The following is a 72,089-nucleotide window of genomic DNA, read 5'->3' on the forward strand; positions in this document are numbered from 1 at the left end:
GGACTCATCTCTACTGTTGATAATTATGAGGAACTAGCCTAAAAGCAGAACTAGTGGGATGGGTGTGGGATTCTGCCACTCCATGGATTCTTATCTTTATCTTGCTGGTGGTGGCATTTAGTATGCAGTTGCTGCTGGTGGTGATGAGGAAGGTTGGCCTTTTCTCCATAATGATTTCTCGCTTCATTGATGGCTGTGGGGGCCAGGCTAGAAGCAGGGCTGGTGATTTGAAGGGCACTACTATTCCCAAGGCTCTTGGGTTCAGGGTCCTGGGCTGTCTCCAACAGGGTTTGAAGGGAGACAGTGGTCAAGGTAGTGGTGGTGGTTTGACTTGTCTGACCCATGTTGTCTCCTGCCTTCTCTTCTGGGGGCCATGTGGCTTCACTGGGGGAGTGGCTGAATCCAAAGAGAAAAGATTAATGTATTTATAAAAACCTGGAAGAAGGTACTTAGTGGACTGCCAATGTTTTTTATCATTACCTGAGACAGAGGTATGGATGGCAAGTTCATCAAATTTGATGACAGGAAGCTAGGAAGGGGTATGACAGAAGGATACAAAAAGATCCTGACATACTGTAACAGCAATCACACTGGCATACCCGAGATGGCTGCTAGCACAGGTTCTTTGATCTGCTTTTCTAGAGGAAAGCAATTTTAAAGGGGTCAACAATCTTACTTCAATTAAACATATATATCATTTACTTAGTTCAGGGAAAAAGTCAGCACCCTGAACTCCAGAGAAAATATAAACAATATAAATAGCGCATTTAGGGTTAGGGTTAGGGTTATATAAACAAAGATTACAAGCAGAAGTTACAAGCAGAGAAAATAGCACAGATCAACAGACAGGGCTTCTGTCTGACCAAAGCAATACATACATAGTTACCAGAGAGACGCACCAACATCTGAGTTTTCAAGGCTGGGGGGCTCCTTAACAGCTACCCAGAGTCTTGTCTGGTCAAATCACATGAACACTCTTCCAATAAGTGATCTCCAAAGCAAAATGCTAACTTCAGAATATATATTCACTTCTCAGAGCCAGAGGGCATCACAACCCTTATGACCTACTGCCTAATTAGAAATTAGCAAAAGTGTCAGCCTTCCTACAAACAAGCCTTCCTTAATTAAGCTTCCATTAATGGGCTCCATGTAAGGCCTATTGAGGGGCAGGGAAGATTTTCTATTCCATTAACATTACACATGTTGCAGTGATAGGCTGACTCTAATAACAGGAAATCTTAATAGAATCTTAGGCCAAACAAAGGTTTAATAAGATAAGAGAGACATGTAAAAATTTCATATTAGGGTTAAGATATAAATAACTATAGGTTGGGGATGGCATCTTTCCATCTGAAGTTACCTTGTGTTGGCTTTGTTCATGTCTTGCACATACCTTTACATGAATACACTGTATGTATGTATGCATGTATGTATATGTGTGTATATATACGTATCTTTCCCATTAGAATGTAAACTCCTTGAGGGAAGGGGCTGACTGTTTTGCCTCTATCATTGTATCTTGTGTGTTTAGCACAAGCCTGGCACACAGAAAAGATTTTATAAATGCTTGTTGACTGATTGATAAGAAAGACATAATCAGATGATAGCTTGTATGGAAAATACCTTGGGGCTTCACTTCAGGCCTAATATGAATCAATAAGCATGTACCCTGCATATATTAGACATTTAAAAATGTTTATTGTATTATATTATTATTTATTATATGAGTAAATGGTATGATGTAGAAGCTTAAAGAGCTAATACAATCTTACTGCAGGCTTGGACTACTCATGAGCAATTAATAGTTCTTAAATTATTTAGATGTCTTTATTTGTATAAGGAACACTGTGTATTCAGATAGCTCGGGAGTGTGTCATGACAGGTGGATACCACATATCTTACATTTTCTATAGTTATTTTAAATGGAATTTCTCTTTCCATCTCTCCCTGCTGAGTTTTGTTGGTGATACACAGAAATGCTGATAATTTGTGTAGGTCTATTCTGTATTGTGTGACTTCAATGAAATTACTAATTGTTTCAATTGATTTTTTAGTTGCCTCTCTAGGGTTTCCTAAGTAAACCATGTCATCTGCATCAAAATAATAATTTTGTTTCCTTTTTGCTTGTGCTTATTCTCTCACTTTCTATCTTATTGCTATAGCCAGAATTTTGAACACTTCATCAGTGGACAGAATGCCTGGCCATGAACTCATCTTTGTGAATTCAAATCTGGTCTCAGATACTTATTAACTGTGTGACCATGGGAAAGTCACTTAACTCTGTTTGCCTCAGTTTCCTCATTTGTAAAATGAACAGGAGAAGGAACAGCAAATCATCTCAGTGTCTTTGTCATGAAAACTCCAAATGGGATCTGAAGGATCTGAAACCACTGAACGATAACAACAAATCACATAGTGATAGTGAAAAAGGACGTCCTTGCTTTGCCCTAGATCTTGGTTTAAGATAGATACTAATTATGATATTAACAAAGGATCTATTTATTCCTAAGATTTCTAGTGCTCTTTTTTAAATAACAGGAATAGGTGCTTTATCTTCTCAAAAGCTTTTTCTGCATCTATTGATTTAATAATATGATTTTTGTTGTTCATATATATAGTCAACTATACTTCAGAGATTTCACAATATTGTATTAACCCTATATTTCTGGTATAAATCCAACCTGGTCATCGTGTATACTCTTTGTGATGTGTTGTTATAGTTTCCTTGCTAATATTTTATTTAAACATTTTACATCAATATTTACCAGAGGTATTGGCATATGGTTTTATTTCTCTGTTTTGACTATCCTTGGTTTAGCTATTAAGACCATATTAGTATCATAGAAAGAATTTGGTAGGATCCTTCTTTTCCTACCTAAAACCAAAAAACAAAAATACCCTGTATATAATAGTAGGATTACTTGTTCTTTAAATGTTTGATAGAATTTGGATAGAAATCGATCTTGTTCAATAGTTTTTTCTTTGGGAGCTCATTTATGGCTCGTTCAATTTTTTTTCCTGAAATTGGGTAACATAGGCATTTTGTAATAAGTCACTTAACTTCTGCTTGCTTCAGTTTTCTCATTGTAAAACGGGAATAATAATAGTACTGCTTCCCAGGGCCTTTGTGAGGGTCAAATGAGATAATTATTGTATAGTGCTTAGTATAGCATCTGGCACATAGTAATTGCTATCTATCTATCTATCTATCTATCTATACATGTATATGTATATATGTTAGCCATTATTACTGTTAAATATTCATCCATTTCATCTAGATTGTCAATTTTATTTCAAATAATTAGGCAAAATAGTTTCTAATAATTTCCCTTATTTCTTGATTTGTTGTGAATTCACCCTTTTAATTTTTAATACTGGTAATTTGGTTTTTCACTTCCTTTCTAAAATTCAAATTAGCTGGTGGTTTATAAAATAAAGTTCTTGGTTTTATTTTCTAATTCAATATTTTCCTTTAAATTTTTTTGAGGATTTCTATTTTAATATTTAATAGGTTTTAAAATTTTTTTTTGCTGATTTTCTAGTTTTTTTTCCACATTCCATACCCGATTCATTGACTTCTTTCTCTCTCTTTTATTAATTAAAGTGTTTAGTGATATAAATGTTCTTCTAAGGATTGCTTTGGTTACATCACAGAAATTTTGGTGTGTTGTCTCATTGTTGTCATTATCTTTGAATGAAATTGCTTATTGTTTCTATGATTTGTTCTTTGCTTAGCCATTCTTTAGGGTTAAGCTACTCCTTCTCCATTTGACTTTAATGATTTCTTCAATGGCCCTCTGTTGGATATGCATATATATGTGTGTGTGTGTGTGTGTGTACATATAGTGCATTGTAATCCATAAAAGATAAATTTAATATTTCTGCTTTTTTGTATTTGTTTATGAGGTTTTTATGCTCTAATTCATAGTTAATTTTTATAAAGGTGCCACACAAGCTGAGAAATATATACAATTAATACCATGTATACTATATATTTACATACATAAATATGTATGTATGCATGTCTATATAGTATACATAGTACATAGTATAGTACAGTACACACATACACTTTATATTATCACCTAATATTTGCCAGAGGTTTATCATATCTAACTTTTTGAAAATTCTATCCTGGTCCTTAACTTTTCTCTTATTTATTTTTTGGTTGGATTATGTATGAAACAGATACTTTGAGGTCCCCTACTTTATAGTTTTACTGTCAATCCCTATGACTCACTTTTCATTTAAATATTTAGATGTTATGCAAATGAGTGCATGTATATTTAGTTCTGACATTAATTCATTGTCTGGTACCTTTCAGCAAAATGCAGTTTCTCAACAATCTCTTGAAGTCTATTTTTGCTGTTTCCTTTTTCTGAGATCATGATTGCTATCCTTGGAGAAAACAATCTTCAACTGTATTAACAAAAAACGTATTTGTAGTACTTACCTTACAAAGCAACAACAAAAACCCCACAAATCATACTTAACACGGCAGATGCTGGCATGCCACTCTGCCTTAATCAGAACACATCTGGAGCATTGTATTAAGTTCTGGGTGTCATATTTTAAGAGCATTGACTAGCTAGAGTGCATACAAAGAGAGCATGAACGCGTTGTTGTTGTTCATTAGTTTCCAACTCTTCATGACCCCATTTGGGTTTTTTGTTTTGTTTTGTTTTTTGGCAAAGATACTGGAGCGGTTTGCCCTTTCCTTTTCCAACTCATTTTACAGGTGAAGAACTGAGGCAAACAGGGTTAAGCGACTTGCCCAGGGTCACACAGCTAGCAAGTGTTTGAGATCAGATTTGAACTCAGGAAGAATTTTCCTGACTCCAGGCCATGTGCTCTATGCACTATGGCGCCACCTAGCTGCCCCAAGGGCAAGTTGATGAGGGGACTTGAAATCATGCTATGTGGAGATCACTTGAAGGGACTAGGGAATTTCAACCTGTAGATGGGAAGATTTAGGAACGACATGATAGCTGGCTTTAAGTACCTGAAGGGCTATCATACGGAAGAGAGATTATGCTTATTTGGCTTGGACCCAAGAGGCTCAACCAGAAGCAATGGAAGGCAATTTGCTCCATGTAAGGAAAAACTTTCTAACAATTGGGCAGTCTAAAAATGAAATGGTGGACCTTTGGTAGTAGTGAGCTCCCTCTCACTGAATGACTTCAAGGAGAAGCTAGAGATATCATATAGGGATTTCCTATTCAGATATATGCTGAACTTCGATGACTTCTAAGGTCCTTTCCAACTCTGAGAGCCTCTGATTCTGTCTTTGAAGGTCTCTTTCAGGGCTAATATCAAATTTTCTTTTTATTAATTTTTAAAAAAATTTATCATTCATTAAACATTTTTTTGAGTTCCAAATTCTCTCTCCCTCCAGTCCCTCCCCAACCCATTGAGAAAGCAAGCAATATGGTACCCATTATGCATGTGAAGTCATGCAAAACACATTTCCACTAATATTTAATTTTCAAATGTCTTTTTGAGCTTTGAGTTTAATGCTCCTTCCAGCTCTAACGTTGACTTAATGTATCCTCACCTATAAAATGAGGGGGTTGGACTCAGTCACCTCTATAGTCCTTTTTAAGCCTAAGTCTATCATCTTATAGTTCTATTATCATTGTTGGGATGAAATCAACACTACACTTATACTGACTGGGTGACTGAGAAAGCTCTTTTTCTCTAGAACTTGATAATGGTTATTACTAACACCCACTCTGGTCATTACAAGTACTCTTGAATCTTTTGACTTAGATTAAAGCCAGGCTAGGTAGGATGGCTAAATGAAGCCCTATTTAATAATTTTGTAGGGATTGTGTTTGTAGTAGATTGATTTCTTATATGCTATACTTATATGCTACTACCGTATATACTTAGCAAGTCAACCAGACCAGAATTCTCTATTCTAGTGACTATCTCCTACCTAATTCAAGCTACAGTCCCAAAACCAAGAGACACTGGATGTCAGAGGTCCCTGATGAATTCAAGCTATATCCTGGAACTCACAAACTGTGTGATTTTGGTCAGACCACTTGGTTTTTCTGCCTTTCTGTGTCTTTGGCTATAAAATGGGGGTATTGCTGGGGATACAAAAAGAGGCAAAAGATAGTCCCTGACCTCCAGGAGCTTATGATCTGATGGAGGAGAAAACACACGAATGTAGAGGTATGTGATAAAATACTCAGTTAAGCCACTCAATATAACACGGAACCTGTGGGAAGGGGTATGCTTGAATGGAAATCCCCTTGTTGCCCCTAGCAATCATCGTACTTGCCAAGAACTGCTCCTACTCAGTTAGACACCTTCTTGGCCTACTTCTCCACCACCTGGGGATTTTACATTATTTAATAGCTTATACTAGAAAATGTTGTAGACTCATTTCCTTTCTCCACAATATTCCTGTGTTGAGTCAATACCTTCACCCCCATTTTATAGCCAAAGACACAGAAGGGCAGAAAGACCAAATGATCTGACCAAAATCACACAGTTTGTGAGCTCCAGGATATAGCTTGAATTCATCGGGAACCTCTGACATCCAGTATCTTTTGTTTTTTAGACTGGTTGCTTGAATCAGGTAGAGGAAAGTCACTAGGATAGAGAAGTCTGGTCTGTAAATAAATCAGACTTCTGTAAATTGTCAAATACTATGTGAGAGGCAAGGTGGAACAAGTACTGGTTTTAGGGTCAGAAGTATTGAGTGTGAATCCTGGGTTTACATTTGCTAATTGTATTTCCCCTTGGGAAAACTTACTTTTCGCAATTACCTCAGCGTAAAAAGGGGCTAATTTGCTCATTGTCCACCACGTAGGTTTGTGAACAAAGTAAACTTGGTAAACTTGACAGAGCAGTTAAACACATCCTATTAGATCGAAGCTATTATTGATTGAATTGGATGATTCAAGGAAGTAGGAACCATATATGATTTATCTTTGTATCTGTCCTAGATTGCTGAATAAGTAATTGTTAGAATCATAGAACTTCAGAATTGGAAAATACCAATCCTCTATTGGATTGGCTTAATTTGTCTCAAGTATTATTGAAATAATATTTGTGAAGCACTTACCACAGGGCAAGGCTTAACAGATTCTTGTTCCTTTTCTCCTTCCTCTCATGTTACTGATAAAAACTTGAGGCAAAAAGAGGGGTAAGGACTTTGTCTCACACTCAGAAAAAGAAATGAGGCCATTTGCAGAGAGGTTCCTCTTCTCCTCTCTTCATCTCCCATCTTCCTCCTTTACCCGTGATTCACGTGGAGAGGTGGCCGTCCTCGTCACGGCGAAGCCCTCTACGGGCACGCTGAATCCACTCTATCTTCCTTCTCCAGCATGTTGCCTGCACTATTATCCCTACTCTCATCTTCAATTTCCCCACGTTCCTTCCCTGCTGCCTGCAAACATGCCCATGTCTCCCCCGTCCTTAAAAACTCTCATTTGATCATACCATCTCCATTGCTGTCATCTTGTCTGCCTCAGTTTCCTCTATTGAAAACTGGGCATAATGATAGCACCTATTTGCCTGGGTTGTGAGGATCAGATGAGATAATATTTGTGGAGTACTTAGCGCATAGTAAGTGCTCAATGCACATTCCTTCCTTCCTTCCTTCTCAGCTAAACTCCTTGAGAAAGCCATTTATATTCTGTATCCCTACTTCCTCTCCTGTCACTCTCTTTGAAACCCTCTGCAGTCTGGCTTCTGACCTCAACATTCAACAGAAACTGCTGTCTCTTGAGTTCCCACTGTTGATGACCTCCTCCTCCTGGGTCCTCTCTCCTCTCTAGATGTCTGTGACTCAGCTCTTTCCAGGTTCTCCTCCTACCTGTTGGGAGTCGTCCTTTTCAGTTTCCTTTGCAGGTTCTTCAGTCAGGTCACACCCATTATCTGTAGGTGTCCCTTTGGCTCTGTCCTGGGCCTTCTAATCTCCCACTTCACTATTGCACTTGGTGAGCTCATCAGCTCCCTGGGATTCAATTCTCATCCCTAAGCTGATGATCTGCCTTTATTCATCTAGCCCTAACCTTTAGTGTTGCATCACCAAGTATCTTTTAGACTCCTTCCTATAGGCATCTCAAACTCAACATGTCCAAAACAGAACTCATTATCTTTCCCCCCAAACCCTCCTGTCTTCCCAACTTTCCTCCTTAATGCAGAGGGCACCACAGCTGTCTTCTCACTCCTGAAGGCTCACAACCTTAGTGCCATCCGTGATTCCTCACTTGCACTCACTCCACCTACCCAAGCTGTTGCCAATTACTGTTGTTACCTTCACATCCCTCATGTGTGTTCCCAGCTGTCCACTCACACAGCCCTCCATCACCTCCTACCTGGACTACTGCAATAACCTGCTATTTGGTGTCGGTCTCAAGTCTCTCCCCATTCTGGTTCACCATCCCCTTGACTACCAAAGTGATTTTCCTGAAGCGCAGGTCTGACTGTTCTGCAGCCCCCCAACTCATTAATCTATGGCTCCTTATTCGCTAGAGGATCAACTATAACAAAATCCTTTGTCACTCAAAACCAGTTAAGCCCTGGCCCCTTTCTATCTTTCCCATCTTCTCACACTCTACTCTTCTCCAAGCACTCTACAGCCCAGTGACACTAATGAGTGTCCTTGCGTTCTTCCACTATGACATGTCCTCTCTAGGCTGTTTCTTTTTGCTGGTTCTCTCCCATGCCCAGAGCCCCCAAAGGGCCTTTGCTCAGAGAGACCTTCATTTGCACTGCATATGCATCTCACGTGAGCAGTTTTTGCTTGTCTAGTCCTATTAGAATGGGGGCTCCTTGAACGCAAGCAGGGTGTTTTGGCCTTCTTTTGTATGCCCGGTGCTTAGCCCGGCATATGGCAGGCACATGGTAAACGTTTAATAAATGTTTGTTGACTAACTTGGCCTGAGGTCACACAGACAGTAAATGGGAAGTCTTGGAAGCAGATCCATGAATTCTGGCTCGGAGTCTGTTAAAGAAATAAGTTCGATTCTGCTCTGCTTATTTCTCCCTGAGCGTTTTACTGGTTACTTAATGTAACAGGGATCTAGGGACTAAGAATGTGCAGGTCTTGATTTTGTTTGTGGCACAGTGGAAAGAACTCTGGATCCAGCCAGAGGTGCTCGGTTCACATTCTGGCTAATTTACTTCATTTAATGCCATATACTGAAAATATGGGGCAGTGGATAGAGTGCTGGGCGTCTTTCTGAGTTCAAATCTGGCCTCAGACACTTCCTAGCTGTGTGACCCTGGGCAAGTCACTTAACCTTGTTTGCCTCAGTTTCCTCATCTTCCGAATGAGCTGGAGAAGGAAATAGCAAATCACTCTATCATCTTTGCCAAGAAAACCCCAAATGGGGTCACGAAGAGTTGAACATGACTAAAATGACTGAACGACAAACACAACATATTTGAAAATGTCCTTCAACGTTTCTTTCTCTACCTTATCCCTGAGTTGGGCCAAAACTTTCACCCCCATTTTATATTCAGAGGACGAGAAGTTTGTGACCCAACCCAAACTGCACACACATAGTGCACAGGCTCCAGAACATAGAGTGAATTGAGGAGGGACCTCGATCTGACCCCTAGTCTCTCTTGGTTTCCGGACTGTCACCTTGGGCAAACCACTTCTCACAGGGCCTGTTTCCTCAATCCGTAAAATGAGTGTGGCTCTGGAGAAGTTAGCATTTATATAGTACCTGTTACGTTAGGCACTGAGCTCAGTGCTTTACATATACTATCTTATTTGATCCTCATAACAACCTATATAAATAAGACCCACTTCTGTAGACTTCACCCCACCCCCAACCATTCACAGTTGACCCCATAGCTAAAGAGCCGGTGGTAACCAGTGGATCACAGCTCCTACAAAGGTGAAGGTGGTCAGGCTAGTCAGCAACGGCTGGAGAGACTAAGGTGGTAAGCGGGAAAGGTGAATGAACCTGGAGCAAGGATTCAATCGCACCCGAACAACCCCTGCAACCTTTTCTTCTGCTACTCTATGCCAAGGCTCTTGATTCAGTTGGGCAGGTCTACACACTGCCTCTGAACACATAGTTCCTACTCTTGCCCCCAGGTTCTTGCTTCCCACAGTTCCCTTCCCTCCTCTCCAGCTATCTCTTAAGGCCAGCCCAAGACCCACCTCAAGGATAAAAATCATAGATTTAGAATTGGAAGGGACCTTGGAGGTGAATGGTCTAAATGAGGCACAGAAAAGGGGAGTGAGTTAGCTGCCCAAGGTCACATTGGCAACAAATAGCTGTAATGCCAAGCCAAGCAGGGTGGGACTTTTTGCTGTTTTTTCTTCTGGAGTGCTTCTCAGCACTAAGGTGATTGAGTGCCTTTGATTGAGTCTTGCCTTTGTTTCAATGAAGAGTCTTTGAATCAGGAATCTTTGATGACCTGCTTAAGTCACAAGAAAGCCTAAGTCACATGAGTTTGAGTCACATGGTAGTGACACCCTCTGACCCTGAAAGAAGTGTCTGGAAGAGTATCTGACTCTGGGTAGCCTTGGTTAAGGAGCCTCTCCCCCTGCCCCTCCACTGGCTTCCCACTTTGGAAAACCCAGATGTTGTGGCTTCTCTTTCTGGTAACTGTGTATGTAGTGCTGTGGATAGACTGGCTTGTGTTATTTGTTCTGTTTATATAATTTCTGCTTGAGTTTCTGTTTGTATTCTCTTTGAAGTTCAGGGTGCTGGCTTTTCCCTCTCAACTAAGTGAATGGTGTATGTATATTTAATTAAAGTGAGATTGTAAACCCCTTAAAGTTGCTTTCCTTAGAAAAGCTGATCAAAGAACTTGTGCTAGCAGCCCTCCTGTGTGCTGGTGTCATTGGTCTTACACAGCCACAGAAGCGGCAAGTACCATCATTGTTATAATAGCAGAGCTGAGATTTGAATCAAGGTCCTTTGACTTTGAATCCAGTTTCCCCCACTCACTCCCCAAGTTAACTGTGAGATTCCTGAGAGTGGGCACTACATCTTGGTTACCGCCACAGCACCTCCCATATGGAGTTAATGCTTTAAAAATGTAATTACATTCAGATTCATCAAGGGAACAAAGTTATTTATTGTCACACAGCTTCATGTTGTTAAATGGTAGTGTATTTTACTGTACAGAGGAGCACATTTTTGATTTACAAGATGTTAACAAAAGTCCAAGTCCAAAGCTTCTTGCAGGGCAATGCAAGCATTTCCCAATGATCATTCATGGCTCAGCGTAAAACAGTTCCCTTTTATTTTTGAAGGAATGTAGCTAAAGACAATGCCAAATACTGACGCACATATGGCAATAGGACTTGGTAGTTCTACATTTCATTTCACTGGTAAGTCTGATGTTACCTGTAGCAGGATTTCACTGTGTGCATAATGAAAAGGCACCCCTCCAGGAGCTTTCTTTTTACCACACAGTTCTAAGGAACAAGAATTTCATAACACTCAACCTCTATTTCCAAGAAATAATGCTTGATTACATTTCACATATATTTCAAAGTAATAATCAAAGTTTGAAGGAGGAACAAGTCAAAATCTTGAGGATTAAAAAAGGCATCCTTTGGCTTCTGAAAGGGTACAGAAATGAGGTTAAGTTAAAGTAACAAATCACAAGACACACACACACACACACACACACACACACACACAGAGGATTTGGCAAGAGTTAACATATGCAGCATTTTCTGCCAGTTTTATTTTTACTGGAATGTTTTGCAGTGATTAAAAGGGAGTAAGATCTGATAGAGAGCCTCAAGAAATGTCAATTAGTAAACTGAAAATCTAGTTTTAAAGTCAACTCCCTTTCCCATGTCCTTTTCAGAGTAATGTCTGAGGATCTGTTCATTTACCCATGGATTCATGGGATTTTGCCATTTTTCTCATTTTCTTTGTCCCATGTCACAAAAAGCCACCATAGTAACAGATCTGATGCCATAAGAGATTATGACTTCAGGAGCTTAAATAAGAGGGATTGTAATTTTAAAAAGCAAATTAAGTTGCTTTTTAAAGAACAATGCAAAAAAGTCTAGGTAATAAATTTAGAAATTGCATTTGGAGACAGTTTTTCACAATACTATTAATCTATTTGAAAAATAAGCTATAAGTCAAATCAAAGTTAATTATGCAAAAGGAAATAGCTGAGGCAGCCTTAAAAGAAAGAAGACAGAATAAGTAGAAACAATTTTACAGAGAATAAAACCAGCAGACTTCCTAACTGTAGATGTGTAGAGCTCTATTCTGAACAGAAACAATTATTTGTTAGGAAAATCACAGGATCTGGTTGGAAGGGATCTCAGAGGCCTCATAAAATCAGAGTGGTAGAGATGGAAGAGACCTCATGCCATCTAGTCTGAGACTTGCCATGAGGCCAGGATATCAGAAGGGTCTTGCCCTGGATCATAAGGTTAGTCAAGAGTAGTCTTGGGGCTCTAGAGTCCCAACCTGGAGCTCTTTTCCTTAGACCATACCTATCTCTTCATCTACTGCCATTCCTCCCTTCCAGGATCCTCTCTACACTATCTTTAACATGCTCAATTGCTCTCTGATTGAACACCTATGGTGACAATACCTTGCAGATGCTTATTCCATTCTTGAACACTCCTAACTGCTACAGGGCAATTTTTCATGTACCAATAAGTTGTGTTTCTTTTTCCTATACCATTCGGGAGTAGTAGTGGTATTACTATAAACTTTCCAACTCTTCAATTTACTTTTTCTGTGCTACTTTCGCATGGCAATTGTAAAGATGGAAGTCAAGCCTTTTATTGTTTTTGCTTCTTTGTGTATTCGTAATTTCTCTTTTCTATTTTTTTAACACATAAGATTAAAATACTTATCACATTAGCTTTTATGTATATGCCTTCAAAGCAAGTCTTATGTAAACAGGTCTGTCAATTCATCTTAGCCTTGACCTGTAGCACACACTGCTATTCTAATCCCGCCAAACCCAAAATTTACATGGTGATTTTTTTTTCCTTCTTGAAACAAACAATTCCACTAGGAACAGAGCTTTCTAATATATCCCACAGATTAAGTTCACTGATATAATTTTCCTTTATTTGTGTCCAGAAATTTTATATTTGTTCTCCACATGAAATATGTTTATTTCATGGCTTTAGAGAGGTAGCATGGTGTAATGGAAAGAACACTGGACAAGGAGTCAAGAGATCAGGTTTGAGTCCCAACTTTGCTACACTTAATAACTTTGTGTGAGTGTGGGTAAGTAAATCACTCCACCTCTTCGAGAGCCTGTTTCTTCATTTACAAACTGAGGGTCACGCCAGCTGCTCAGCCAACCTCACAGGTGGTTGTGAGTCTCAAAGAAGATAATGCCTGCAGAGGGCTTTGTGACCACAGTGCACTATATAGAAAGATTGTTTGTGGAATGAAAAAGCTGTGAGAAGGAAGCTGAGGAAAGGGAAGAGAAAGGGGGAATTGTTGTCTGCAGAAACATGGTACATGGAAAGACCACTGAATTTGGGCTCCAAGGAGCTGGGTTTGCCACTTACTACCCATGTGACCTTTGGCAAGTAGCTTAACCTTCCTAGGCCTCAGTTTCCTCATTTGTAAAACTGAGGGTTTGGACTAGCAGATTCCCAAGGTCCTCTCCAGGTCTAAATCTATAACCCCCATGAGGTCATGGACTAAAGCATGCTTCTTGAATATGATGGTCCAAATAAATGATTTTACTGGTTAGAGTAAAATACTGAATGCTATAAAGTGAACCCTTTTCAAGATCATTAGGTTCAGTCAATTGTTATGAGTTTTCTCAATGTAGCAAGAGGAAAGAGACAGACAGTAGGAAAAGTACAGCACACTGAACACTGTACAAAATAATTAATAGAAAAAGGAACAACAAATGCAACGGTGCTATAAAGTTTCCCATCCCTTTGTAAGATTTTGTTAGAAACCACCAAAGGAACTGATAAAAAAGATACATTCATTCTCTTGTTCAGCTTTATGAACGGAAGAGTTGCTCTAAATATAAAAGCAATGGCAATTCTGAAGACATCTTTTAGAACTATTTGAATGATCATGCAAGTGAGTCAAGAACTAGGAATGATTCCCATTTTCCAAAAAGCAGAGACTGCATCTGCATCGAATCCTAGCACAATCCTGTTTCCCCTCCCTCTTGAGGGCTTTCTGGTTGATTGGGACCATGACGCTGTGTGTGCACTGAGCTGAGCTCTTGCAACACAGCCCTTGGTTCTGCCCTCAACTATAAATGTGGCTTAGTCAACAGCAGTTTTCTTCCCACTGTGGCTTTTTGAGCACAATATTGCTTTAAGTAGTAGAGTCCGATAACTCCAAACAGGCTCAGCTGCTCTAAGAGAGATGCCTACTTGCACAAACAGTTGTTCGGGGTTGTTGGTTTGGTACCAAGGTATCTGTAGTAGATTTTCAGACCTGGTCCTAAGACTGTATTTACAGTATGGATTCAGAAATAAAACTCCCCAAAACACTCATTAAGGGATAAGATTTGTTGTTTTTGGAAAGATAGTTCATAAGTCTTAAAAAGTATTCTCTCAAGATTATAAAAGGTTAGTTAAAATCGTTTAATAGGAACAATCTGGGACAAGCAGAAATAGCTTTGATTTTGAAGGTTAGAGCAACATACAACTGGGAAAAAATCCACAGGGACAGCTAGACTCAACAGCTTGTATCTCTTCTAGAGATCTTTGCTTTAAAAAGATGGCCACTTAGACACACTGCCTCTTTTGAGCCACATGCCATTTCTCAAAATTGTTGCCTTTCCACACAAGGTATGAGATAGTATTCTATTTACATTTAAAAATATTTCTTTTTTCCTCTTCAGTGTAGTGGAAATGCCCATAAATCAGTCTGTGGAATCCCTCCCTAACATAGGTGTAGAACAGCTTTATTGATCTCTGGATTTGTCCAATCATTTCGGATGTCATCCAGGTGGTTATCAAAATCCACAAGAGTTTCATAGGACCTGCTGTCCAAGAGAGATGCCGAGATCCTCTGGGCTTCTGGCCAGTCTTCACAATAATCACTACAAGGTCAAACAATTTGAAATTAATAGTCTTTTCAAAATGAAAATAAACTTTATTGCCTCTTTCAATTAAGGGGGATGGAGAAAAACAGCCACAAGAAAAACAATACAAAAAGCAGATGGCAATGACTGATGTGGAGAATCTAGAGATCGAATGCACATAGGTGAAGATGTTTCATAGTTACAGGGCTGCAGAAAGTTAAATCCTTGCTCTGAAAGCTATAGAATAGGGAATTGAGATACAACATGTAGGATCTGAAGAATGAATTAACAAATTTTATGTAAGAACCTGAAAATGTTGATTTAAGAATGGTGGTGTCAAGCTCTAATAGAAACAGGGGCCACTAAATGATACAGAGGCATGCCTGGGGGTGCAAAGTGACTTAGAAAAACACACATTAACATTATCTGTATTTTATTTTGTTAAATATTTGTTAAATAAGTTACATTTTAATCTGATTTTAATCTATACTTGGGAATGTTCTGGGCTGCGAATTTGATACCTCCGATTTAGATGATCACTGAAAAAAAAAACTGCTCAACAAAATATGAGACACAAAAAACCCAATTGATGGCAGTGAGCAAAACAGACCAGTCAGAAGTGTTGAAATGAGAGGGTTAAAGATATAAACACTATTTTGAATGATTAATGTTAGAAGATTTTATAAATGGAAATAGGAAGATGATGTGGGGAAAGGACCTTTGGGGTAAGTTTGGGGGTGTGGAAGCACAGAAGACACACTTGCGTAGTAATGACTAGTCACATTTATATAATGCTTTCAGATTTACAAAGCACTTTCTAGGAAACAACTCTGGGAGGCAGGCAGTGCAAGGATCACCTGCATTTTACACACCAGGAGAGTCCAAGATGTGAAGTGACTGCCCAAGTCAAGTGGCTAGTCCATTTCAGCATCTTAACTGGGACCTGGCCCTAGGTCTTCGCTCTACCATCACGCTTTCTACTATGCTTTTCTTTTTGGTAGAAGAGGGTATCAAATTAAATATCCCAATGAAGCCCTCAGGTAAGACATTTTTCTTGTTCGGGGAATTAGGACACCTTGAAATGTATATGGGCAGAGTGGAAAACATCCTGAATCATAGTGAACAGTCTAAAAATAACCCATTACTAAGGTAACATGAAGAACTCACTAGTGTGGATCTCTGCACCGCCATTTGTTTTCATGATGCTCATACACATGAATCGTGGGTTCTATGCACTCCATTGTAAACTTTGTGTTGTCTACCTAAAGCAAAAGAATAAAAACACCAGTGTGAGGATACATACAAAACAAACTAAGTAATTCTAAGAGGGATCTGACGCCTTTCCATAAGACTTCTGGCACTGCTCAATAACTCTTATGGCAGCAGGATAAACAAGGTCCGAAGGCAAATTCCTCCTAAAAGGAGTGTGTCCTCTGATTTAGGGACACACAATGCAATCCTTCCCAGGATAAACAGTGTATTATGCAGAGAATATTTACAGAAGAGAGGACATTTTTTTACATGGGGACTTTTGTTATGATGTTGTTCTATGTTACTGTCAAATAAACACCACAATTCTCCTTTGGAATCAGAACTGCAGAACAGGCCACTGATGAAGTCTAGCTTTGCCTCAAGCTTCTCCAAGTCATGCCTTCTCTCATCTCTCCTGGACAACACATTGTACTGCCTGCTTTCATTTCAAAGATTTCTCTGTCTAGATACATCTTACATTTCTCTTGGTAATACAACTTAAAGGGTAGAAGTAGGTACAGGCAAAGAACCAGGGGTGTAAGTGAAGAAAAATGATTCAAACTGCCTTCAGTAAGAAGAAATGGGGCCTTGTGCCATATGACAATGCTAGATGTTAGCCAGAGGCATGCTTAGTATGAACCCGATAAGTCTAGTGGAAAAAAGACAATAAAACATATGATACCATGATGAGTGCGGTGTCATTGAAGCCCTCTGCAATTCTGGAAGCTACCTTCTCAGCAACCTGGTTCGGACTATAGAAGAAAAACAAAGCATTTCTAGTTAATTTGTGCTATGGCTGTTAAGAAGTGACGTATGGCAATAAAACCACATAGTAAAACATTTTTGACCTGGGGCAAACTGTACAAACTGTATTCACCTCCTGACACTTTTTGGAAATGGAAACTTAAGTCTCAGTTAGTGTTGACTATATACATGGAAATGGAAAGGAAAAGCTGCATTTGAGAGACAATGCTAAGGTAGGCATCAGGACTGGGAAATAAACAGCAGATGGCAGTCTCAAACAATTCCAAGGTTTTGAGGCTGAGGGAATTCAAACTATAGGAAAAGAGTGAAAGGACTTGGAAAAAAAAAAGGATGTGTGTGTGTGTGCGCGCACGCGAGAGTGAGAGAGAGAAAAGATAATTAAGTCCAATTTTCATGTTAGATTTTAGATGCTGTTGAGATAGCTCCCAGGAGTGATGATAATATGTACACTCATTCATTCAACAAATATCTACTAAGCACGTTATATGTGCAGTGAACTCCTGGAAAAAATGGCCCTATGGACCTGGAAGGAAGGTGAGAGATCAAAGTAGCTCACTGGGGCAGTGGATAGAGTTCAGGAAGGTGTTGGTGTTGTTCAGTCGTGTCTGATTCTTTGTGACCCCATGGACCACAGCATACCAGTACCGTCCAAGGCGTCTTCTTGGCAAGGATACTGGAGTGGTTTGCCATTTCCTTTTCCAGTGGATTAAGGCAAACAGAAATAAAGTGACTTGTCCAGTGTCACAAAGCTAGTAAATGTCTGAGGCTGAATTTGAATTTAGGTCTTTGCTGACTCCAGGTCCAATGACCTACCCACTGAGCCACCTAGCTGCCCCCAAACTCAAGAAGACCTGGTTTCAAATTCAGCCTGAGATACTCATGAGCTGGGTGACCTTGGGCAAGTCACTTAACATCTATCTACCTCAGTTTCCTCTTCTATAAAATGGGAACAACAGTCCCTACCTCCTAAATACTAGTGATTATTATTATTAGTTGTTGCTGTTAAACAGTGAATGGGATGAACTATATAGGAGTAAAAAAGCAGGTAAAATATTTTTAGCTAGAAATGAGAAAGAACAACCATCCAATGAATCTGTGAAAGAAGTCACAGAGATCAGCTCAAGGCCCACATACGGTATCCATGGAAACAAAGGAGTAGTTTAAACAGTTTTTAAGTGATTGGGGTAGTCAACAGCAGCAAATGCTTTTTAATAGGAGAAGATGTCTTAACTATGATTTCTTGTATTATTTTGCCTCCTTACATTGCCTATTTCAAGGCAACCATCTAAAATAAAAATATCTAAATTTTTAAGTGCTTTCCCATCCTGTCAGTTGGTTTTTATAAATGAAATGCTCATGGACAAATCATTGGGGGGATCTAATCACAAAAAAAGCTAATTAATTAAGCAATAAGCCCATCTTGATCACTTGTTCAGGGTGTTTCAATTCCAGACTTTTGAAATCACAGCATGTCATTACCTCTTCTCTTCCCAGGGAAAATCTGAATTAAACACATTAATTGAGAAAATAGTTAGTTCTATTCAATCTGATAGCCTGAGAGGTAACTTTATCCATATTGCTAGATATTCAAACTTCATTAGCAATGGTGTAGGGCAGGGCTGTCCAACCTCAGGCTTTTATTGAAACAACAGACAATATATTTTGATTTGCCATTTTAATGAGAGCTCTGGGGTAGCTCAGCTTCATTTACTAAAGCATTTATGTAAATTTCTATGCTTGTAGGCAGGCTGAATAAGCATAAATCTCACTGCAGCAGCATTTTAGACAGCCCTGGTGTAGGGTAAAGTTCTTGACTTTGCCTTTCATGTCAAGCTAAGAGAAAATAACAACTGGGATATGACCTTACCAAGAAAGCAGCAAAAAAAAAAAAAAATCCACAAATTTCCAGTAGAGTTCAGACCCAAGGCATATCCAGCTAAGAACAGGGAATAGAAAAGAGGTGAAGTAGGACAGATGCCCTTAAGTTTGTGGTAGTATGTTCATTGAAGTGAATTTCCTAATCATGAGACACACTCATGTTAAAATCCAACACCAAAATATGGATTCCAAAGTCAAATATAAATTATTTTTAGATTTTCTTTTTGAATTGTTCATTGAAATGACCAACATTAAAGTTAATAGCTGAGAATTCAATTGTATTAATCTTGGAAAAATGGTTGAATTAAAGGAGAAATCTTTGCTACACAGATTTCACATCTTCGTACTACCAAAAAAAAAGTATTAAGAACTAGTCCTTCTGCCAATATGATATGTTTAATATGTTTTTTGGCAGAAAACAAAGTGGATAACAGAGATTTTGCATGGACATACCTGGCATCCTTTACACGTTCATTAGCTTGATAATAACCAGCAATCACATAGCTATTATCTTTGCACCATGAATCAATCTGAAAGAGGAACAAGAAAAAAAATCATAAAAAAACAATGATTTTTTCTGGAAACATACCTCAAAATCACAAATAATTTTGGCCACTCTCTTTCTTCCCAGCCTTGGCTTAAGTCTTGTTGTTCTGTTCACCAGAAGTAACTAAAGGCAGAAGTAATTCTGATCCACCAGGAAGAAGGATTTATCTTGCTTTCCACTATGTGGGTAGTCAAGTGTGGAGTATGATAGTGCTTCATCCCTTCTTCAGCAGAGGACCTCCTGAAATAGCCAGAAGAGGTAGGGCTAGAGAAGAGAATGAATCATAACCTCTTCCAGCATTAGGTGCCATTTTAAAATGGATTGAATTTCTATATACAATTATGGGGAGTTGGAAAGGAAACAAGAGACAACATCCTAATTTTCAAGAAGTTAAGAGGACATTTAGGAATGTGGTCGAGGTGGGAATAGCCATACAGACTTATAAAGCCAATCCTTTTAGTCTGCTCTAACAGAACAGCAGAATCTATGATAAAGAAATTAATTTATATTTGGGGTTGTAATGTAATGCACAATTATTTTCCCTCACAAAAATAGATTTAGTTTTGATTGGTATAATTCCACTACAACATATTCCACAGTGGATATTAAAATTATCTTGTTGTAGTAAATTTAAATTAATATAGTGCTAGAAATAAAATTCTGAATCTGTAAGAGTATAGATGAAACAGAACTGATACCTTTGCCTTTGTTATTTAAACAATCACCTTTACCCTCTTCCTTCAGATTCTTGAATCTTGGTTTGGGTTCCATCACTACAACCACCTCCAGAGGGGCATAATAGAATGGTTGAAATGGGGAGGGAAGATGGAAGTTGAAGAGTATTGCTATTTGATTGCAAAACTCTCTAAGAAGCTCAGCTATAGCTAATCTCAGGAGCTTTTTTTCCCCTCCCACTTGTGGGTCTGACAGTATTCCATTCAGGACTTTGTTAATACTGCTAGTCTTCATACATGGAGAAATCCCTCCCATTTGTAAGGCATGTGTTTTGAGCTATTTTTCAGTAAATGGTGATCGATTTGTACGAGTCTCAACACTGTTTCCTTTATTTCATGCCAACATAATAGAGTCAAAATATACCTTAGAACAAAGTTAACTACCTCACACAAGGAATGAAAACAAAACTGCACAGCCTCATGAATATAAGAATGGCCATATTGGGTTAGAACCATGGTTATTCTTCTTGATAACAGGATTTAATTACACAATGACCCTAGTTTTCCTTGACACTCATTATATTTTTCATCTGAGTAAGTTTAGGTGAATTTGTATTAACTATTAATTCATTTGAACCATTTCTAAAGTTACTCCACTAAATTTTACTTCAATGTCTTTTTGTGGCAACTTGTTTATTGAAGACCATTCTAGCAGAACATCAGCTCTAGCATATCCACCCTGCCGAGCTGAAAAGGTTTCAAGGACTGCCCAAGTTCAGCGAGGCTCAGATTGGTGCAATGTGGACTAATTGTTTTGTTTTGGTTTTGGCCACAGCACCTAGCAAAGTTGAACATTCAGAGTGGCTATATGTTGCTTTGGAGGTAGTCCATATTCTAATAAAATCATAACTCCTAGAAGTGGTTTCCAAAGTTATCTCTCTTATCATGATATGCCATCTTAGCCTAATGAACTCCACAAAATAATTTCTTACTTCCGAAGATCTGTGATTTCAAGGATCTTTCAATGACCTTCACTGATCTACTCTTTCTAATTACAGATCACGACCTCTCCATACTTTAACAGATGATTTCATTAGTTGCTGTGCACTCCAATAAATAAATAAAAATTAGACACAAAACATCACTTGATTGTGTTTGTTAAAGAGGCTCTCTGAATTTTGCTGGGATGGTCTTTGAATAGCTGACCTGTAGGTCCAATCATGGGTCTGTACCTGAAACTTTTCTAGTTTAGCAGGCCTTGCTAGATCTTGTACAAAGTCTCTGATAATCCAGGGTCACTCCACATCATAAGGAGGCAATGGACCAGACAAGACCCCGGAAAAGAATGAAATGGAACAAAGTCCCACTAACTGCAAGCTTAGGTGGTTTTACTCTATTCCACTATTTTGTTTCAACTCTCAGTGGACATATGCTTACTACCTACCATAATAGAGTACTTCCTTCTACTTTCCCTTCGTGCATATCTCCCAAGCCTCAATAATCACATCTAGAACTGATCAGTCAAATCCAAGCTCAGTTACTCTCTGTCACTTTGCAAAAGTCACAATCTCTATAGACCTCAAGTTTCCTCATCTGTAAAGTGTGGAAGTTGAACTAGATGACCTCTAAGATCCCTATGAGCTCTAATCTGTGATTTTATGAACCCTCTTCCCTTCTCTTTGCAAACTTCTCTATTTCTGTTTAGGGCACCATTATCCTTATAGTTACTGAGGTTTCTAGCCTTGGAGACATCCTTGATTCTTCCCTCTCCTTTACTCCTCCCAACTAACCAATTGCTAAATCTTGTTAAATTTATCTCCACAACCTATTTTGTGACCATTTCCTTCTCTCTACTCATACAACTACCATACTAATTGAGGTCCTTTATTGCCTTTCTTTTTAAAAATTTTATTTAATTTTTTTCTAACATTTTATTTCACTAAATTTTCTCAATTACATTAAAACAATTTAACATCCATTTTAAAAAATTTTTGAACTCCAAATTCTCTCCCTCCTTCCTTCCTCTCCCCCCCAGCCCTTTACTGTTTTTCACCTGGAACTATTATCATAGCCTTACTGGACTTCCTAGCTTTCAGTCTTTCTTCTTTCATATCCATCCACTTAATCAGCGAGTCTTTATCAAGCACTTAAGATGTGCAAAGAACTGTGCTAAACACTGGGGATACAAAGAAAGGCAAACATAATAGCTCCTAAAGTAATCTTAGAGAATTTTCTTTTGCTAAAATCCTTCAGCGGCTTCTATATGCCAATCAAACTGACTACTAGCTGGTCCCTCAAGTCAACATTTCATCTTTCTCCTCTGTGAAGTTGTAGATTCTGCCTCCCATGCCCAGAATGTGCCCTCTCCTTAAAACCACTTCTTGGAATCTTTATTTTCCTTAAAGGCTCAGCTCAGGTGTCATTTGCTCCCTGAGGCCTTTTCTTTTCCCCCAGTTGTTAATGTTCTCTACATATTCAAACTACCATGTACTTACTTATATGTGCTCATGTTGGACACTTCCTAGTTGAATGCAAGTTTTAAGATGTCAAGGATTGTTTTATTTTTGTTTTTTGTATTCCCAATACCCAGCAAAATGTTCCACACATAGCTGGTGACATGGTTGTCAAACTGAATATAAGGAGATTTGGTCTAGCTCATTTCTCATGTTCATTCCACTCATGACAATGGGCATTTTGGCTACAATTCAACTAATCTAAAACTAAAGCGTTATTTTTTTTAATTTTACATAACAATCTCCCTCATCTCTCTTATATTATTAGCTGTTTTCCTCTCAATTTTTGAGATTTAGAAACCTAAACTTTGAATAGCATTCCAAGTCTGGAAAGGTCATTATACAGGATACTATTTTGTTCTGCTTCCCATATTCTTTCTGACTGGTCTCCAGAGCTCAGTCTGAGATGTCATATTTCTTTTCTCAGCTTTAAATAATAATAGAGATACCATCATCTTTCCTCCCAAAATACCTTGCATCTGACTACTTTGTGTGATATGTATACTTATTAAATGTATTTATGTTGACTGCTTAATACACACACACACACACACACTCTCTGTCTCTGTCTCTCTCTTCCCCATTTGAATGCATGCCCCTTGAGGGCAGAGAGTACTTTTGCCTTTCTTTGTATCACTAACACTTATCACAGTGTCTGGCACATACTGAGCACTTAATAAGTGTTTACTGATTGCTTGACTGACAAATATTTCATATCAGTTATTCCCAAAGCTCTGCTCTGATGCTTCATGGTAGCATGGAAGTGGGATAACAAAGCCTACAACAGCAGAAAGCAAATTCTGATTGGTCTTATCAAGTTGGAAAACAGCTATTACTGTGTGGCCCCAAAGAACACACCTAACTAAGCCTAGAGAGGTTCATTAGACTGGCCACAGGATGATACTGTTTTTCCATAGCAATTCTCTTACAACCATTGTTAAGGTGTAGATGGGTTAAGACTGGCGTTAAGTAGCAATAGGAACTACTGAAGAAACACTGATCCTTGCATGCTTAACAGATGTAACTTATAAAGTGCCTATTACATGGCTATATATTCAACTAGGTATTTGCTGAATTTGCAACAAAAACAATCCTATACAGTAAAACCCCATGAACACAGTCCACATATCAGGACACAGAAACAGCTTTTTACAGAACACTTCTTTGTAATGGTACCTGGCACAAAAGGGTTTATTTTGCTGAAGCCACTATGAACTTTGCTGAGGTTCAAAATCGACTACCATAAACTCTAAAGGTTCCATTAGATTCTAGTACAAAAGAATTTCATTCTATACACTGCTCTAATATATGGACTATTGCTTGGAAATCCTTTTATTATATATGGATTTGATCTTTATATCAAAATTGAGTTAGTATTTGCTAAACACATGACAGCTGATTATAAGAAAAGGCAGTCAAAAATATGCTGGGTGGGGAAATCCCATGAATATAAAAATTTGTTGTGATTTACATACATATGAATAATCAATTGACCATATAAACTCATAACAGCATAAATATGTATACAATCAACAAATTGTACAGATTACGTTAGCTAGGGGAAAGAATGTAAGATGGGAATGGAAGGTAAGAGCAGGTTACAACTGTGATTAGAGAAGCATGGAATTACTCTAGAATGGCTTTTTGGCAGAATTCAGTTTTGAAGAAGGTAAGGTACTTGCATTTTGCATAGGAATGGTAAATAGATAGGATTAGCTGGGCTAAGAACAAAAGCTAGTGCAGAGATAATGTACACATTTGGGTAGGCAGATTCATTGTATAATTCTGAAAAGCGACAGTGAATGTCAAGGGAATGAAGAGTGGTGGCAGCATAGCTAGAGCAGCTCTTCTACTCTCTGGAGGGTGAGGACAACCAGTTACATTACAAGGCAAGAGAATAGAGAAGTCGTCTGATCCCTGAATCACTTGGTGTTCACTCTCTCAAGGCACCTGCCCAAGGGGGGTGAGCTACATTATTTACCTGGTTGCTACAACTCTTTCTTACCCAGTGAACATAATGATAATACAAGCAAAATCTGCCTAACATTGTTACCATAGTTACCTTTGGTTTTCCTTAAATAAGTTTTCAATTTTAGGGGAATGAAGTATTGCTCTTCTATTTTACCTGTGGACACTAGCTCATGTTACCAGAAAAGCATAAGAATATCTTTAAAGGTATTGCCTTTCTGCTTACAATTAAGAAAGAAACCACTACCCTATCACTTGGTAATAAAACATCCTCCCTTCTGGTCAATGACATTTCTATTTACCTTTTGATAGCACCTTACTAGAATGTCTGATTTGACACACATGATCACAGGCTCATAGATTTTGAAACTGGGAGCTGAACTTCACTGGCCATCTATGCAACTTCCTTGTTCTACAGATGAACAATATGAAGTCCAGAGAAGCTAAGTAAGGGCCTCACCTCAGCTGATGTAGGTAGTGGTAAATGAAAAGGGAGAAGGGGATGCAATACTCAAGGCAAGTGGCCCCCATCAGGTAGAGGATATTGGAAGTGAATGAATGAAAGGGCCAGCCATTGAAATAAATGAAATGGAGAAAAGGAAAGAGGACAGGAAGTGTTGGGCTCAAGGCAGGTAGACCTTATCAGGAGGGCACACTGGAGGCAGATGAAGGTCAAGAAAAGAGCAAGAGGCTGAGGCAAGGGGCAGAGGGGGTGGAAAATGACCAAGGGGCCAAATTTGGGAGCAGAGTTGAAACAAGGTAAGGGCTACATTGAAATCAGGCCGAGAGGTATTTGAACAGATTATAATGGTGGAAGCAGACGGATTTAGTGGCATGGGCTTGCATACTTAAAAAAATCTGCCTGCAAATGTTATATGGCTTTCTGTCACTGGGGTATAATACCTGCTCTACCTGTCATAGAGATCACAGATGTGAAAGCACTTTGAAAATTAAAAAAAAAAAAAAACCACATAAAATACAAGGTATTAGAAAAATATAATGAAATGCTTTATAAAAATAAGTCTCAATAATGACCTTTGGCTGGCTAAATGTCAAATCAATCTCTTCCATTTAGCAAAATAATTACAACATTAAACTCTATAAATGGAAGAAAGCCATGAGAATAATCCTTCATTTGTAGAGGTTATCATGGATTTAGATGTTTTATTAAAATTATATCTCCCATTGTTGCCTTACTAATAAAGTGCTTTACTTTAAAAAAAGTTATTTTTATTCTGAACTTAAAAACCAGATAAAGTGGGAACACCCACACACATAGTAGAAACAGTGTATGTGTGACTGCATGTGAAATTGTTCATACAACTTCTGTAGTACATATTCTGGTTAGTGCTGTTGTAGCTAAGTGAAAGTAGATGATAAAATACAGGCCAAATCATTCCAGGAAACTAAAAATCTCATATACCTTGCTTTGGACATTAGCAAACAACCTAGAAGCATAATGACTGGAATGAGGGCCCTGGGAGTCAGAAAGCCCTGAATTAGAACCCTACTTCACATATGTACAAGCTGTGTGATGAAAGGCAAGTAATTTAACTCTTCTCAGCTTAAATCTTCTCATGTGGAAAACAAGGATAACCATATCTAGAGTACTCATCTCACAGGGTTACTGTGTATGTGTGTGCATACAGCATTCTGCAAACCTTGAAGTACCACAAAGATGCACTATTATTATTGGCAAGTTGATTTGCTTTCTTCAAAATGGTAATGAGGGCAACCAAAAAAAGTCATATTTCTACAATTCAGTAACATATTTATGATGTACATAGAAATTATATAAACTTGGTTTACTCTCACACCATTTTTTTGTGGAGAAAAAAGGACAATAGGATCATAGACATCAAGCTGGAAGAGACTGCAGAGGTCACTTAGTCCAGCCCTCTCACTTTACAGATAAGAAAACCGGAGCCCCAAGAGGTTAGGTGACTTGCCCAGGGCCACAGAGCTAGCAAAGATGGGATTCCAACCCAGATCTTTCTAACTCCAAGCCCAATGACTTATCCATTATTGCAGATTGCCCAAGACTATACTCAGAAATGTTAGGATTGCCAATTCTCAAGAATTAGTAATTCTTTAATACCAGAGAACATACTCAAAAAGAAAAGCACTGAAGTCTTAGCTTTGCTCCAACAGCTTTTAAAAAGTATGAAGTCACCTTGATCAAGACTTATTTGTTCTTGGCTCCAAAGCTTTTCTTAACTAGACTCAAAAAGATGCTAAAGATTCTTCTGGTATGATACATAACGGGGCTAACAGAGAAATACATTCATTTTCTTTGGAGGGACATAAGCAAAAAGGACAAGGTTCCAGCTTTAACATTAAACAAACGAAACTTCAGAAACTCAACAGAGCTTGTTATATTGTTACCAAATATTCTTTTGGTGACATTATGTATACAACCAAGCCAGGTACACAGGTCTTCCAGGCTTAGAGGCCAGCTCTGTATATACTATGCCATCCTGCCTCTCAAAAATTACTTTCTAATTTATTTAGTATCCCTGACCTTTTTCTAAATATTGCAAATATGAAAATTCACACCACAGATTTAAGAGCTGGAAGAGTCCTATTCCAACCAACGCATACTAGAATGAATCTAGGCTGGGAGAAGGGAAGTGATTTGTACAATATCCTAGAGCTGGTAAGGGACAGCCCTGACCAGAACCACTCGCCTCACACTAATACTACACAATAAATTTCAAATTTGGAGAGCTTTAAAAAATAAGCCTCTTGGCAACATGAGAAGTTTTGATAATTATTAAAGCAAACGTTTAAGACACTGATAATTAACAATACAATGAAACTCCCAGGATGGTTTACAGTCTTATATATAGATGTTCCAATGAAACCAACATTCCTTTTGTACCCCATAATTTTAAGAAACTCTTTTTAGCCTTTGTTGACTATGAATTTGTCACTGGAAATCAGGAAGCCATCCTCAGATTAATAAGTAACCAAATCCACTAGAGTGGCCCCAGTTATCAAAAAAGCATAAACCACTATCTTCCTACACAATACTTTACCTAATTAATTTGATTTTTCTACCTGCTTCCTAACAAGTTTTATTTTTAAAAGAATTGCCATGCTTACCACCGCCTGAAAAAAATTCTAGTTTTTATAACAGCGTGGGAAAAGTAGTGAACTCTGGTGTAATTCCCACCAAGTAGTATGTTCATAGTAAATTCTATTTATTCCTTGAGCAGTTCCAACTTCCCTATCTCCATTCGATTTCGAAGAATGCCAGAGTTGGAAGGGATCTCAGAGACTTTAGGGGTTCCCAACCTTTCCAAAGCATGATTATTTTTAACATCAAAAAAATTTGAAGAATACACATAAAAGCTCCAAATTTTAGTGTAGTTAAATCGAGATCAAAACGGTAATGCCCGGTGTGCATTATCTGTGACCATTCCAAGACTACCGATCATCAACCTCTCCGTTTGGCACTACTGCTAGTGCAAAATCCAGAATGAATGGTCATTCAGCCTTGGTAACAGAGGGGGAGCTCACGACCTCCGGAGGAGACTCATTCAGAAACGGAATCATTTCTGAACGGTTCTCATTTTCAAAACGTGTTGGATCTTAGAGAGTAGGGTGAAAAGATGGAGAGCCTGCTTTCCCTCCCCGAACTCGAACTAGACCAACCACTTCCTGGCTTCCCTTTCACTTCGTTGCAAAGAGAGCCTGTTTGCCCTAGTTGTTCATCGTTCTTGTTACCATAGGGGGTGGCCAGTGGGGAAGAGCCAGGTTCGAGTCCTGGGTCCGCCGCCCTCTGGCCCTGTTACTCAACTCCTCTGTGCTGGGACCCTAAGCTGGCAAGGAGGGGCCGACCTTTAGCACTGGTCCAGGCACGCCGCGAGCCTCGAACGATCGCTAATTATCGCAGCACGCTAATTGCAACATTATTAATACACGCTCGGCGCTTTGGAGAAGCGAGGCAATCTCAGCTCCAGCCCCAATCTGCCGCTGTCTTAATGAGTTTAATGAGTTTTCACTTTTAAAAGCACCATTAAAGCGACTATTAAAAGGCTCTCTAGCGTTCCTGGAGGCTCTCGGCTCTTCGGCTCTCACAGCCCCCGAGAAGCGCTTGCAAGCGCGGGGTGGGCCAGTGGGCTCGGGTGCAGACCTGTCCCCACCCCCAGCCCCGGGTGACCCCCGCCCCCAGCCCAGGGGCAGCCCCCAGACCCCACGCCGGCGCTCACCAAGGTGAGGGCAACCTCCAGCATGGGGGCCAGCGCCAGGGTGCCGTGGAAGAGGGGAATGCAGTCCACGAAGAGGGTCTGGTGCTGGTTCGGGCCGCCGTGCGCCGACTGCTCCTTGCGGGGCTTCTGCTTCTCAGCCACCAGGAGCCCGTTGACGGCGCAGTGGGGGTACTTGGCCCCGTGCAGCACCATCTTGCAGTAGGCCTGAGTGGTCAGTTTCACGCCGGGCATGGTGAGGCCCGGGCCCGAGGCCCGCGACGACCGCAGCCTCCCAGGCCCGGCGCGGCTCGGCCCCCACGGCGTCGCTCCGCTCCGGCCCCGCGGCCCCTCAGCATAGACGGACGGGTTCCGCGGCCCAGCCCGGCTCCCCCGAGGCGCCCCGCCGCCTCCTCTCTTCTGCCGGGCTCGGTCGGACCGCGGGCCGTCAGCTACCGTCCAGACACCCGCAACCCGCTCGGGAGGCCGAACAGTTGCCTAGCTTCTCTCAGGGGACCTGCCGCAAAGCGGCGCCAGTCGTAAAGCTGCCCCACGGCGGCTCTTTGCGACGGCTGATCCCGCTCCGGCCTGCTCGGCGGCAGCTGGGGGCGGTGGGCGGGGCCTCGCACTCCCGGGTCCTCCAGTATCCCTAGAGCCAGCGCGGCGTCACGGCCTCCCTCTTCCGGTCTCCGGCTGCCGCAGTGTGGAGGGCGGTAGTGAGAGGCGGCGGCGGCAGGTGAGGCTCCAGCGACGGCGGCTCTGGCGGGCCCCACCGCTCTCCGGGGGCCGCAGAGGGCGGCGGCCGCGCTCTGCGCCGCGTCCGGATCGGGGCTGGGGTCGCGGGAGGACGGGACGCCCTAGGCCCTTCCTGGCCCAGGGTGACATTGAGCCCCGGGGAGGCGGCGCGGCCTGCCGGCTGCTCCCGCCCGGGCGGCCCGGGCCCGGAGATGACCTTGAGGCTGGGACCGGGTTTGGAGCGGGGCCGAGGCCGCTTGTCGTCCGAGTGACCTTGGGCGGGGGGGAGCCCCGCTTTGCTTGTCATTGACCTTGTCTCCCAAACGGGGGGCGGGAGAGGGGACGCCTTGGGACCCACAGTAAAACGACATTGAATAGGGGAGGAACCCAGGATCTGGGTTCTAGTCTCGGCATCACCCTCCGAGACGTAGGAGGGAGTGACCTTGGGCAAGTCGTCCCTCTTTGGGTCTTGGTTTCCTCCCTTGTCGGATGAGAATAGATGGACTGGCTGGAGGGAGGCCGCCGCCGATGATCCCCCTGTAATTCTGTGAGCCGGCCTCAGACTTGAGGATTATGTCACCCCGAGGTGCCCATGGGCCAGTCACAGCTTCCCTCTCTACTCTTTTGTTTGGGGGGAGACTACACTCTTTACCTCCAGGAAAAGCTGCTTACAGCCTCCAAACTTTCCTGGGCCTGTTACTTCTTCATCTTCTTTCTCTCCCCATCCCCAACTCCGTGCCTGTCCCCCCGTAATTCCCCTCCCCCCAAAAAACCTCTCCTTTGTTAGGTTGCTTGGCTCTAGGTGGGGGGGAGGGGAAGAAGAAAGGATCCCAGACCTCAGAACCCTATTAATTCATGCAAACAGGAGACTCCTCCGGGGTGTGTTCTCAGTGCTGAGGCTACATACAAACTTTGGGGGGGGGGCTTTTAACCAGTAAGAAAGGGAAGATGGGGTGCTGACAGTTGTCTAGCAGATTGGAAAGGCTGGGTCAAATCCTGACGAGGCCGTTAGATTTATGACCTTGGGCAAATCACCTTCATCATGTCTGGGCATCAGTTTGCTGGTCTGTAAAATGAGGAGATCTTACTAGACAGATTCAAGGGCTTCTCCTAGGACTAAATTTTATGACCCTAGACTTTTAGCCTGATTGAACTAGTGTGTCATTTTTGCTATAGTTAGTAATTTAGAGATAATAAAATTTATAGTCTGAAGGGGACCATCTAGCCCAGCCTCTCATTTTACAGACGTGGAAGCTGCAGCCCAGCCAGGGCAAAATGATTTGCCCAAGGTCATATTGGTATTAAGGAGTAAAGATAAGATCCAGACCTTCCTAAGTCTCTTGACTCCAAATTCACATCTTTTTCTGCTATCCCAACTTGCCTCGTAGGAAGTACATTTCAACTGTTTAAGCTTATTTTGACACTTTCTCAAGAATGGGACTACCATAGCCTTTTTATTACTTCCAGTATTTTTTTTTTGCCTCCTTACACTAACCTCCCAAAATATTTCCATCCTCCTTAGTTATCAACTTGGTCTAGCATTATTGATGAAAGTAAACATAAGGAAATGGCATCATCTCTCCCAAAATATTTCAGGAAGAAGAGTAGTATTGTTACTAGTAAGCAAATGTTTCAACTTAATTTGAAACAAGACTTTTGCATTCTTTTTTAACAGAATGTTGGCTACCAGGGTGTTTGGCCTTATAGGCAGGCGGGGTATTTCCACCTCTGCATGTGTTCGGTCACATGGTATGTACATTTTTCCTTCTTTTTGAACAATTTGCGTAAATTTCAAGAATATGTTGTGAGTTAACAATTGGTACTGAATGTGAATTCAGCATCTACTCTCTTGTTCTCACTGGTCTCTGCCCTTCAGCCTCTCTTCCAGTCCTGTGCATCTTAGATCAGATGGGCCTCCACAAAAAGCCATTTTGGGAAGGCTCAGGTTGCTCTGAAATCCATAAGGAAGCTTTAACTCATATTGTAGTAGGTGTTAGGGATACAAAAACTTAAATGTGCCTGCTTTCTAAAAGCTTGCTGTTGGGGAAGACTACCCGTACACTGATTAGTTGCTATAAAGAAAATACAAAGTAATTTAGAGAGGAGGCACTAATATTAGAGGGGATTAGGAAAAAGGATCCCTATAAGGGGTGGCACTTGAGCTGAATTGACCAGGAAACGAGGGGTTTTGAGCAGAAGGTAAGGAACAAATTCATTTGAGGTATGTGACAGGAGATACTGTTGTATGTGAGTGATGGAAAGGGCACTAGTTTTGCTGGATTGGAGAGTGAAGGCAAGTAGTGTCTAATACAACTGGAAATATATGTTGAGCCTGCCATGTAAAGGCTGTATTTAAGTTTTGTTTCTAATTTTCAGTTTTCTTTTTTATGCAGGGGAGATTTGATTTGATTTTTTTATTTTTTAAAGCATATTTTTCCTCTTTTTTTCCAGTTCCTTTCCTTCCCTCTCCCCATCTCCACCCTATGAGAAGTCAAGAAAAGCAAAAACTATAACAGATATGCATAGTCATGCAAAATGAATTTCTCCATTAACCATGTCCCTGTCCCTCCCCATCCCACCCTCCCTCCCCCCACCCCTCCAAAAAAGAAAAAGTATGTTTCAATCTGCATTTAACATCCATCAATTCTCTGTTTGGAGGTGGATAGCATGTTTCATAATGAGTCCTTTGGAATTGCGATGGGTCTTTGTATTGATCAAAATCAAAGTTACTAGGTCTTTCAAAGTTGAGTATCTTTACAGTATTGTTCAGTTCATACAGGTCTTCTGAGGTTTTCCTGAAACCATCTCCTTTATGTGAGAGATTTTAAGTGCCAAACATGAGTTTGTCTTTGACCCTAGAAATAATTGGGAACCTGTGGAGCTTGTTTAACCAGGGAGTGAACTAAGCAGTTAGGGAACGTGCAGCACTTTGTTGGATAAGGGTAGATCTATCCTTTCCCACCACCAAAGACATTAACACCATAAACACCACCAGCCCTAGTGAAGCTTTAATAGGAGGCTTAGACTAAAATAGAGATCATTGGGCTTAAATAAGCTGGAGAAGTGACCTTGGGAGCCATCTAGTCCTGGGATCTGCCAGTACTTGAGCTAAGAATGGTTTTTATGTTTTTAAGTAAAGTAAAATGTTATTTACAAATGTAAAAGAAAGTTTGCTAGAGAGCCTCTGGCTGTACTTTAGGGTCCAAACCCTTCATTTTCTAAAGGCAAAGAGAGGGAAAGTGATTGGCCAAAGGTCACACAGGTAGTTTAAGTAACCCAACAATTTGAACCCAGGTTCTTTGACTCCAAATCCAGTATTTGTGCTGTTTGTCTATGTAAAGGATTAGGGGGCAGGGGTAGGTGAGGGGAGGAAGGCCATCCAGGGATAGAACACTGTTCCAGAAAGGGAGGTGGAAGGATAGTGGGAAGCACATTGTTTCAAAATTTTGCCTCAGGCCAATTCCATCCTGGTAGATTGTCATTCTGAGGACCTAGATGAGCCAGAGGGAGTACTCTTGTTTCCTTATTTAAATGGCATCCTAGTGTTCTAAAAGAACTGGTGGACTGGATTGAAAAACTAAGGTCTTTGACCTTATCATTGAATTTTGGAGAATGAGAGTAAGCAGAATTGGAAAAGGTCAGATATCCTGATTTTAAAAAGGATGGAGAATAGAGTTGCTACCCTTTAGGCCAGTGACCTTGAGTTCGGTTCCTGTCAATTACGAATATTTTTAATGGGATCGATTAGTGAATATTTAGTGAATATTTAGCAATCATTGATCAATCAGCAAACATTTATATGCATATACTAACCCTGGGGATTCAAAGAAAGGCAAAAATAATCCCTGGCCTTTAAAGAGTTAACATTCAGATGGGCAAGACAGCAGGTAAATAAATATATATGAGATACATTCAGAGTAAACTTCCTCCTTAGAGAGGAAGTTGCTGACGGTTGGTGAAAGCCAGTATGACTTCATCAGGAATAGATGCCAGACTTTCTCCATTTTTCCAGCAAGTTACTAAAGTGATAGATGAGAGGAATGCTTCATACATGCATGCACATACATATATATATACACACACATGCATGCAAACATTATACAGGGGTTAAGTGATTTGTCCACATTTTCCTGTAAGAAGGGGGCTGGATTTTTTCTCCCCTACTTATTTATTCAGTCATTCCTTTTTGAACTGGGAAAATTAACTGTTTTATCTAATATAATTTTAATTTATGATTTCTTGAAATGTACCTCTGAAAAACCAGGCTTTGATAAAGCCTATTGAGATACAAATGGAGCTACTTGACTATGCCTTTAATCCCAGATCACTCTGGCTCTCCCTAATTGGCCAATAGTAGGTCCCAGCCCAAGCCTCACTTGGTCATTGTGAGTTTCACTGGCTCCTAGTGAGTGTAAAGAGCAGTTGTTTCTGTTCTGGCCTGAAACCTTGAGGGTCTTTCCCTCCCAGGTTGGTTCTTTTGAGAAGGCAAACTAGGCTATCTTTTGCCTCAGTTCTTCCCTAGCCTTTAATCACTGAATGGGCTTCCCCCAGACAGACTGACTTATCTTAAAATGGCCAGCATCTCCCACTGCATCTAGGGTCATCTCCAGTCATTCTGATCTATGTCTTGCTACTGGACTCAGGTGACTCTGGAGGAGAGAGTGAGAATGATGCCTTTGCACAGCTCTGCCTCACTTAAGTCCAATTCACTTGCAAGTCAAGATATCGCCCTCCTGATGTCATTGATCCTCTTCCAGAAAGAAGAATGAACAACAACTGATTCCAAATTTGGTGCTCTTTCTACTACCTGTCTCCCAAATGAACTCCTGCTTATAGGACATAGTATTTTGATCCAACTTCACCGTGAGTCAGATAAGCTTGTGAGTTAGCCTGAAAACTTAGCTATGGTTTATGTAGGAAATAGGGCAGCTAGCTGGCCTGTGGATAAAGCACTGGATGTGGAGGCCAGAAGACCTGAGTTCAAATGTGGCCTCAGACACTTGTGAGCTGTGTGACCCTGGGCAAGTCACTTAATCCTTTTTGCCTCAGTTTCCTCATGTAAAATGAACTGGAGAAAGAAACGGGATCACAAAGAGTCAGACATGACTGAACAACAAATGTGGGTAGTTTATGATGAATTCACACAACCAACTTGCAAATGTACTTTTCCAAACACAGCCCGCTTCTAAATTAAGGACTGTCTCAAAATAGCCAAAGGAATATGGGAAAGATTGAATGAAAACATACTCCATTGACTAAGATATCTTTTCTCTTTATTGGTATTAGTTTTATTCTAATGTGTGGTGTTTTCTAGTTAGATTTCCTTTACTTATTTTTTTCTCTTTTTCCTCTCTCAGCAGGAGTTGTGAAGACTGCAGATTATAGTCTTCCAAGTTATGTCGATCGTCGTGATTATCCCCTGCCAGATGTGGCCCATGTCCGGGACCTTTCTTCCAGCCAGAAGGCCTTAAAAGAGAAGGAAAAGCAACCATGGAATAAATTGACTTCTGAAGAAAAAGTCCAATGTGGGTATTCAGTCAGTCAGTAAACATTTATTAAGCCCCTGCTATGTGCCAGACACTGTAAGCACTGGGGATACAAAGGTAAAAGGACAGTCTCTGTCCTCGGGAGCTCATAATCTAATGGGAGAGACAGTGAGCAAACACACATGTCCAGACAGGCTATGTAGAAGGTAAATAGGAAGTAGTCAGAGGGGAGGCACTAGAAATACAAGGGATAGGGAAAAGCTTCCTATAGGAAGTTAGGGATTTAAGCTGGGACTTGATAGAAGGCAGAGATAGCAGGGAGAACAGGGAGTGGGGGACAGCCAGAGAAAATGCTCTGAGTCATGAAATGGAGTATCTTGTTTGAGGAACAGTCAGGAGGCTGGCCAGTGTCCCTGGATTGGAGAGTTCTGTGGGGTATAAGAAGACTGGGCTGAGAGTGGGGGGGGGTGGTAGTGTGCTAGGGTACAAGCACTGTGGTCAACTCATTTTGGCCATTGTTACTTTTACCCTTTTACATTAACACCTCTTCTTTCTTAAGTGCTTTGTAGTCTTCATAGCACTATTTCTGGCACATCACTGGAATAAAAGGAGCTTCCTTGTTCACGAATGACCTTTAAACCAAAATAATATATCATCCAACCTAGGAAAGATAGAGTGGACCGCAACAGCTTAGGAAGAGATACGATGAGCCCTCACCATCCCTATCCCTATTCCACTCCTCCCACTAATCTGGGAAATTGGATAGTGTCTAGTTCCTACTAGGTATAGATCAGTTCTTTGTATTTTAGATAACCACAGTGTGAGAAATCAGAAGTGTATGTCAGAGCCCTCCAAAATATATCATTCTCCTCAGTGTGGATAGTTGAAGGTTAATTATAAAGGGATGAGGGAGAAATAGTTGAGATAATTCAGTACTTTTTAAGATCTTAAAGCCTTGTAGCCTGGATGGATTAGCTTTAAGTAAAGCTCCCTCCGTAATTTCTCAGTGTGGAAATTTGCTGCCCTTTCAAAGTCCTTTTCTATACTGGAGGGCACAGTTTTTTAGTTTGTGTTTTAAGGAAGTATAAATCTTTTTAGCCATAGCTGCTAATTTGATGTGTTCTACCATTTTGAGTTCCTGTTGCTGAAAAATTCATTCTGTGGGCAGCCTGGCGATGAGTCTCTTCTAAGTTAAGCTGAGCTATTCCTTAGCTTGATAGGAGCTATGACAGTTTATACTCTGTTGGCATAACCTCTGAAAACCCTGGCTCACTTCTCTGCCAGAAAGAGGTATTGAAGTTGGACTTTGTGGAAAATGATTGTAACAGCTTCCTTTTGATAACAGGTTAGTAGATACAGTGTGCTAGCTTCAAAAACTTTGTGAGATCAGTTATATGAGTAATATAACAATTGACAGATGAAGAATCTGAGCCTTGGGTCATAAAACAGATAAATATTGGAGCTAGAACTCAAAAACAGATCTTCATGTGTGTCATGTGTTTAGGGAATGCTGATCTCTTTAGGATTCAGCTGCCGTGGCTGTGTATTCTGACTCTTGCCCTGTTCACAGCAGGGGACATTGAGAATAACTAAGCATGTTGGTAGGGAAAAAAAAGTGCCTCAAGAACATGGGGTAGACACGTGGCCCGTATGAGCAGTTGTGATTCGTCAGCGACTGTGGTGTCCAAGATACGCAGGTGTCATGCAGGACGTGGAGGATTTTGATGTTAAAAAGATGACCTTTGGCAGCAGAGCACAGCTTGAGGCATTGGATGTGGTTCACTATCGTCAAAATGTACAGCTCAGCCTGATTTCTTATTTGATAGAGTCCTAGAGTCTTTAAAAAAAATACTGGGGCAGTTAGGAGGCCCAGTGAGTAGTAGAGCACTGGCCCTGGAGTCAGGAGGACCTGAGTTCAAATCCAGCCTCAGACACTAGACACACTGGCTGTGTGACCTTGGGCAAGTCACTTAACCCCAATTGCCCTGCCTTCTCCTCTCCAAAAAAACAAAACAAAACCTTTTCCTTCTCTTTTTAGTGTATCATATCAAGTTCAATGAGACCTTTGCTAAAATGAACCAACCCTCAAATGAATGGAAGACTGTTGTTGGAGCTGCTTTGTTCTTCATTGGCTTTAGTGGTTTAATTGTCATCTGGGAGAAGCGCTATGGTGAGTAAGGAAAGGAGATGCTCTGTTCTGGGCTTTGCTGGGGTAGAGCAGAGGGGTTACACTTGCTGCCTCAACTGTAATTGGGAAATGGTTAAAAAAAAATAGACATACAATATGAAATAGGTAATGTTAGTTTGTGGTTTTCTGAGTCACTATGTGGCCAGGGGGATCCTCCTTCAAGTCTGACACCAGAGCCCTAGAACACTCTTAAAGATGGAAACCATTTCTTCAACTGCATGAAAATCTTATTTAGCTAATGCATCTTTCACAAATAATAGCTTCCATGCATATGGCAGTTTGCAGTTTTATAAAGCACTTGCATATACTTTTTTGCATTTTTTCCTCAAAACCTTTCGTGGTAGGTAGACCAGGTATTATACCCATTTTATGGAGGAGGAATCTTGAGTTTATGTTAAGTGGGAAGCTGTGGTGAATCCTGGTCTCCTGTGCTTCTGCTGCTGCTGCTTAAGAAGTTGCTTTGCTGATAGGGAATCTGAGGTTGTAAATGATCCTTTTTCCAGGATAGGATAAATCCTCCTCAATTCTAGGTGACATTTTATTAAGTACTTTTAAGTATTTGCAAAGTGCTTTGTATAAATTCTCACTGTCCTCTAGAGGGTGTGCTCTGTCCAGTTGAATACTGTATTCCCTAAATAGCGTGAGCCTCTTTTTGAAACATATCGGAACCCTCCTGACAAATTCCTTTCTCTCTGGACTCTGCAGAGTGAGCTGTATGTGTTACAGCCAGTTCTAACTTTGCTCTTTTGTGTCTGGCCTTGAGTTAATACAAGTCCAGTACAATTCGTAATGGTGTTTACTTTACATCTACATTATGGTATCATTCCTTTGAGCCTCTGGAGAGATCGATGCTCTTTAATTTCTTCTTTTTTTTTCAACTCTACAGCTCTTTCTCATTGCTAAGCTTTTATGGAAATAAAAATCAAAAGTAAAAATAAACACGACCTGAATGTTTTTGTCTTCAGTGGACAAAGCCAGTATAGATGAGTGAAGCCACTTAAGTGGCAGGATACCCTGAGGACTGGGTGCATATTGCCTTGTGGGAATAGTAATTGAAATTCATTATCAAAAGAGTCTTTCTCAAACCCTGTTTTTATTGTCAGAATGGAAAAGTGAAGTCTCTTATTTCTGTTGAAAATTCTCTTTAATTTACAGTTTATGGTCCTCTCCCGCACACCTTTTCTGAAGACTGGGTGGCCATGCAGACCCAGAGGATGCTGGACATGAAAGTTGGTCCCATCCAGGGGTTCTCTGCCAAGTGGGACTATGACAAGAAAGAGTGGAAGAAATAGAAGAAACTGGGGATCGTGCCTCCTGTTTATTTGAACCTCTTCCTTGTTCATGTATGTGCAACCTTGAGCATATTTACTGGAACATTCTATGTAATACATTAACAACGAGAATAAACAACTGGCTTACTTGAAGAAGTGGTGTGATCGTTTGAAAATAGCTGGTATCTTGTCCATTTAAACACCATCTGTGTATCTCTAGTAAATAGAAAAATCAAATGCAAAAATTTTAAAAGCTTGCTAAGCTAAGTAAATAGGAAATGCTTATATGATTAAATTTAGTTTTTTCAATGAAATGTTTTAATCTGGAAAGTCATGTAGCTAAAATAAGTGGTAGAGTCTGTGATTCAGTTATTTTGACTTGATCTCAGTTCCTTATCGAAGCAGTTTGGCTTATAGAAAGGGTGGGGGAGTTGGAGTCTAAGGGTCTGGGTTCAAATTCTAGGTCTTCTTAAACCAACATTTATTGAACAATTATTATTGGAAGGCACAAGTACTAAGCTCTGAGAAGAACTGAGGCAGAAAGGGAAAAGTTTCTGCCCTTATGCATGACATACACACGCATGCACATGTGCATACACGCATCCATGTTTTAGAGGTGGGATCCAGGCATTTATTAAGTTTCTACCATGTGCCAGGTACCATGCTAGTTCCTAGGATTATGGAGACATAAATGAAAGATGACCGAGGGGAGAGGGAAGGAAATAAGCAATTATTAAGCACCTACTGTGTGCCAGGCACTATGCTGGCTCCTAGGATTATGGAGACATAAATGAAAGATGACTGAGGGGAGAGGGAAGGAAATAAGCAATTATTAAGCACCTACTGTGTGCCAGGCATTGTGCTAAGCATTTTACAAATCTCCCCTTCATTTGAGCTTCAGAACAACCCTGGAAAGTAGGTGCCGTTATTGCCGCCATTTGATAACTGAGGAAACGGAAGCAGACAGAAGTAGAGTGACTTGGCCACGGCCACACAGCAAGCAAGCGTCGGGGGCTCCATGTGCCCAGCGCTTTATCCGCTGCGCCTCTTAGGAGATGACGTGTAGAGAGAGAGAAACATGTACAGAAGAAATACAAGATGATGGGGGCGGGGGTCACCAGTAGCTGGAAGAAATTAAGGAAAGGTCTTACATTTGGGCTGAATTTTTGAGAAAACTAAGGCTTACTAAAAGGTGCAGGTGAGAGGGGGCATGTATGTTGGTCAATAAAAATATATATATAGTAATAATCTCTTGGAAGGGCGTAGCACATAACTTGTCCTTGGCAAACAACAGGCATGAGCATTTCCTTATGAATAAATGGTAAAGCATTTATTAAGTGTTATGTATACAAATAAAGCACAGTTCCTGCTCTCAAAGGTGCACATTCTTATTTGAAAAGACACACAGGACAGTGCACTATAAGGCACATGGCAAGGCCTCAGACTGCTTGGGATGTTTTGGGCTATCTGCCAGACGGGAGCAGTCCAGCATCATTAGGAGATGACATTGGGCCTGAGGGTCTGAATAGGGAGGGGTTTCTGGGTTCCTCCCAGCAAAAGTAGGGAAGGAGAGGAAAAGAGGAAGGAGGCATCGGCAGGGAGGGGGCAGGCAGTTTCACTTAGCCAGAGCTCTACATGGGGGCCTCATGGCCCTAGGAGAAAGGAGAGTCTGACTTGGTATCATCTCCACTTGGGAACCGCTAGGCCTCATTCCCCATTGAGTCCAGGAGGGGGAAGTGAAATTTAAACGAAGAACAAAAAGTATATACAGAATTCAATTGGTAATTTTAACTGCCCTGTTTGTCCCCTTCTGAACTTCCTTCTGCTCTCCTGTATATTTTTAAAAAATGTTTCTTTGATGCTTTTGTTGTATTACTATTACTCTTCTCCCTTTCTCCTAACTTCCTTCTATAACTCTTCTAAAGGACAGCTAGGTGGCATAGTGGATAGAGTGAATAGAAGATGTGTCTTCCTGAGTTCAAATCTGGCCTCAGATACTAGCTGTGTGATCCTGGGCAAGTCACTTAACCCTGTTTGCCTCAGTTAACGAGGGAGAAGGAAATGGCAAACTACTACAGCATCTTTGCCAAGAAAAGCCCAAAGGAGGTTATGAAGAATCTGACGCTCTGAAATGACCGAACAACAGCAAAAATACTCCTCCCAACCCTGTATTTGTAACAAGTATATTCAAGGAGAACCAATCAACTCATTGGCTCTGCCTAAAAACGTATGTCTCATTCTGTGTTTCTGGCTCATCACTTCGGCCAAGACAGAAGCAGGTTCATCATTGGTCCTCTGAAGTCGTGATTGGCCACTGCATTGATCAGCATTTTTAAATCTTTCACAGTTATTTTCCTTCATAATGTTGTAGTCGTATAAATTGTTCCCCTGGTTTTGCTAACAGGTTTCTCTGAATGAATGTGTGAGTAAATGAGTAAGAAAGCATTTGTTAAGTTCATAGTATGTATCAAGTACTAGGTGTACAGACAAAAAAGCAAGACAATCCCTGCTCTCAAGGAGCTCACATTCTAGTAGCAGGAGACAATGGCATCCCTCTGTTCATTTACTGGGGTCCAATACTGTTCCGGTATATTTATGTAGCATACTTTGTCCAACCACTCTTGATTTCATGGACACTTAAATATACAGAGTATATACAGAGTAGTTTCAAGGAGAGAACTAAGCAGGAGGTGGGTTAAGAAAGCCTTTTTGGAGGAGCAGGCTTCTAGGGTTTCTCTTGAGTTGAAGGTGAGGAGGTAGTGTGTTCAAGATATGGGGACCCATTTATGCAAAAGTATAGAATTCAAGTATGACTACAAGGCAGAGAACCTGGCCGTTTAGGTGGTGCCGCCTTGATGAAGGGGAATATTTGGAGGAAGGACAGGTTGGAGGGGGGAGGAAAATGAGTTCCACAAGATGCCTGTGAGATTTCCAGGTAGAGATGTTCAGCAGTCAGTTGGTAATAAAGAGAAAAATTGAGTTATCTGCATAAGGATAACTGAACCCATGGATGCTGATGAGATCATTAAGGGACAGAGGGTAGAGACAAAAGAGGAAGACCTAGAGCAAAGCTTTGGGGGTGACTGCATTTAGTAGGCTACAAGAAAGATGGGCAAGTCACTTAATTTTTCTGGGCCTCAGTTTTATCGACCTAAAATGACAGGGGTAGCTCAGTGAATAGAGTAATGGTCATGGAGTCAGGAAGACTCATCTTTGTGAGTTCAAATCACACTAGCTGTGTGACCCTGGGCAAGTCACTTAACCCTGTGTGCCTTAGATTCCTCATTTATCTAATGAGCTGGAGAAGGAAATGGCAAACCACTCCTGTATCTTTGCCAAGAAAACCCCAAATGGGGTCACAGAGAATTGGATATGACTGAAATGACTCAACAACAACAAAATGATGAAGCTATGTGATGTCTCACTTCCCTTTGAACTTTTAGTCTGTTTCTAGACCATGCCACTGCATCAACTTCCCTAGGTTCACATGGTTATTAAGTAATGGTGCCTCGATTCAAACCTTGTCCTTCTGACTTCAGATACACAGCTGCTTTTCTTAAAGCTGTGTAAGATATAAGGGCAGCTGGCGGCAGAAGCTCTATTATAGTGGGGCACAGGAACTATGTGGTACCACCACAGGCTACCTGATACTACCCAAGGAAGGATTCTTAGGGCTACATCCATCCTTTCCCTGCCAATCACATACACCTTTATCTTTTGATAAGCTACAGCTAGTCACATGCCAAGGACAGTTAACACACGGACTGTTCAAATGTGGAATGCATGAGCATCCACAGAAATAAGCAGAGATGGTTTCCCCTGTGTTGCATGTATCTTCCATGGAGAAATTGTGTAAAGACATGCACAAGAATTAACTCCAGCCCCATGCTTTTGTACTGGAATTTCCCTATGACTGGAACATACTCCCTCAGATGGTTGGAGAAATTCCTAAACTAAGGAATTAGGGTAAGATTTGCCTCCTAAACTACATGTTCATTTCCCACCTCCATGCCTCTGCATAGGCCATCCCCGATGCCTGGAATAAACTCTCTTCACCTTCACTTCTTAGAGAAGTCCTAGTTTCTAGCAAGATCAAGTGTCACTTTTTACATGATGTTTTTTTTTTTCCTAGTATCTCCCCCTTCAAAATCACCCAGGATATGTTTTGTATATATTTTTGTGATAAAGGAGAGTCCATGAATCATGTACTTTAGCTCAATGGAAATGGATATGTGTTCCGACCTCTTACCTGTTGCCTATTAGTAAGCCAGGGCAGGACTTACATTAATTCTCTTGGAGCCAGAGTACATGCTTTAAGACCATGGTTCCCGAAGTTTTTTGTTCCAAGAACATCTTTCAACCAAAAATATGTTTTGTGAGCCCCCAGGGTAATTTAATATACTACTCATAATATTCTTTCAGATATATTAAAATGCTTACAATTGCTGAAATGATAACTTTTGCCCAAAATACCCTCCAAATTAAAATTTACTTTATATAATTATATAATTGTATTCTGCTTATAATTATGGAAACTAAACATAAAATTATAGAACTCTAATTATAAAATAACCGCCCATTTTAAATGGGGCATTCCCTAGGAATTAAAAGGAATATTCAGCTTACTATATCTGTAAAACTTCATATTAAATTTCTTTATTTTACAAATTTTGTTGGATATGAATAACATTTAAAGTGAAATAGGTTACAGCTTGGAAAATGTTTAGCACAACATAATGATCCTCTATACACTTAATTTTGATGTTAAATGTTTCTATTTGAACAAAAGCTTTGGCTAACCACCAAACACGGTCTTAAATTTGATTCTGTATTTAGTTTATTTTTCTATTTTAATCTAAACCAAGATTAAAGTGAAAATGCTCACTCACAGAAATATATGGTGGAAAATGTTAGGAGAATTTTATAAGCTTTCTCTCTGAGAGACAGAAAGTTCTTTTTAAAGTTTTAGTTACCTAACCAAGCAACAAAAATGAATAGGTAGTTACAATACATAACATTTACTTTTCTACTGGCTAACGACAAATGTTATATTAAGTGATAAATGGACTCAAAGTTCAATTGCATGTATTGCTTCATCTTTTAACAATATTTATATATAAATTAACCTTCGTAAGGAAAGAATCTTTTCAGAGGTGGCTATTATGGCTGACTATTGTTGCCAACCTTCATTTGAAAATCTACCAGATAAAAGATTAGTAATATAAACAGAGTCTAAGTTTCAATCAGAAGAATCTTAATATTGCAGTGAGAGACAATATAATGTTTGTTTCTGGAGAATCTTTGTGATAGTCCATCCATGATGGTTTCAAGATGATTTGTAAGGCATGTGCTCAGCTATGGTGATTTTCAACCAGCCTAACATTTGTGCTGCAGGAAGTCAAACATTTGTGGCATCTTGATCACAGGATTATACAGGATTTTTTTTAGTTTATTTCAAAAATTAAATTTTCCCCACAACATAGTATAATAAAAAAAATCATTACACATGAAACTGCAAATCTGTTATGTATAACTTGCTATTCCTTTTAAAGATAAAGTTTTCATGTACATTTCTTTTTCTTTTCCTTTTTTCTTCTCTCTCCACCCCCACCCCCCACCCTAGAAATGGCTACCATTAGGTAGAAATAGGCATATAGATGTAAAATTGATGAGGTCAGGGAACCGTATGTTTTTGGGGATGCTTGAGACCCCAAAATACCAACACACTGGGTCCTGCTCGAATGAATTCAGCTCAAGCCTTCTGAGCCAAAGCAAAACAAAGTTTATTAAAGATTTGCCATATTGCATTGTCTTAGGAAATCTCACTGTTTGTGACACTCGTTTTCACAAGCTGGCCAGATTCCATCCGAGGTAGATGGAATCTGAGCACTTTCATGGAGGCAAGATGAAACTTATATACACAAAGATTGTAGGAGGGATCTAGCATGGTCCTGGGGTGATGGGAGGAGGGGTTTAGGGAGGGTCTTGAGGAGGAGTCTAGGGAGGAGCTTGATGGGACTGGGGTGAGGTCAGACTCCCAGGAACCAAGAGAATGGGATTAAGGGTGGGAAGTAGCTGAAGGCTACCTGGAGATAACAGACAATGTAGGGCTAGCCTAGTTTAGGGGTAACAGATTTGGGCATAGACATTTTGATAGGATCAAGGGTGGAAACTAGCCAGAGATTTGGGCCTAGCCATAATGAAAGGCTTATGGCCTCAGGCAAATGCCTCATCTAGTGGGAAGATTCAAGGAGAGCTCAAGGGGGCTCCCACAGTCTAAACCCCATCAAAATTATTCTATAGATACTTCTATTTATTAGTTCTTTCTTTGGATGAAGATCGCTTTTTTCTTCATCTGTCCATTATTTTTAATTTAAGTATTTATAATAGTAAAAATGACAGCCACCCAAAGTCATTTTTAAAACATTATTGCTCTTACCGTCTACACTGTTCTCTTGGTTCTATTCACTTGACTCTTCATTTCGTGCAAATCTTTCCATACCTTTATAAGATCAATGACTTCATCATGTCTTATAGCACAACAGTATTCCATCACAACCATACACCATAACTTGTTCAGCCATTGCCCAGTTGATGGGCCTCCCTGCAATTTCCAGTTATTTGCCACTCCAAAGAGAGCATCCCATTCACATTCAAAGTTATAGTTACTGTTTGTGAATTTCCGTCCATCTTATTTCTACTCACTATTTTCTTTCTTAGCCTCTTTTTTTATACTATCCCAGTTACCTTATCTTATCTCCCCACCCTCCCACTCCCCATCCCACCCACCCCTCCAAGAGTCTCCCCTCCCCTCTCCTCACTGCTAATCCCAATCCACAAACCCCTCTAAAAGTCCCTTCCTCCTCCCCCCTGTCCCCTAGTTTTCTCACCTCTCTACATGTTCAGAAGACTTCTACACCCTTCCATATGTACGTGTTGTTTCCTTTTCAACCCAGAGGAGAATAAGATTCCAACATTACCAGCCCTCCACCTCCAACTGCTTCCTCTGTATTCGTTCTTCCTTTCACACCCCATTTTTATAATAGAATTGCTTCCTTTTGCCTTTTCCTACCTAATTTTGTTTTTTAGAATCACCCCATCATACATGACTCAGCTGCAACCATTCTTTCAAACTACCTTAGTAACGATGACAGTTTTAAGAATACTGATAACGTTTCATATATATATATATGTATACATATAAAATAAGTAAGCAGTTTGACCTTAATGAGGCACTTATTACAGTTAATGAGGTATAATTGCAGAGTAAGAGTGGGGAATGAGGGAGCTAGCTATTCTGGTACAGTGTACAGAATTCCAGGGCAGCTAGGTGGTATAGTGTTATAGTGTTGAATCTGGAGTCAGGAAGACTCATATTCCTGAGTTTAAATCTGGCCTCAGACACTCACTGGCTGTGTGACCCTGGGCAAGTTACTTTGCCCTGTTTGCCTCAGCATCCTCATCTGCAAAATGAGCTGGAGAAGGAAATGGCAAACACTCCAGTCTCTCTGCCAAGAAAACCCAAGGGGTCAAAAAGAGTTGGACATCCCTGAAAACAACAGAACAGAATTCAAATGAAGTTATGTACGTGTGTGTGTGTGTGTGTGTGACCATCTATTGGGAACTGGTTTGAGCTTGAATGTAGAACTATTATGAGAGCATGGAAACAATTTGATGACAGGTTGAGAAACTCCAAGAACATGTTGTGTTTAGCTGGATGAAGAGTTTGATGTTATCACTGCAAGAACACCAAAATCATTATGTGCATGCTCATGGTGGTTTCAAATCTCTGCAAAAACAAACCTACAATGCTTTACATACATGTGTGCTTATTGTCACAGAGGGAAAAATATAACAATATATTTGTAATATCATCGAGTAATTATTTACTACTTTTTAAAATTTAATTTAATTTTTAAAATTTTTTAAAATTATTTACTACTTATGGTACCAGTAAAGAATTTTTCTGGAGAGATCTTGCTTGTCCAAGTGCAATACTGTTTTTTCTCCCCTTTCCTAACCTACCATAGTGCTACTGAAGAAAGAATGCTGGATTTAGAGCCATTTTGCCAGGTTTCCTATGCTTGCACAGCTATTTTCTTCTCTGATCTGGAATTAAGTCATTTTAGTATTGGGGGCCTCAGTTTCTCCTCATAAAATAAGAAGGTTGCACTAGATAACCTCTTGGGGCTTCCTATCCAAATCAATGATCAATGTATGGCCTTGACGGGTTATTGGTTTCATCCTCATATTAGTTTAGTTTACCTTTTAGAAAATATTACCAGTTTCTGTTTGGAGAAGATCATGCATATAAAGTGGCATGATTCTAAAACCAACCAGGTTTCAGATATCTCAGTTGGCTAGAAACCTAAGAGATGTCAGTAGTGCCAGTGAGCTGTTGGTATGATGGTGTTTCTCCAGTGCGGTTAGAATTTCCCGGAAAATGTTCCATAGCTAGATCAGTGAAGTGTAATGGACTGCCAGGCATTCTCTTGGCCTAGGGTTGTATAAGGGTAAGGAGCTGAGCAGTTCAAAGCCGGGTTCTTCCACCTATTGCTTGTGTAACCTTGTAAAAAGCCGTCTTTGGGCTCAAGTCTCCCCATCTCCAAAAGGATGGACTAGGTGGTCTAATTTGTTCCTTTTAAGGCAGCCCATTGTTCTCTGGGACACAATTAAGTTTATGTGTTAGTGTGGTGAGTCAATATGCAAGTTCAAGCTCATTTATTTTGGCTAAGAAGGACCTTGGTTAAGATGAGACAAGTGTAAGGGAAAAAATCAGAGGACCTCAGTTCAAAGCCTGGCCCTGCTACTTAAGAGCTTTGTGATCTTGGGCAAATCATGTCTCCCAACTGGGCTTGTCTCTCCATCTCCATCTTCATGAGAAGACTGGACTAAATGGTCTTTAAGGTTGGTTTTGGCTCTATGATCCTAGGTATCCTTAAAAGGGTGTGAAGATTTTCAAAAGGGGATATAAAGATATGAGATATCTGAGAGAAATGATTATTATTAACCAATGATTTGGGGAGGTCCAGAGATCCCCCTTTTTCTATAGATCTCATTTCAAACTTCGCTCTCTTCAAGGACATTAGTGATAATGAGATTGAATTAACTCTCCATAATCTTGGTCAGACCCCACTCAGTCTTACTGGGGAATTTGATATAAGGTAGGGAAGCCCATTGTGTTCTACTCTGGTTTGGTGGGGAAAATTCTTTGATTAGATTGGCCAAAGCTGGGGGTGGTCTGCGTGTAGATATAGTCTCTTTGTCCAAAAGTGACATGATGTCAATCTGTCAGCCCCTCATTGGAGTGAGCCCACTTATTGTAATATTCATTCTCTCATTAATTATTAACCAGAGTTGATTGCTGCCCTCTGTACCACCTACTTTTCCAAGGGCATATAAGCCATAAGCCCACCCCACCATGAGGGTCTTTGGCAATTAGGAGTGCCACTCACTGACTTCATTTATTAAAATTCTAGCATTATTAATGAAATGACTAATTATCTAGAAATCATGTCTTTTGAACTTTTTAAATGTCACAATCTGACTCCCAAAATGGATGGGAACCTTCCACTAGCCTTCCACCTCATCTAATACATGCACAGACCTTCTGTGTGTTGAGTATACAAGGACTACCCTTCCTGAAGGCCAGATGTGTTACCTTTCACATCCCTCCCAGGGTTCTCTGCTACCCTTAATGGGGTCAGGGCATGTCTAGTATCTGCCATTGGCTCAAGCTTCCACTGATTGTACTCTCTCAGATTTAGGGGATCCCCAGCACCCCAGTGCTATTTTATCATTTAACAGTCAGTTTAGCTTTTACAAAGGAATATTTATTTCAAAGGTATAGTGAGAATAAATGTATAAACATTCACTCCAACACCTGTGGAGGTAATCCTCCTGTGTATCATTTCAGTCTCTGGGGAGGGGAAGAGGATTAAGTTCACAGCTTAACTCAGTTCCTTTATAGCAGAGTCCCACTAGGTTCCAAGACCAAAGCCCCTTTGGACATGAGTCACAGTATCCTGGCTTCTTAGGGATCCTCTGTTGGGCTACCAGCAACATCTGTCTTGGAATTTCAGCCTGAGCTCTTGAGTCTGGAAACTCTACTGCCGACACCTAGAACTGAAAAAAGAGAAAACAGACAAAAATCCAAAGCCTATTCTTGGCTGGAAGGTGGAGAAGAGAGAGAGAAACAAAAAGAAACAGAGACAAAGAGACAGAGAGACAGAGAGACAGAGATAGACAGAGACAGAGACACAGAGAGAGATACAGAGAGACAGATAGAGATAGAGACTGAGAGAGACAGAGAGAGAACAGGGAAAGACAGAAACAGAGAGAGAGAGAGACAGATAGAGAAAGACAGAAACAGACAGACAGAGACAGAGAGACAAGCAAACTGTCCAGTATGGTAGTTTTTAAAGATGTAGATAGTTCAGCCAATGGAAAGAGGCCGCTCCCATCCATACAGTAGGTGAATACAAAATGTTTTCTTCCAGCAGCAGGTCCCTGGCATCTTCCACATGGAAGCTGTGTTAGATGAACTGGGTATGATCAAAGTCCTGTTACCACAGCATACACTCAACCATAGCCAAAAGATTCCCATCCAAAATGAGTACTGGAATCTGGGTTAAATTTCACCATAGTGGAAAGAGAGATGATGGATAGAGAAGACTTGGTTTCTACTGGTTCTATTACAAATTAGGTGCATGACTTTGGACAAATTTAACTCCTTCATTTCATCATCTGGATGTAAAATGGTGGTGCTGGTGTGAGGTGTTAATCCACATATTCTCTGACATTCTGTTTGGATGATCACAGCCCAGGTCTGATGAGAGATTTTGATACATGGTGTCTTTCCCAATCAACCAATCAGTCGCTCAACAAACATTTATTTAAAATGTGATTAATGATTTTAAACTACTTAACAGGTAAACTGAATTATAACAACTTATATTTCTAAATTATTTCAAGGTTTATAAGTAGCATTTCTTATAAAAGCCTATGAAGGAATCGTGAATATTCTTTCCATTCTATAGATGAGGAAACAGGACAGAGGGTGGATGTGACTTCCCCAGGGTCAAGTAGATAATTCTAGCTGGGACCTGGATTCAAATCAGATGCCAAGGCTTGGGATGGTTCTGCTCTCCCATGCTATATTTGAGGCATAGAGAGGAGAAGAGGTGGACCAAAGATAAAGCAAAAGGTTAGTGATAGAGCCAGAGCTAGAACCTAGGCCCCCTAACCTGAAGTTGTGACTCTTTCTACCATGGGAGAGGCCAGAGAGAAGGGTATTAATTCCAAGAGAGAAGGGTCTAGTGGCAAGACTGGAAGGAGAGAAACAGCTGAGATGCAGGAGAGGGAGGACACCCTTAGGGGTGAGCTGTCCTTTACTTCAGGGAGGAATCCATGGGCTCATTTTTTCTGTCCTCGGTCTCCAAAATCTTTCTTTTAAAAAAATAGTTGGGGGAAGTGAGGTGATGAAGCACCAGCCCTGTAATCAGGAGGACCTGAGTTCAAATCTGGTCTCAGACACTTACTAGCTATAAGACCCTGGGCAAGTCACTTAACTCTGATTGCCTTAAAAAAAATAATTGGTTTGTTAAAAAAAAATTTAAAATATTGTTATTCTGCATTTGACAAACACAAACTTTCCATTGACAAAGAAGTCTTGAAAAAAATAGTACATAAAACTGCAAATATACATTATAGACAGTTAAAAACAAGTATTTACTAAATCCTGCATGTTAGTCCCAAATTGAACCTCCTTCTATTCTCTTCTGAGCATTAAAAAGAAATATTTCATTGTGTTTCTTACTTTTTTCTTTTTGCATCACTATTGCTGTCTTCCTCTTTTCTTCTTCCCTCATTTACTAATAACATTTTTTGCAGAGTGGTGTTCATTTTTTTTTTTTCAGTTGTGTCTGACTCTCCATGACCCCATTTGGGCTTTTCTTGGGAGAGACACTGGAGTGGTTTTCCATTTCCTTCTCCATCTCATTATACAGATGAGGAAACTGAGGCAAATAGGGTTAAGTGACTTGCCCAGGGTCACACAGTTAGTGTGTTAGTGGCTGGATTTAAACTCGGGAAGTTGAGTCTTCCTGACTTCGGGCACAGCACCACCGCACCACCTACCTGCAACACAAATTCATAAGTTGGCTAAATCTGAAAATGTATGCCTTATTTGACACTCACAGTCCATCACCTCTCTGTCAAGAGGTGGTAAGCATTCTTCATCTTCGTTCCTCTAGAGAAGAGATGTCAAACATAGCCTGTGGGCTGCATGTGACCCATAATACCCCAAATGCCTGTGGCAGAACCATATTAAAACTGGGAAATTTGAAATTGGGAAGTATTTAACAAAATAAATAAGGATACAATAAAACATAGACAATATTATATTTTAAAGCTAAGAATGCTAAGAAAATATGACGCCGTAGGGATCCTTATGTACAGATTAGTGGCCACCATTTCTCTTTGAGTCTGATACCATTGCTTTAGAATATGGCTGCTCATTGCGTTGACTGGCATTCTTAAATCTTTCAAAGTCATTTTTCTTTAAAACATTTTAAGTTATTTACGTATCACAATTTGTTCAACCATTTTCCCAACTAATGGGCACCTCCATAGTTTCTAGGTCTTTTGCCATGTCAAAAGGTAATGCGGTGAATATTTTTATACATATGGGTCTTTTCCAAATTCTTTTATCTCATTGGGGTGTAGGCCTAGTATTGATCAGACTAAAGGTATTCAGTGTTTGGTGACTTAACGGGAATAGCTTCAAGTTGCTTTCACAATTGCTGTACCAGTTCATAACTCCACTTGACCTCTTACATCTCCTTCAGCAATTATCATTTTCCTTTTAGGTCTTCTTTGCTAATCTGGGTGTGAAGTAGAACCTTAGAGATGTTTTAATTTACATTTCTTTTACTATCAGTGATTTGGAGTATTTTTTCATATAGCTGTTGATAGTTTGCCTTTCTTCTTTTGAGAACTGCCTGTTCATATCCTTTGACCATTTATTTATCGAGGAATGATTCTTCGTCTTATTTATATCAGTTCACTATATCAAACCTTTATCAGTGAAACTTGTAAAGATTTTTCTCCTCAGTTAATTGTTTCCTTTCTAGTTGTGTTTATGCCACTTCTTTTCACTTTTTGTAGTCAAGATTGTCCATTTCACATCCTGTGAGCTTCTCTATCCTTTGTTTGGTCAAGAAGTTTCCCCCTGTCCACATTTGCAAAAGATACCCCCTTCTCAGTTCCTCTAATTTATGATGTGATCTTTTATATCTAGGTCAGGTCTCTATCTGGAGCTTATTGTGAAATATGACTTGAAGTTTTGATCTAAATTGGGGTGCCTAACTTTTTTTTGCATCATGGACCCCTTTGGAAATCTGGTGAAGTCTCTGCACTCATTCTCAGAATAATGTTTTGAAATGTATAAAATAAAATATATAAGATTGCAAATGAAACACATTACACTGATAAATTATAGTCATCAAAATATTATAAAGTGCTTTGTAAACTTCAAAGTCCTGAATAAATGCTAGCTATTATTATAACAATAATAGATGATATAAGATATCTACCATCAAAACAACTGAACTGGAAAGCAGGTAAAAGGGAGATAATTTAATAATCACAAAACTATCTGAAAATCATGAACAAACGAAAATATGGATAAGCTATTTTTAGAAATAATAAATAAAATACCTGTATCTATTAGAACCAGAGGGCAAAGTGAAAACAGAGTGACTATACCAATCAAAAGAAAAAAAAGGAAAACTCTCAGGAATGTCAGAGCCAAAATTCAGAGCTTCCAGGTCAAAGGAAAAAATTCGGCATGCACTCAGAAGAAAGCCTTGATGTGACTAAGATGGAGAACATTTTACAGTATGATATTCCAAAGGGCAAAAGATAAAGGCACACAATGAGAATGACACCTCTGGAAGACCGAGTATAATCCTACAGAGGGAAAAATGAATATTGAATAGAATGGAATACTTTTACTTTCTAGATAAAAAAGACCACAATTGAGTAGAAACTTTGAATTGCAAATATAAGAATCAACATGAGCCTAGGATGCATTTTATCAATGGAAGTGTTAAAACAATGATGAATTTACATTCTAATTAGGGGATCATAGATTTAGAGCCAGAGATCTTAGGGACCATGTCCAGTCTCTTCATTTTACAGATGAGGAAATTGAGACTCAGAGTAGTTAAATGACTTGATTAAGGTCACACAACTAATAAGTGTCAGAGACAGAATTTGAATCTAAGACTTTCTGACTCTAAATCCAGCACTTTAGGAAATTATCTCATTTTATAATGTATATACTGTGTTTAGGCATTGTGCTAGGTCCTGGGGATAGAAAGACACAAATAAAAACAGCCCTTAATCTCAAGGCTCTTATATTGGAGAGATAGCGAGAGGAGGGGAAAAGGACATAATATATAGGGTTAGGGTTAGGAATGCAGAATTTACACTAAGAAACACAAAGTAACGTCTGGGGAGTCTGGTGAGAGAGGAAGGGCTAACGATGCATGTGGTGGGGGCAGCTATCCTGACTCTAGGCAACCTACATGACCTTGAGTAAATCACTTCCCTCTCTCTTCAGTGTCCCTCTAGACTAACTCTTTCATTTTATAGCTCTAGCATAGAGGAGACCACAGAGTCAGGAGTACTTCACTAGTCCCATTTCTGAACCCACTCATATGGTCTTAGACCAGATTCACCGATAACCTTTAGTTAGAAGGTTCTGGCTCCCCTTTCTCACACTCATTGGCATATTAAAACCTTACCCAAGCATCCCAGAGACAAGGTTACTTTTTGGCTCAAGTCTAGAACTTTCCCCAAAGGGAGAATGGTTAAAAGGTATTTGTTCATGGTGTAGTATCAACTGGGCAGAGGATAGGTCATTTATTACTGCAAAGGAAGTAATGATAACCGTTAAAAGAATCACAACTTACAGCAACAGAGTAATTAGAATGAAATTTAGTAATGACTTTTTAACCATTAATATGATCAGCTGGGAGGGTAATATTTAAGCCTTGTTGGGGCATAAGAGTTTGCAAAGCTGCTAATAAGCCTTATTCAAATCCCTCTTGCACTCCGCTGCTGAAAACCTGCCAGTTAAGCTGACAAACTAGGTCAGTCCTTTCTTTTTGGTGGTTATTTTCTCCAATGCAGAGAGAGGTTTTTCCTGCTGTCAGCCACTGATGCTTGGGTGAATTTTACTTCTAATGCCAGCTGGTGGGGCTGTTGCTGCAAATGCAGTCTTCCAGACCTTTCAAAACTCACAAAGTTACTTTCTTAAGGAAATGTCAACAGAAAATAGAGGTTGCTCTATTCCAGGTATAGGTTTACCTAGGCAGGACAAGTGTTCATGGCCACATGGAGCCAGGTAGAAGATAAAGCTTCTACCTTTACCCTACCAGACTCTGAATGCAGATCAGAAAAGTCCTTATACTTAGAAGATAGAAAAGAAGAAAGAAGTGGAGGGGCAGACAGGTCATCCATTTTGCATATGCACTGAGTTTCAGCTCAGCAGCCAATCAGGGGATTTTGCATCATCACAACCGGCAAGTAGGCCCCTAAAGTTTGTATGTGTTTGCTTGGAACCAGGATAGCAAATGGCCATACTGCAGGGAGAGGAAGAAGAATCTTACTACACAGATAAGGAAAATAAGACTTTTCTAATCTAACATTCTATGTACCTAAGTGACAAAGACCGGGGGAGTCAAATTCATTTTTCTGTTTTTTTTTCTTGTTTCATTCTTTTTTACAAGTTGCAACAATTCCAATCTTTAAGATCAGAGTTTCAGACTTGAGAAATTAGCAAGCAAGGAGGAGAGGAGAGTCAGGAGAAAGGACCTGCCTGACTGATGGAGGAGAATCCTGAAGTTTTACAGAATTCAGTTGGAGTGCCACTAGAGGGCACTCTGACCTAGACCATCTGCAATGCTTTCACAAGAATCTCGGTGGAAAAAGATTCCATGGTCAGCTCTAATGCTTACCCTTATGAGGATCTTTGCACCCCACAATTATGGCAGCTGGGGTGTGTGTGTGTGTGTGGAGTGGATAGAGTGCTTGGACTGGATTCAGAAAGACCTGAGCTCCAATTTGACCCCACTTACCAACTCTATAATTCTGGGCAAGACACTTAGCCTCTGTTTGCCTCAGTTTCCTTATCTGTAAAATGGGGATAATAATAGCACCTATCTCCCAGGGCTGTTGTGAGGATCAAAGGAGAGAATATTTGTAAAGCATTTAGCACAATGGCTGGCACATAGTAGGTGCTTAATAAATGCTCTTGTTCCTTCCATGACCATCGGATCAAAGGGTATTCACATTTTAGTGAATTTTCTCCCATAACTCAAAATTGTAGTTGATTCATATTTAAAACCTTCTAGAGGCAGCTTGATGCAATGGATAAAGCACCAGAGACAGGAAGACATGAGCTTTGAGACTGTAGGAAGCCTTCAGGGTCAGGAACGTTCTTTCTCCTGCATCTCCTCTTCACCTCCCCTTTCCCTTTCTCCCACTTCAGAGTATGGCCAGAGTCATACAACTAGTAAGTGTCTGAGTATAGATTTGAACTCAGGTCCTCCATGACTACAGGGCTGGAGCTCTATCCACTGAGCCACCTAGTTGCCCCTGAAATTGTAATCTTAAAGACTGAAATCGTTGCAACACAAAACTTCAGGGTTTTGGCTCTGTTATTTAGAATGTTCTTAACTCATAAAATCAGCCCACAACCGAAGGACTTCCTAGTTATTTAGCAAGAATTTGGAAGTGGAGAACATTGTTTGTTAGAGTCACAAATATTTGGAGATGATGATTGCCAAAAGGAGGGAGGCAGGGGGAGGAAGCTACAAATACCCATCTAGAATAGAAAGAAAGTTAGGAAACCCACATACGAGTTTGGGACAAGATCAATGGCCAGGGTGGATTTCTCTGCCAGAGTATTTCCCAGTACAATCCTAAAACAAGCCTCAGAAAAGCAAGAGAAGAGAACAGTCAGTTCTTTGGAACTGATTTATTCAGGTATATCACAAAGTCACAACATCGTATTCTCCGCCTCTTTCATTTAGGCAGGTTGGCCTAAGATTCAGCAGTGTAGTGAACAGGGTAGATTTGGGGTCAAATTTTGTCTCAGACACTCGCTATGCAAAACTTTACATCTACATTATTCCTGTTTAATTTTTTCTTCTTTGATTCAATCCAATGTTTTAACTTGCTGAGATATTTTTAGATCCTGATTTAGTTATTCAACATGTTAGCTAACCCTCCTAGCTTTGAGCTATTTGTAAACTTAATGGGCATATCCAGGTCACTGATAAAAATATTTAACAACATAGCTCCCGGCACCAACTCATGGGAAACTCACAGCAGACCAAGTTTACATGGAACCATTAATGATAACTTTCTGGGTCTATTCGTTCCAATATTTTTGAGAACAGTTAACTATATTATCATGTAGTCAGTCAGTCAATAAACATTCATAAGCACCTACTATGTGCACAGTTCTAAGTGCTGGGAATACAAAGAAAGGTAAAAGACAGTCCCTGCTCTCAAGGAGCTCATAGTTTAATGGGGAGACAACATGCAAAGAGCTATGTACAAACAAGCTATAGACAGGATATAGCCCATATCTCTTCATTTTGTCTACGTGAACAGCACAAGAGGCCATGCCAAATGCTTTGCTAAAATTTAAGTGAACTATATCTGCATCATTCCCATGATTGAGCAGTATAGTAACCATATCAACAAAAAGAAACAAGGAGGACAAGGAGACAAGATAGCAGAGTGAATGATGAAGACAAGATGGTGGCATGAATGATGGAGACAAGATAGCAGAGTGAATGATGGAGACAAGATGGCAGCATGAATGATGGAAACAAGATGGCATGAATGATAGGGACAAGATAGCAGAGTGAATGATGGAGACAAGATGGTGGCATGAATGATGGAGACAAGATAGCAGTACGAATGACATCATTATTCTTCTTTCTCCTTTACTCTCTTAAAATAACAACAACAAATATGCCATATGAAGTAAGAAAACTAGCAACAATAAGAAGAGAAAAGAATTCCCCTTCATATAATGAGTACAGATAAAACAGAAGAAGCAGTGGATTTAGTCAGAGATTCTGTGTTCAAATTATACTTCTCATCTGTGTGGCCTTGGTCAAGTCATTTAATCTCTGGGTTTCAGTTTCTTTATCTTGAAGTAGATGGCTGCTAAGTCCCCTCCTCATTCTAAATCTAAGATCCTATGACTTAAAACCAGCTTATCCATCCCCATTATTCTATGTGCAGCCTGTGTCCAGAACTCCACTTCCTGTCCCCCTCACATTGTCCCATGCTTTGAGCATTTATTGTTGTCCGGTCATGTCTGACTCTTCATGACTTCAGTTGAGGTTTCTTGGCAAAGATAGTGGAGTGATTGGGGGCATCTTGGTGGCACAGTGACTACAGCATCTGCCCTGAAGTCAGGAGGACCTGAGTTCATATCTGGCTTCAGACACTTGACATACTTACTAGCTGTGTGACCTTGGGCAAGTCATTTAACCCCAGCTGCCCTGCCTTCCCCCCTCAAAAAAAAAATCAAAAAAAGATACTGGAATGATTTGCCATTTCCTTCTCCGGCTCATTTTACAGATGAGGAAACTGATGTAAACAAGTTTAAATTGGCTTGCCCAGGGTCACACAGCTAGTATATGAAGCTGGATTTGAACTCAGGTCTTCCTGACTCTGGGTTCAGTGTGCTATCCACTGAGCCACCTAGTTGCCCCACAGAAGGGGGGGGGCAGTTAGAGATCATCTAGTTCAACTGAATCAGTTTATAGGGGAAGAAACCAAGGGCCAGGGAAGGGAATGGACTTTCTCATGGTTCCACTGGAGTTTGTATTAGAATTAGGACTAGAACCAAGTTGTATGACTTAATTTAAAGGTTTTCTACCTGAAGGAAAGAGGCTTTTTTTGTTGATTTTTTTGGAGTTAGTATTCAACAATTGGGTACTATTCAACATGAACCCAAGATGTTGGCTAACATTTGATCACATCTTAGCTTAGTGAAAGGAGAGCCTGAGAAAATTGGGCAAGGTTTCATTTGAAGAGCTGGTGTGTCATATTTCATCAGGCCACTAGATGGCAGCAAAACCTCATGCCACAGTTAGATGTCTTGGGCGCCTCCTCATCAGAAACTCCAAGCAGAGAAATCTTAGCAAGGGATCGTCATCGCCTTCATCTAAGATACCTGGGAGGTGGCATTAGGAGGAAGAAATGAATCAATAAAGGCAGAACCAACTCCATTCACTTCCTTCTTTTCAGGGCATGTACAGAGCAAATTCATGTATAAGCTCTGAGGGAAATAAAGCTTTATTCTCTCTCCAAATGTGAACTCATTTGAGAGAGAGGGATTTCATCGGCACAGAAAATTCATACTATTCTTTACAATTACTTACTGCTTAAGGCTCTGTTAAAGAGTTTTTGTGCCAACTCCTTGGATCGTTGTTGTGAGTCACCATGTTCTCTAGGAACAGTAATACCAGTAACAGCGTTCTCATGACTAATTACTTAGAAATCATTTTTAGATATGTTCGAAGACCGAAGCCAGTGAGCCAACAAACATTTATTGATAACCTACTGTGGTAAGTGCTAAAGATACAAAGAAAGGCAAAAGCCAGTCTTGGTCCTCAAGGAATATCCGGGCTAACGGGAGACAATATGCAAATTGTAATGTACAAACCAAGATTTCGACTGGATAAATCAGGAGATAATCAGCGCTAGAATATGGGGGCTTTGGGAGAAGCTTCCTGTAGAAGGTGAGATTTTAGCTGGAATGTAAAGGAAACCAGGGCAGGACCTAAGTCAGAACTGGAAGCAACTCATTGCATTGTTTATCACAATTTTTCACTGGCTGGATGACCTTGGGTAAGTCTCTCTGAACCCCAGGCTTCTCATCTGTAAACTGCAAAGACAGGATCATGACCCCTGTCCTCCTTCCCTCACAGTCTCATTGTCCAGATTAAATGAGATAAGAGGAAATGCTTTGTGAACTGGAAAGTGAAAGTTGGACACAAATATCAGGGGTGATGATAGCAGTTGAAATGTAGCTCTTGTAAGATTACAAAGCACATGCATTAATTTAGTTAGTTTTCCCGGTAACTCTTGTAAATTGTTGTAAGGGAAATAGTGAAGGTATTATTATCCCCATTTTATATTAGAGGAAGACTGAGGTACAGAGAAGTTAACTGGCTGAGAGGGGAAATGTCACAGAATTAGTGGTGGAGTGGGGACTTGAACCCAAATCTCCTGACTTTACACTTAGCGCTCTTTTTCAGTCATGTTTTTTCAATCATGTCTGACTCTTCGTGACCCCATTTGGGGCTTTCTTGGCAAAGATACTGGAGTTGCTTTGCCATTTCACAGGGTAAAGTGACTTGCCCGGGATCACACAGCTAGCAAGTATCTGAGGCCATATTTGAACTCAGGAAGATGAGTCATCCTGACTCCAAGCATAGCACACTAACCACTGTACCACTTAGCTGCTCCACACTCTTACCATGATGCCGTGGTGCCTTCCCCCACCAACCATCCCAAGTCAACACCTCCCACCAGGGGGGTGGGAGAAAATAAAGTCTCCTTGAGGAATCATACTTTGCCTGGCCTTTCCATTCTTACTCAGATAGCTAGGTGGCACAGTGGATAGAGCGCTAGACCTGCAGTTGGGAAGATCCGCATTTAAACCCATCCTCAAACACTGTGTGAACCTGAGCTCAGGCTCACAACTTAGCCTCTTTGTGCCTCAGTTTACTCATCTGTGAAATGAGGATGATAACAGTAATACCTACCTCCCAGGTCTGTTGTGAGGATAAGGTGAGATGTTTGTAAAGTGCTTTTGCAAACTTTTAAGGGATATATAAATGCTAACTATTATTATTCAGACAGCCCTGGAACGTAGAGAACGAGATTTCAGAAAAGGAGCAAATTAAACTTCAATCCATCTATGGAGAAAGGCACCAGATCCCTGCCTTTCAGGAGAAAGTAGCTTAATCTTGGGCACTGGACCCTTTGCTGCTTTTCTAGACCAAGGTTACTCAGGAGAAAGAAAACTGAGACCTTCAACATTTCCCCCTCTCTGGGCTCTTCCCAATAAGCCAGTGTGTTTCACTCCCCTCAGTATCTAAACTTTCCATGCTCTCTAGTATGGTTACAGAGAACGTTGTCATACAGGCTCTGTGGCTCTGTTGTTCAGTCCACAAATCCTTCTTCATCAACCACTGTGTGCTAAGCTGAATGTAAAACAGTATGACATACGGCCTCTGCCCTTCAGGATCTTATAGTCTAGTGGATAAGACATGACACATGTATGTGAGCAAGTAGTTGGATACTTTAAAGGATTCGTTATCTTGTAAGCAGGTACGTAATTCAATTAGTGAAGTTAGCAGTCTATCCGAGTCTTCCCATTGGCCAAGTCAGTATTTATTGTGGTTTAGTCATTTCAGTCGTGTCTGACTCTTCATGACCCCATTTTGGGGTTTTCTTGGCAGAGAACCTGGAGCGGTTTGCCATTTCCTTCTCCAGCTCATTTGACACATGAGGAAATTGAGGCAAATAGAGTGAAGTGACTTACCCAGGGCCACACAGCTAGTAAGTGTCCAAGCTGGATTTGAACTCTGGAAGATGAGTTTACCTAATTCCAAAGCCAAAGCTCTATCCACTGTACCACCTAGCTGCTCAAGTATTTATTAAGTACCTACTATGTGCCAGTTAGGTGGCTTAGATTATATACCTTCCGAGTTGCCTTTTAACTTTGGTACTATGGTTGTATCATTCTAATTTATAGGCTATGGGCATTTTCCCATTTATTTTCTTGTTAGTAGATTATTAAGCCCTTACCCTGACAACCTCTCTCTTTCACCCTGGATTCTTATTCAGAAGGTGAGGGGGGATGGTCTCTATCTCCTTGGCATCAGACACTTGCTCCATTCTAGGAATTTTGCCAGAACTGCACCTTCCCTCCTCCCTTACCTCCCTCCATTGCCCTGGATTCTTGTTTTAAGGGCAGAGGATTGCTGTCATTGTTCTAGAGCCCTAAAGGTGAGATGTCAGTATCTCTTTTCAGTGCATTGCTTCTGGATCTTCTGTTCCCTGTCTTTTCTTTAATTCAGATGGAACTATCAAGATTGGCTAGTTTTGTTGCCTCTCAATGTTGAGTTTATTTATATCATACTTGCTGTGTATACTGGTTTTTTTGGTTCTGCTTTCTTCACTTTGTGTCATTTCATACAAATCTTCTGATGTTTCTCTGAATTCTCCATATACTCCTCATAAGGCATGCTGCGCTTGAAGTTAGTTTCACGTGTAGAAGACGAGCTTCAATAATACCAGCTAACACTGGATGTCATGCACTTTGCAAACCTTAAAGTGTTATAAAATGGGGGCAGCTAGGTGGTGCAGTGAGTAGAGCACCGGCCCTGGAATCGGAAGGACCTGAGTTCAGATCTGGCCTCAGACACTTGACACTTGCTAGCTGTGGGACCTTGGGCAAGTCTTAACCCCAATTGCCCTGCCAAAACAAACAAAAAAAGGGTTATAAAATGCCAACTATTATTATTGTTGTAGTTATTTTTTATCATCATCACCATCATCATCATCATTACCATCACCATCATCACCATCATCACCATTACCATCATCACTTTCATCACCATCATCACCATCATCACCACCATCATCATCATCATCGCCATCATCATCATCACCATCATCATCATCACAATCATCATCACCATCACCATCATCATCACCATCACCACCACCATCATCATCATCATCATCATCATCATCACCATCACCATCATCATCATCATCATCACTATCATCATCACCATCATCACCATCATCACCACCACCATCATCACCATCATCATCACCATCATCATCATCATCATCACTATCATCATCACCATCATCACCATCATCACCATCATCACCACCACCATCATCACCATCATCACCATCATCATCACCATCATCACCACCATCACCACCATCATCACCACCATCACCACCATCATCATCATCACCATCACCATCATCATCATCATCATCACTATCATCATCACCATCATCACCATCACCATCACCATCATCATCATCACCATCATCATCATCACCATCATCACCATCACCATCATCATCATCACCATCATCATCACCATCATCACCATCATCATCACCATCATCATCACCATCATCACCATCATCATCACCATCATCATCACCATCATCACCACCATCACCACCATCATCATCATCACCATCACCACCATCATCATCATCATCATCGCCATCATCATCACCATCATCACCATCACCATCATCATCATCATCATCACCATCATCATCATCACCATCATCACCATCACCATCATCATCATCACCATCATCATCACCATCATCACCATCATCATCACCATCATCATCACCATCATCACCATCATCACCATCATCATCACCACCATCATCACCATCATCATCACCACCATCACCACCATCACCATCATGACCATTATCACCATCATCACCATCACCATCATCACTTTCATCACCATCATCACCATCATCACCACCATCATCATCATCATCGCCATCATCATCACCATCATCATCACCATCATCACCATCATCATCACCATCATCACCATCATCACCACCATCACCACCATCATCACCACCATCACCACCATCATCATCATCACCATCACCACCATCATCATCATCATCATCGCCATCATCATCACCATCATCACCATCACCATCATCATCATCATCATCACCATCATCATCATCACCATCATCACCATCACCATCATCATCATCACCATCATCATCACCATCATCACCATCATCATCACCATCATCATCACCATCATCACCATCATCATCACCACCATCATCACCATCATCATCACCACCATCACCACCATCACCATCATGACCATTATCACCATCATCACCATCACCATCATCACTTTCATCACCATCATCACCATCATCACCACCATCATCATCATCATCGCCATCATCATCACCATCATCATCATCATCATCACCAGGTCTCCAGTCTGATGATAACTTCACTCCTTGAATCTTCTAAATCTACTGAATTCCCACTGAGCTCAAGCAATGTTTATAGAACAATGCAAGGGTATGCTGGTAAATGTTTAACAACCGGACTTAGTCTTTGGTGGGAGAACATATGCACACAAACTTGTATTTTTAATCTGCATTATTAGCACTTTCATAAGTCTAGACAATCAATAAAACAATAAATCAAGTCCTGATTTGTACTGGTTGATAATTTCTGAGATGTTAACGTGTACACTGAAAATATAATAATTGGTTCTCTCAAGGCAGTGGCTCTGGCACACCCTTAGCTCTGTTTATAAAGTTGTTTCCTTAAAATAAACCTGGAGTAGACAATGAAAATGTTATTTTCCTCATCTTATAGGTGAATCTGAACCCAGAGAGACAAAACAATCTGCCTGAAGGATACAATTTAGCAGTCTCTAAACAGGTCTGGCTCAGGTCCCCTGACTAGTATTCTACCATGTTCTTTCCACTGCCTTATATTACTCCTTAAGCAATGTCTACAGCAAGAATCCAGAGAAGTGCAGGAGGACTTACATGAACTGATGCAGTAAAGTTAATAGAACTAAGAAAGCAGTATTTCCATTGACTGTGACAATGGAAAGAACAATAAAATGAAACTGAATGCTGTGTAATTATAATGACAGAAGTTGGCCCAGCGAAGAATTCAGAAAATGTCATCATTGTTGTCATTGGCATCTTTTTCTTCTTTTCCTCCTCCTCCTTCTTTTATTCCTTCTTCTGCTTCTTCCCCTTCCCAACCTCTTCCTCCTCCTTCTCCTCCTCCTCGTCCAAGGTGGGGTATGGAACTTTAAATATACTGTCAAAATTCGTTCGTTGTTGGCCAGTTTCATTGAGCTATTTTTTTCTCTTTCTTTTTTACTTTATTAAAAGGGAAGGCTTACTGGGTAGAGTATGGGGAGGGATTGGAGGCGATTTAAAATATTTAAAACCCTAGGAATCTATAAATCATTAGAAGGACCTTGGCAGTCATCTAGCCTAACTCCTCCATTGTACAGATGGGGAAATTGAGGCTCAGAGAGAATAAGTGACTTTCTTAAGGTCAAATAATGAGGAAGAGCCAGGACTAAAACCCCAGTCTCTTTGAATCTTGTTAACTGCTCTTTTCATTAAAGCATGCTTCCAGGCTCCTTCACAAGAGCAGTTATCTTCAGACTACTTTTTTAAAATTAAAATTTATTTTTTCCAATTACCTAGTACTCTTTTTCTCTCCCTTCTTCCCTGTTACCCCTGCCCCCAAAAGAAAAAAAAATATAACAAATACACATAGATAAGCAAAACTAATTCCCTTATTGGCCATTCCTAAAATTACTTTTAAAGTAGGTTTCAATTTACAAAAACTTTTTGTTTTTTGCTTGTGTCTTTCAAAAAATAAGTTCTTCCTTTTCCCATTCACAAAGGAAGGAAACAAGCATTTATATAGTACCTATTGTGTGCCAGACCCTACTGAGTGCTTGACAAATATCTCATCTGATCTTCACAACAAGCCTTGGAGGTAGGTGCTGTTGTTAGCCTCATTTGACAGAGGTAGAAGAGGTAGCTCAGTGACTTGGGGTCAGGAAGACCTGAGTTCAAATCTGATCTCAGACACTTAACTAGTTGTGTGACCCTGGGCAAGTCACTTAACCCTGTTTGCCTCAGTTTCATCATCTGTCAAATGAGCTGGAGAAGGAAATGGCAAACCACTCCATTATATCTGCCAAGAAAACCCTAAATAGCACCATGAAGAGGTGGACTCGACTGAAACAACTGAAGAAAAACAACACTGAGGTAGGAGAGAAGGCTCAGAATGTTAGCTCCTGTAAAAGTAAGGGATCTAAAGTCCCAAAGGTAATATATGTCTGTTGGAAAGGCAGCATGGAAATCTGGATTCGAATTTTGGGTCTGCTGCTTATTAGCTGTGCTGTTTTCACTGAGCCTCAGTCTTCTCTTTCTGTAAAATGGGGTTAATCATACCTACCCTGTCAATTTCAGAAGGTTCTTATGGGAACCAAATGAGTTCCTGCCTCTAGAGTGCTTTGTTTTAGGCTTTTTAAAAAAATATTCCTTTTTTTTTAAATTACTGAAACTTAAATACACAATAAGAAAAAGAAACACATTATAAAGTCAAATATTGAAACCTAAACACAAAATAAGAAAAGAAAAAAAGCATGTCATGTGCACAGCAGAACATAAGGGAGGATTCAAAATGTACAGCAGTAAATTTCCACTTCAAGAAAGCTGGTATAACAAATACAATGCATTGTGTTGAGAACTGCCCATCTTTTCTTTGCTTCCTTGTTAGTTTTTTGTTCTCTGCTGGGCACTTTTTACTTTGTTCTTTTTTCCCCCTTCCTCCCCACCCCCCTCCCAAGAAGGCTACAATTAAGTGCGGATATGTTTATATATATAGACACATAGATACATATACATACATATACTTTCCCTAAGAAATTCTACTTCTGATCTTTCCTTTCATGTTTGTGTGTATCTCTGCTTTAGGGTTTCTTAAAGCACTATCTCGACTATTGGCTTTGTCTTGTTGGGTTTGGACCTTTATGACCCAATCTTTAGAGACAAGAAGTGGAATCTTCCCAAAGTAGAAAAGTGAAAGGAAGTGTTTTCTTCCCAGGCTGATTTAGCACCAGCCCTGGAGTGGGAAGAAGATCAGAGACTTGGAAACATAGCTCCTTGGCTGGGTGAGGGAGGGAAGCCGAGAGTGGCAGCTGTACAGGCAGCCCGAGGCTTCAGACATATGGTGAGCCATATTTATCTTAAGGAGGGTTACAGAGAACAGGCATCCTGGCAGGGAAAGAGGAACAGGAAAAACACAAAGCAGGTTGAGCAATAATACACCAAGTCCAGATTGGGGCCAGGGGAACCACAAGGCATTATTCTCATGGAAGCAACAGTCATCCATCCTTTGGGGGACAGCTGGCCTTGTGGGAAAGGAAGGAGCAGGAAGCCATCCAAACAGAGTGGTCAAAGGAACAAGTTCTGGAAGAGACCTTAGGGATCAGAAAAAAACAATCCTTTCAATGGGGGAAATGAGGTCCAGAGAAGGGGAAATGGCCTGATGAAGGTCATCTAGGTAGGAAGTGGCAATAAAGGATTTGAACCCAGGACTTCTGGTATCAGATTCAGTGAGCTTTCCTCTGCTCATATCATTGACTAACCAGGGGTGGGAAACCTGTGGCCTTGAGGCCACATGAGGCCCCCTAGGTGCTTAAGTGTGGTCCTTTGATTGAATCCAGACTTCATAGGACAAACCCTCTTAATTAAAGGATTTGTTCTGTAAAACTTGGACTTAGTCAAAAGGCTCCACCCAAGGACCTAGAAGGCCACAAGTTCCCCACCCCTGGTAGATGATAGTAGGATATGAAGGGTACTGAGGGATCTAGCTGTCTCCCAAATGCCTTCTCTGACAGCTTGTCATAGCACCTGAGAATCTGCCTTTAGGGCTGCTGTGAAACTAAGGCTAAAAAAGATGAAGATCTCTTAGTCTGGTGGTCTCAGAGGACCTGAGTCCAAAGCTTGGTTTTGCTACTTCCTACCTATGTGACCTTGAGCTCTTCCTCCCCACTCTGGCTCTCAGTTTTCTTATCTCTAAAGTGAAGAGGTTTGACTAAACAACCTCTCCTTTTCCTTTCGAATTCTAGAACCTATTATCCATTGAGATCATGAAAGGACTTGCCCATGGCAACATAGCTAGTCGATGGAGGGGACTGGGTTTGATTCCACTAAACAATACTGATGATGAGTAGCCACGAGTTGTGTTTGTCCTTCGTTCTTGCAGAGGACGATGACATCAGGGAAGTGATGACATGACTTGCAATTGACTTTGATTTGAGTGAGGAAGGGCTGTGCAAGGTCACCAGCCTCACTGTCTCCTCCAGAGCCATCTGGGTCCAGTGACCTGATATTCATCAGGACCATTGGAGATGGCCGAGGATGCACTGAGAGAACCTGGCCCTTTCAGGCTAAAGTCCTATGCCTATGTCTCTGAGTAGCGGCATGGGATAATAAAAAGGCAGTGGGCCTTGGTGTCAGAAGACCTGGCCCCAAAGTCCTGCCTCTGATTCCTACTTGCCTTGCCTTGCCTCTAGGCAAGTCACTTAATATCTCTATGCTCCTAAACTTTATTCCAATAAGAATAGCTAGCATGTATATAGCACTTTAAAGTTTGCTAAGCATTCTGCATATGCCGTCTCCTTTGGTCTTCCCAGCAACCTTGTGAAGTAGGAGGTATTCTCCCCATTTTATACATGAGGAAACTGAAGCTCACTGGGCTTAAGAGACTTGCCCAAGGTCACACAGTTAAGTGAGGGAACTGAGGTCTTCCTGACTCCAAGACGAATGCTGTATACTCTAGGCCACCTGATGGCCTCAAGTTCAATGACTAATTGAAGAACAGTTGCCAAACTGGATTGGTAGAGAGAGTTTGCTCACCAAGGTTTTCCTGAACCTATGAAAACGTAGATCTAAATCAAGAAAGCCTTTAAGTCTTACATGTATATAGCCTTTATGATTTAAAAAAATATTTTCCTCTCAATAACTCTATGATATAGATAGTGAAAGTATTATCATCCCTCTAGAACATAGACTATCAGAAGCTAGAAGGCATCTTAGGGCAGAGATCAGTAGAGTTGGAAGGAGCCTTAGAGCAAGGAACATTAGAGCCAGAAGACTCTAGAACATAGATTGTCATAGCTGAAAGGCACCTTAGAGTAAAGAACAGTAAAGCTGGAAGAGACTCTAGAACAGAGGTGGGGAACCTGCAGTCTCAAGGCCACATGTGGTCCTCCAGGTCCTCAAGTTCAGTCCTTTGACTGAACCCAAACATCACAGAACAAATGCCCTTGGTCCTCAAGTGTGGCCCTTGGACTCAATTTAAACTTCACAGAACAAATCCTTATTAAGGGGATTTGTTCTGTGAAGTTTAGGTTCGGTCAAAGGGCCCCATTTGAGGACCTGGAGGGCCACATGTGGCCTCGACTCTGCAGGTTCCCCACTTCTGCTCTAGAACATAGAATATCAGAGCTGAAAGAAACCTCAAGACAAAGAATGTTAGAACTGGAAGAGACTAACATAGGATGTCAGAGCTGAAAGGAATCTTAGGGCAAAGAACATTAGAGCTGGAAGAGGCTCTGTCAGAGAGGAAACGGTCTTAGAACGCAGAATATCAGAGTTGGAAGGGAACTTAGAGCAAAGAATGTTAGAGCTGCAAGGGAAATTTGAACCTAGAATGTTAAAGTCTGAAGGAACCTTAGAACACAGAATTGAGGAGCTGGACGGGACCTTAGAACCCAGAATGAGACGCCTGGAAGGGCTCTTAAAAAACGGAATGTCAGAGCTCAAAGGGACCTGGAAACAATGAGCGTCAGAAGGACCCATCAGAGACTCCAATTCCAAACCATCACTTCACACGTGGTAAAACGGGTCTAGAGGGAGAGTAAGCTACTCATCCGCGGGGAAGCGTAAGTGGCAAAGCCAGCCCTCGATCGCGATAAACCCCACAGCGGAGCCGGCTGGAGGACTCAGGTGTGCAGAGCCCTGCTCAGCGCCCTTCTTCCCGTCACATCACGAGAGCAGAAGGGCAGAGGAGCTCGAGTTTCCTCGGAACCTGTTCTTTGGAAGGAGCCATATGTCAGGCGTGGCAGCCCGATCTGCACTGAGGCTTTTCCGTGACAAGGCTGTGACCTGAGAAGGCGCAGAAACTCTGGCAGGCTGTCCGTGGGGACGGAGACATTAGCCAGGGCTGGAATACCTGTGCATTTCTTGGCTGGATCCCGACTGTGGAGAAGAGCCAGCAAGGCCTGCTTCCCGTGTCCTGTTTGCACTCATGTTGACCTAGTGGAATGAAGGCAATGGTTTAACTCATGAGTTCATCTGGGGGTGCTGGGGGTAGGGTGGGGTGGGGTGAGGAAGCATGCATGGGCTCATTTGGCCACGTCTCCATGCCTTTCCTAGGAGGCTTGGGGAATCAGTCAGTCGGTCAGTAGTAATATTAATAATGAAGATTAATAATATTCATAATAATAAGAGCCTACTATGTGCCAGGCACTGTGCTAAGTGCTGGGGATACAGATACAAAGAAAGGCAAGAGACAGCCTGTTTTCAGGGAGCTCCCAGTCTTGTACATGTACATGATAAATTGGAAATACTCAGCAGAGGAAAGGCACTAGCATTGAGGAGAACCAGGAGAGGACCTTAGACTGTTCTGTCCAACCCTTCCCCTTCTCCTTTCTGCATTTTTGTAGCAAAGGGAAGTGACTTGGTTACGGTCACACAACTCATGGCAGAACTGAGTTTAATCCAGTTCTGCCCGGGTATTAATGAAGCATCTATTACACATAACAGCAACAGTAATAACTCCTTTTATATATGTATCTGATCTCATTTGATCCTTATAACACCTTGTGATATGGGCCCTGTTGTCATTCTCCAATTTTGCTGATGTCAAAACTGAGGTAGAGGTAAAGTGATTTGCCCAGGGTCATACCACTAGTAAGTGTCTGAGGTCACATTTGAACTCGGGTCTTCCTGACTCTAGGTCCAGTGCTCTATCTACTGCATCATCTAACTGCTTCAAGTGACTTACCCAGGGTCACACAGTGTTAGCGGCAGAGTTAGGATTTGGAGCTCAGGCAGTTGTGTGCTGGTAGATGTTTAACAACTGGCTATCCAGAAGAAAAAAAAAGTATGCAGGACACACATTTATGTTTAAGCTGCTTTATTAACATTTTTCTGCCACTTTCTCAAGTCTAGACAATCAATGAAACAATAAATCAAGTCTCGATTTGTCGTATTTGATGATTTCTGAAGTATAAATACAGTGCAAATTTAACAATCAGCTCATGAGCCAGTTTGAGCCAGCTCCGGCACACCCCTTAACATAAATCTCCTGACTCCTCAGTCCAGGGCTGTTCCTCCTACTCTTTAGTGTTTTCTAGACTTCTCTGTGTTTTTAAGTTAGTGTTTATTTAGAGTCAATGTGGCAGAGAACTAAAATCTTTCAAAGCGATAAAGGTTTGTGGGTTAATTAGCTAATTACCTTCTGTTGGGAGCGGTTCTCAGAAGCGCCAATAAAAGAAAGAATGAAAAAGCATTTGATAAGCATTTATTTAATGCCTAACAGTACAAAGAGCTGTATGGAGCTCTGTAGATGTGAACAGAAATTCCAGACAGCCTCTTTTCTCCTAAAACTTGAATTTTAATGGGGGAAACAATACAGATGGGTCATTTTAGCTGCAAGTTGGATGGAAAAGCCCAGTGATCCTTGGGATGCACTGGCAGAGTGGATGGGAATGCGTCTTCTTTAATGCCATTTCCCTGAATGAAAAACAAGAGCAGTGGAACGATTTGTTGGTGTGAAGGAATATGGTGGTGAGAATGATCCTTCCTGGGTCCTCAGCAGCCAGAGCTGTTGGCAATAAGAAGGCTGAAGCATTTGCAGAAGCATTTGCCAGCTATTATCTTTTCTGGAGGATGGCTTTGTGCCAGGCTGAAAGTTACGGGCAGCTAGGTGGTACAGTGGCTAGAACACTGGCCCTGGAGTCAGGAGGAGCCGAGTTAAAATTTGACCTCAGATTCTATATGTGTGACCCTGGGCAAGTCACTTAACTCTATTTGCCTCAGTGGTAAACCATTCCAGTATCTCTGCTGATAAAACCTGAAATCGGGTCATGAAGAGCTGAACATGACTGAACAACAACAAAGCTAGGGGATGCTGCTGTAGCTGGGACTCTTGGGCTGACCTGAATGTCAGTTTATGTGGCTGGTGGCAGACATGGCAGGCCCTTTCTCTTTAAGGGCTGCTTCTGTCAATGATGGTTCCAGCCTCAGCTGGAAGCAGGGCCCGGGCTCTGGGGTAGCAAGGGAGTGCTTTTCTTTGGGCTGGTTTAAGTGGAAAGTGTGTTCGGGTTACTGAGCAAAATCCAAGCTCCTTGCAGGAAAACTGGGAAACCAGCAACCGTCAAAAACAATCATTCCCACAAGCCTGATTCCTTCTTTAAAATCAATGTTTTGAAAAGTTTTATTGAACCCTTGTTTTTAGGCTAGTCATTTTTCACAAACTCTCTCTTCCAAAAAAGAAAAGTTACACTGAATTTGATTCCCCCCGCCCCCGAAAATCAAGTCTAAATGGGAGCTTTAAACCAGTTCACTAAAAACTTTTGACAGACTCCCCCTTCTCCAAATTGCCTGCCTTCCTTCCTTCCTTCCTTCCTTCCTTCCTTCCTTCCTTCCTTCCTTCCCTCCTCCCTCCCTTCCTTCCTTCCTTCCTTTCTTTCTTTTTCTTTCTTTCTTCCCTCCTTCCCTCCCCCCTCCCCCTTCCTTCCTTCCTTCCTTCCTTCCTTCCTTCCTTCCTTCCTTCCTTCCTTTCTTTCTTTCTCTCTTTCTTTCTTTCTTTCTTTCTTTCTTTCTTTCTTCCTTCCTTTCTTCTTTCTTTCTTTCTTTCTTTCATTCTTTCTTTCTTTCTTTCTTTCTTTCTTTCTTTCTTTCTTTCTTTCTCCTGGATGACCACCTGTAAGGATTGCTTGGTGGGGCAGTAGGTTGAACCAGATGACCTCTGACACTAAGATGCATGCTGCCTGTTGAATCAAGGTGGATCCCAATTAGGGGTGGTGGTGGGGGGAGCCTTAGTGAGAAAGCCCTACTTGAGAGAACTGGGGCCTTCCCAGGTTTTCCCTTCTTGGCAGATAAGAGTTGAGAGGAAGGGTGAGGTGCTGTGTTCCGGTGCATGCTGTCAGCCTGCTCAGCCTTTGAGGGGAAGCAGCTCTCAGCAGTGTAAACATGTTAGGCTCTCAAGAAAGTGTTCATGGTGAATGGGAGCAAAGTCTGGAAGGGAGAGGAGAGAGGGCGGCTCCTGAGCAAACCCAGCCAACTGTAGTGATGCCTCTGGGTCCCTCCACCTGAACCACACACACATCTGGGCTTGGCTGGAAAACCTTCTGCCTTTTTAAGTTTCAGAGAGAGAGAGCTTAGTGTAGGATGCAGGGCACCAAGAGCTGGAGCCAGCTAGCGTGGGCTCAGGAGAAAAGGTTATTAAATTTTCATTGTGAACATTTACACCTCAGAAATCAGCAAAGGCTAAAAAAATCTGGGCATGACTCATTGTTTTGTTGATTGTCTAGACTTAAGAAAGTGATGGAGAAGATCTGAATAATGCACATGAAACTTAGTGTGGCATGTTGGACAGCTCGTTGTTATGTTTCCAGCATATCCCTGTAGGGGGAAAGAATACTTGCTCTGGAGGATGTAGGTTTGAATCTCCGCTCTGCTACTGTGTGACTTTCGGTGAGGCATTCGATCCCTGTGGGCCTCAGTTTCCTCGTCCAAAAAAATGGATTAAATTACCACTGAGAGGTCCCTTCTGCTTATGATCCTGAGATCTCTGTAGATCCTAAGATCATGGAAAGCTAGTTGGATCTTAGTTCAATGGACTCATTTTTTCAGAAAAGGAAACC

At 40.8% G+C, this 72,089-nt stretch overlaps 2 protein-coding genes across 3 annotated transcripts; one reads left to right on the forward strand and one right to left on the reverse strand.

The window, feature by feature from the left end:
• Positions 1 to 11,040: 11,040 nt before the first annotated feature.
• EMC8 (ER membrane protein complex subunit 8) lies at positions 11,041 to 29,285 on the reverse strand. Its single transcript, XM_036749485.1, has 5 exons — positions 28,796 to 29,285; positions 19,333 to 19,409; positions 16,919 to 16,988; positions 16,153 to 16,247; positions 11,041 to 15,003 (listed from the first exon to the last, which is right to left on the reverse strand). Exons 1-5 carry the CDS (start codon positions 29,024 to 29,026, stop codon positions 14,844 to 14,846), a joined length of 633 nt encoding a protein of 210 aa, XP_036605380.1. The 5' UTR covers positions 29,027 to 29,285; the 3' UTR covers positions 11,041 to 14,843.
• A 121-nt stretch (positions 29,286 to 29,406) lies between these two features.
• On the forward strand, positions 29,407 to 38,604 carry LOC118844630. 2 transcript variants are annotated; one of them, XM_036752563.1, is made up of 5 exons: positions 29,407 to 29,507; positions 31,182 to 31,255; positions 34,864 to 35,031; positions 37,031 to 37,162; positions 38,336 to 38,604. In XM_036752563.1, the coding sequence occupies exons 2-5, from the start codon at positions 31,183 to 31,185 to the stop codon at positions 38,470 to 38,472; spliced, it is 510 nt and encodes a 169-aa protein (XP_036608458.1). In that variant the 5' UTR covers positions 29,407 to 29,507; position 31,182; the 3' UTR covers positions 38,473 to 38,604. The 2 variants fall into 2 exon arrangements, with proteins under 2 accessions (XP_036608458.1, XP_036608459.1); XM_036752564.1 differs by having other exon boundaries at positions 34,867 to 35,031.
• The last annotated feature ends 33,485 nt before the right edge of the window (positions 38,605 to 72,089 follow it).

The sequence above is a fragment of the Trichosurus vulpecula genome, chromosome 3 (genome assembly GCF_011100635.1).
Source record: "Trichosurus vulpecula isolate mTriVul1 chromosome 3, mTriVul1.pri, whole genome shotgun sequence".
NCBI lineage: Eukaryota > Metazoa > Chordata > Mammalia > Diprotodontia > Phalangeridae > Trichosurus > Trichosurus vulpecula.

Coding starts and splice junctions, on each gene's coding strand:
- EMC8 (XM_036749485.1), bottom strand. CDS start 29,026: ATGCCCGGCGTGAAACTGACCACTCAGGCCTACTGCAAGATGGTGCTG. Junction 19,410..28,795: donor TGGAGGTTGCCCTCACCTTG/GTGAGCGCCGGC, acceptor TTCCTCTTTCAG/ATTGATTCATGGTGCAAAGA. Junction 16,989..19,332: donor GAACGTGTAAAGGATGCCAG/GTATGTCCATGC, acceptor TTTCTTCTATAG/TCCGAACCAGGTTGCTGAGA.
- LOC118844630 (XM_036752563.1), top strand. CDS start 31,183: ATGTTGGCTACCAGGGTGTTTGGCCTTATAGGCAGGCGGGGTATTTCC. Junction 31,256..34,863: donor TGCATGTGTTCGGTCACATG/GTATGTACATTT, acceptor TTCCTCTCTCAG/CAGGAGTTGTGAAGACTGCA. Junction 37,163..38,335: donor CATCTGGGAGAAGCGCTATG/GTGAGTAAGGAA, acceptor TTTAATTTACAG/TTTATGGTCCTCTCCCGCAC.